Below are 72089 nucleotides of genomic sequence, written 5' to 3'. Positions count from 1 at the left end.
TGAAGAAGATTGTGACCCTATAAATGAACTTTTTGTGGGGTTGAGGGTCTGAGGGGGGAAAATTGCCTGGGTTGCTTGGGATAAGGTGTGTGACCCACTAGATGTTGATGGCCTTAGCATTCTCAATATCAGGTTGTTTAATCAGGCTTTACTGAGGAATTGGATTTGGCATTTGTATCAGACTAAGGGAGGACTCTGGAAGGATATTCTAAAGTCTAAATAAGGTGGGTGGAGAAGTAACTTTGACTAAGATTAATGTGCATGAAAATGAAGAGTCAAAAATTGCTAGATTTGGGAATGAATTAAGAAGAGAAATTCAAAATGTTGTAGAACTTTATGAGTATACATCTTTAGAAAAATTGGTTCACCTAGCCATCAAGGTTGAATCACAACTTTTAAGGAAAACATCTTTCAAACATACTCATAATGATGACTTTAATAACGCATCTTGGAAGGATAAAAATAAATTTCGAAAACAAGATAATTCTTCCACTTCCTCTAAAGAATCCACCCCAAAAACTTATAAAGACTAAATCGCCAACCAAAACCTCAAATAAAAAATGTTTTAAATGTTTAGGTTTTGGTCATATAAAAGCAAATTGCCCTAACAAAAGAACCATGACGATAAAAGGGGGATAGTAGTAAGTGACAATAGTGATTAATCTTCTAGGTCTAACTCTCATACCCCTTCAAAAACCCCTAGTGAAAATAAATGTGAGATACCTGATAGCTCTCGTTTTGCTGTCAAATTAAAATGAATCTAGCATAGACTTGTCTAACACTAGAAAGATGATAGTATAATTGTGGCCAGATGACCCCAAGTCATCTCCCAACGAATCCAATAGTGATTCAGTTAACCGAATTCATAATCTATCTATAAGCAATGAAAAGTTAGTAATAACAATAATAATAAAAAGGAGGTTAAGATAGTTATGCAGAAAATATAAAAGAGATTGAAATAGAAAATAAAAAATGGTTGATCCCCAAGTTCTTCCACCATTGAATTCTTCACAAGTTCTCTAAAGATTAATCCTTTCTCAATCCTCCAACAGAGTTAAATGAACATGCGCCAATCTAATTCAATTGAAACTCACCAGTAAAACATGTGTCTACTGGTTTAATCAATACCCACTTTGTTCCATGTGTATACTCCATGGGAATGCTTATCTCCTCTGTCTTGAATCATGCGCCCAAGAAATTAATTAGAACTATGTGAACTAACTAAGAAACCAAAGTTTAAAATAAGGAAGACTCTTAATCATGCGTTCAAGTACAACCTCTCACAAAAACTAGTTTTCCAGAATATTAGACTATTAAAACAACTGCTATAGAGAATTAAAAACAAAAACTTTTATTGAACGAAACCTCAGATCTCAATGGGAAATTACAAAAGAATCAATAAAAAAGATTTAGCATTCCATGCGGAGGCAAAACAAAAGAATTATAAAGAAGAAAAGAAACTAAGAAAACCCTATGAACCTCCCCCTTTTTTCCTTGATGCTTATGTCCTTTTATAGGCTTTCCTGCTCCAAGGATCTTGGGAAAATATTGTAGTTTATATTTTGTTCATAGTTTCCAACTTTCTAGAATTCTTGTATTTTGCAAAAGATTTGCTTCCAATTCTGTTTCTGAGATATTGTAGATTTTATTTTCTCTTTCTTCTCCTTGGAATTTGTTTCATGTTTTGGTTCAAGAAGCAACTTGGACTTTTGCATATTTGGCCCATTCACAAAGTTAGATGCTTCCTCTGAATAATTTACTCTAAAAACAAAAAATTAACAAAAATAATAGTTAAGGTCCAAATAAATCCAATTATAAGAATATTAATTAAAACAATGGATTTATTTATTATTATAGTCCAATAATCTATGATTAAGGCTATTGTGTGTGAATAAATATATGTTCATCAAATACCCCCACACTTATCCTTTTACACTCCTGGGCAAAACACTCTAAGGTTTAAAAAACAAAATAAAAAATGAAAATAGTGAAAATAACAAATAGCAAATTCTAAGAACGCATAATGACAAACATTATATAGTTTCAAGAAATCAAGGAATCAAGAAAAATGTGAATGAAAATTCCTATATTTTAATATACAAGCAGGTAATTGAAATCAAAGTTTGAATCAAAATTGACAAAACTTCACTGGACACTCTCCAACTCTCAAGTGTTTAGGGTTTGTATTTACAGTCATCAGCCATGCAAACAAACACTACCATATGCTTAACAAGAATCTAATATTCACAACAATCGAAAAAACATGCAATCAAAGATCAGGAGGACTTCATAAGGGATGTAATGAGGCTAAGGTAAAGGTAGGTAAAAGGTGGAAATTAGGCTTAAAAACCATAGAAAAACAAAGGACCAAGAGAGGATAGGTCTAAAAACAAGTGTAAGTATTATGACAATTCAACTCCTCTTTTTATTTCAAGATATCATTTTTTTTTCATATAGTAGACAGTCAATCCAATGTATTACAGGATCCACTCTTATTTTCTTTATTTTGCTTTTCTTTTCTTTTTCTTGTGTATTCCTTTTTTTTCTATCCATTTTTTTTTCTTTAAAACTGAAGAGGTAAACTATGAAAATGAGATACACCCCCACACTTATTCAAAAACCTATTCCCAAATAATTTCAAAGCTCCTTTATCTTCTAAGGTAGGGACAAACATGATTTTTCTGTTTTGAGGCTTGTAATGAGGGTTACAAATAAGAAAGGTTATAGGCTCAAGGGGCTAACAAATGGATTATGATAAAGGTAGGCTAATATGGCTAGTAGGTTAACTTAAACAAAGAATGCCTATATCATATCAGTTCATGCACGTAAATCACAGTTGTAAAACAAAGAACAAGCTAAGTTATAGAGTATAAGTAAACATGAGTGAAAACACACTAAAAAAATAAATAAATGATATATTAATTAAGGCTAAAAAACTCACTAGGGACTGTTTATCAAAAGATTCAACCCAAAATTTTTCATAACCAACTTATTTATCAATTTTTAAGAAAATCCAAACAAAAAATATCAAGAAACCAAGATTTTCAAGAATTATAACACATGTTAGCCATCAGACAATCCTAAAAAGCGTATTTATTTTAACAGAAGCAAAAAGAAATTGAAACAAATAAAAGAAAAACAAAAAAAATTAACAAAAGATAAATCCTGAACTATGATTCTTCTTCCCCACACTTAAATCACACATTGTCCTCAATGTAAAATCAATAAATAAATGTGTACGATAAAAGTGCGAGAAGAAGTAATCCCTCATTTAGCTTGAGGGAAGTGGCAGTTGCAGCTGTTTCAACCATCCCTTCTACAGTATAAGCCAAGACTCTTCATCCACAGTGGTGTAGAAACACTATCAGCTGGAGCATCTAACCAAAGCATGCAGTACCTTGGTAAACTATGAAACAAACATGCTATGACGAATAAGCCTTGAATTAATAGATGAAAATGGGGTGGGTCTGGAGGGCGTGTGAAATGGTACAGTTTCTTCCATGGATGGATGATGGTATTGTCTAGAGTATATGTGGAAGATGTAAATTTATTCAATATAAACGATCTAATATGGTTAACTGTTTGGGGATCGTCTAATGGTGGTGGTCTAAGGCTAGACAGTCTAGCTAGGGTAGACGGTCTAGTTCGGGTAGGAGATGGAATGAAATATAAGTTATGAGGTGGAGGTGGCTGGTAGAGGTTGCTTTCAAATGTTCCAATTATGATAGAAGGTGTAGCCAGTGGAGATGATGGAATGAGTGATATGGGCTTCACCTTAAATAGTGGAGGTTGTACTCTTTGAAGGTTTAAGGATGGAAGAATAATATCATCTTCTTCTCCATTAGGAGTGTCTACTTGAAAGATGGATAACATCTGCTCTTCCTCTTCTTGTATTACCTTCAAAACTATGTTAGAGCCATCTACTAGTGCGCAATCTTTTTCAGTAGATTCGGAAAGTATAGTAGCATCAACAACTTCTCTATCAAGACTTGCATCACAAGAGTTAGTGCATTCTAAGAACTCATCTATCTCATCATCTGTACATTTAATTGGATTCGAGAAGTTAAAATCTCCTAGAAACTCAAGCACATTTTCATCCTCAGTGTTTATGTGATGCACAAAATGATTTTTATCAGCATATGTCATAGAGTCTAATGCCTCTTGATTAAACAATGATTTTTCCTCCAATAATGGAGGTTGGACATTAGTTGGTAATGGTTCAGAGATCCTAACAACTTGCAAATCAACTGGGTCAACATAAAAAACAATTGGTATGGTTGCATATATGCACTCTGACTCATTAGACAATGTTGGTGTAGTAATACCAGCGTCTGCAGTGCAAATCATATCATCAGACGATATGCATTTGTTCCTCTCAACACATGTTGCACATGTATCATCAAAATTCTTAGCAATATCAACAACTTGTCTAGCCAGTTGACCAACTTTCTCTTCTAATTTTGATAGAGTAGCATTTATGCTTTGTTGAGATTTCATTGTATTTACCTTTAATTGTCTCATCAGCTCCTTTAAAGATGGCTCTTCAAGATTATGAGTAATATTATCAGTTTGCAAAAATGGTTGAAAAGGTGTTTCACTTTCATCAAAATAGTATTGTTGATAATATGGTTGTTGTTGAGGTTGCTCATAAAACTGCTGACAATATGGATTAAAATGTTGAGGTTGCTGAAAATATGGTTCTCATTATTGTAGAGGTTGCTCATAAAGGTTGTTGCAAATATAGCTCATAATGAATATCATAATTGTAAATTTGTTCAACTAATTTTTGTTCCATTTTAGAATTGAAAACAAGGGATATATATTATGGACACCAACACCTATTATTTTTTTTTTAATTTAAAAGCAAACCAAGTAAACTACCAGGAAAGAGAGGTGAGTCACATGTGGACAAACTTAAAAACCAAGTCTTTCCTAGCCATAGTCTTCCCTAAATTGCTTTCAATTTAAAAAAAAATATCAAAGAGTAGCAACTGAAGTGTCTACCCTAAATGCAAAATCCTAAAAACAAAAAAAAAACTAAGGCAAATGCTAGACTTAATGCTTAAAAAATGTGAAGAAAAAAATGTAAAAATAAAAAATTATGAAAATAAAAACATCAATAATAAAAAAAACATAAATATATAAAGAATGACAAAAAAATATAAAAAAAAAACTAAAAAAGAAAATATATAAAATAAAGCAAAACAAAATAATATAAAGATAAAAGATATAAAGGAATAAAATAAAAAAAACATCAAAACAAAATAATGATAAGAGATATAGGAGATAAAATAAAATAAAAACAAAATAAAGATAAAAGATATAGGAGATCAAATAAAATAAAAACAAAATAAAGATAAAAGATATAAAGAAAAAAAAGTCAAAATAAAATAAAGACAAGAGATATCCTAAATATTAGCTTTTTTATTTTTTTAGTTTTTTTTAATTAATTTTTTTTCCATTTTTTATTGCTATACTAAATAAATAAAAACTAATAGGAACAAAACACAGGTTAAATATGCAGAAAATAAAATAGAAAAAAAAATTATGCAGATAAAAAGAAAAACCTAAACATGATAACCAAAATCAATTTGGATTCCCCGACAACGGTGCCAAATTTAATAGTTGTCGTTTTGCTGTCAAATTAATATGAATCTAGCGTAGACTTGTATAAAACTAGAGAGATGATAGTATAATTGTGGTCAGATGACCCTAAGTCGTCTCCCAACGAATTCAATAGTGATTCAGTTAACTGAATTCAAAATCTATCTATAAGCAATGAAAAGTTAGTAATAACAATAATAATAAAAAGGGGTTAAGATAATTATGCAGAAAATATAAAAAGAGATTGAAATAGAAAATAAAAAGCAATTGATCCCAAGTTCTTTCACCATTGAATTCTTCACAGGTTCTCTAAAGATTAATCCTTTCTCAATCCTCCAACAGAGTTAAACCAGATTGAACATGCGCCAATCTAATTCAATTGAAACTCACCAGTAAAACCTGCGTCTACTGGTTTAATCAATACCCACTTTGTTCCATGTGTATACTCCATGGGAATGCTTATCTCCTCTCACTTGAATCATCTGCCCAATAAATTAATTAGAACTATGTGAACTAACTAAGAAATCAAAGTTTAAGATAAGGAAGACTCTCAATCATGCATTCAAGTACAACCTCTCACAAAAACTAGTTTTCCAGGAGATTAGACTATTAAAACAAATGCTATAAAGAACTAAAAATAAAACTTTTTATTGAACGAAACCTCAGAGCTCAATGGGAAATTACAAAAGAATCAATAAAAAAGATTTAGCATTCCATGCGGAGGCAAAATAAAAGAATTACAAAGAAGAAAAGAAACTAAGAAAACCCTATGAAGCTCCCCCTTTTTTCCTTGATGTTTGTGTCCTTTTATAGGCTTTTCTGCTCCAAGGATCTTAGGAAAATATTGTAGTTTATATTTTGTTTACAGTTTCCAACTTTCCAAAATTCTTGTATTTTGCAAAAGATTTGCTTCCAATTTTGTTTTTGAGATATTGTAGATTTTATTTTCTCTTTCTTCCCCTCGGAATTTGTTTCCTGTTTTGGTTCAAGAAGCAACTTGGACTTTTGCATATTTGGCCCATTCACAAAGGTAGATGCTTCCTCCGGATAATTTACTCTAAAAATACAAAATTAACAAAAATAATTGTTAAGGTCCAAATAAACCCAATTATAAGAATATTAATTAAAACAATAGATTTATTTATTATTATAGTCCAATAATTTGTGATTAAGGCTTTTGTATGTGAATAAATATATGTTCATCAATACCTTGTGAAGGTGACTTATTGGTGGTAAGGCGAATGTTGGGGACTATTCAAAAACCTTTTGATGAAACCCAAAGATAAAATATTTTCCACACCCACTGCCTTATCAACAACAAATTATGTTCCATGATCATTGATGGGGTAGTTGTGCTAATGTGGCAAAAGTAGTGGCGAAACATGGATTACCTACTATCTCTCATACAAAGTCCTATAAATTACAATGGCTTAGTAAAAGGGTGAAATTAAGGTTAACTAACAATGCCTCATAACTTTCGATAGAGGAAAGTATAAATATGATTATGTGATGTTGTGCAGATGGCATGTTCTATTAGGACGACCTTGGCAATATGATAGAAAAAAATTACATGATGGCCATACTAATAAAATTTCTTTCAACTTCCAAGGGCATAAGGTTATCTTGAAACCCCTTTCTCCCAAAGAAGTTAAAGAGGACCAATTAAAACTGAAAAACAAAAGAGAATATTAAAAAGGTGAGGAAAGTGAAACCAAAATGGGTCTCATCATCTCATCTCATACAACCAAAACAATAATGTTAACTTGTACAAAACTATCTGCGCCTCCTAGGAATACTTCTTCCTTCTCTTTTTCATTACCAAATCATTCTAAATAATTGATATGTTTCATAAAGAAGTTTAGGAATGATCTTCAAAAACCTTCTAAGGGTTCTTGTTGAAAATGAAGCTTTGATGCCTCCAAATCTGTAAAGAAAGCTTGATGCCCGTGCTGCTGTGTTTGGGGTTTAGTTCTAGGTAGTTTAGAATTTGTAAAATTCATTCTTAAACCATTATTTATTGCCATTATTTATTTTACTAATTTCATATTACTATTATTTTTAAAAGATCATATATTATGCTGTGTAGTTAATTATTATCCGTTATCCAAGAGAAAAATGGTTATCCAGGAGAAAAATGAGACAAAAGTCTTCAAGGTAAAAGCTAATTATATAAAGAACTTCAAGATTTTTTTTTTTTTTTAATTGTTCTCATTTCTTTTTTTTATTATGGTCCATAAAAACATTTTCTTGCCAATTAAGAATATGAATGCATCTATGTTGCTACATAATATATACACAGTTATTATCTCACACTGCAGTAGATAAAAATATTTTATATCCAATTAAGAATATTAATCCAATATTGTAGCATTCTTTGCTTTTTATAATTTTAACTTCTTTTTATAAAATTTTGCTTTATTTTGTTCTTGGGTAGGGTGGTGCCTGAGGTGTGTGTAAAGGAACATTAGTGGAGGACACCAAGGTCAAGTTCTTTATTCTCAATGTGAATGTAGTTAGTCACAAAAAGTGGTGACCTATATAGGAATAAGTCGTGGCCTGCTATCAAGTTTCTGCACACTTATCAAATTTTTGAAAATCTGAGGTTAATGTTGTTCTCTAGTAGGGTGGTGCATGAGATGTGTGTAAAGTGACCTCAATGGAGGACATCAAGGTCAAGTTCTATAATCTCAGTTTCAATGTAATTAGTTAAAGACACATTAAGTGGTGACCTAGGTAGGAAAAAGTGGTAACATACTACCAAGTTTATGTATTGTGATGTAATTTTAGAAATTTTGAGCTTTGTGTTGTTTTTGGGTGGGGTGGTGCATGAGGTGTGTGTAAAGTGACCTCAATGGAAGATACCGAGGAAAAGTTTTCTAATCTCAGTATCAATGTAGTTAGTCACAATAAGTGGTGACATGTGTATGAATAAGTGGTGACATACTATCAACTTTCTGCACACTGAACAAATTTTTAACATTTAGAGCTTACTATTATGTTTCGATAGGGTTGTGCATGAGGTCTATATGAAGTGACTCCCGTGGAGGACACCAAGGTGAACACTTATTGTAGTGGAGGAATCAAAGTGTAGTTGTGTACAATATTTATAATTTATGTTTTAGGTTGGACAATTTTATTAGTCAGTGGTTCTGTTACCACTTGTCAAAATGTTTAAAGTAATCGATTTCATTTTTCATGTGATAAATAAATTTCACGTGTAATAAACTCAGTTGACCTCGTTCATCATCCTCCCTGATCATTGTACAAAAACTTAAACCAGGTCATAACATCTTGAACTATTTTTTGAATGACCAATGCATTAACCTCAACCATACTCGAGTTCAATTGGTCAGTACTTCAATAAATGAAAGTCTTCATACTAATGCTAATCGCAATATGCATTTAAGCATACAAAAATGCATTTTAAATAAAATTATAGCAATGATGTCAAGAAAATCCAATTAAAAAGTATACTTACGATAAATATTTATATTATTCATGAACATATTTGACTAGAATAAATTGAGATTGTAAGAATATGAAAATAGATATAGAACACTAATTAAGTTGAATGAATATTATTATAATATACTATTAATATTAACATTATTATTAAAATTAGTATTAATATTAAAATTAACATTATTATTATTAAAATTATTATGAATATTATTATTATAATTATTACTGCTAGTATTATTATTATTATTAATATTATTGTAATTATTATTAATATTAAAATGATTACTATTATTATTATTTATTGATATTATTAATATTATTATTATTCTAATTAATATTATAATTAATAATATTATTATAATTATTGTTATTATTAATAATAATAATAATATCAATAAGAATAATAATAAAAAACCAAAACCACAATCAAATATAAACTAACACATTAGGAAAAGCAAACTTTACACTGAAAATTTTGCAACTGCACCGAAAAGCTAAAAAAATCCCATATTAAAATCTACAAGCAAAAAGTTTCAACAAATCATGGATCTTCCGATGAGAATAAATCAATAAAACACATCTTTGTTAGTCTAACAGTCAGAACTATTCTCTCACTCATCACTCTTGAATTGCTTCCAACTCCAAAGGTCTTCTTGCTGAAGTGAGAGTTGAAGTCGTTGAATGAAATGGATTAGGAGGCACAGTTAACTGGTGTTCCTCTTTAGTTTCTAGCATTTGTATGACAGATTTTATGGATGGACGGTTCACTGGCTGCCACTGAATGCACCAAAGTCCAACAATGGCTAGCTTCTTCGCAATTTTAACATCACCTTCATACTCAATATGGATACGTATGTCTCCATCAACAAGATTATGGATCCAATCTGGGTACAGAACATGGATATTTTCTGAGGATGACATGTCTACATTCTTCCTTCCTCCAACCATTTCTAGCAACAACATTCCATAACTGTAAATATCAGACTTGTAGGATACATTTCCGAAGTTCCTGGAGAAAACTTCCGGTGCCATGTATCCCAAGGTTCCCCTAGCAGCTGTCATGGACACCAAACTTGGATTCTTGAAACACAATTTGGCTAATCCAAAATCAGAAATCTTTGGAGTGAAGTTGTCATCAAGTAACACATTCCGAGGATTGATGTCAAAGTGAATAATGGGATGATTACAACCTTGATGGAGATACTCAATCCCTTTAGCTATACCAAGAGCAATGTGTTGCATCTTCTCCCACCCAAGGAAATGCTCCTTGTCATCGGGTGGAAATATGAAGCTTTGTAGTGAACCCTTTGGAAACAAATTGTAGACAAGAGCACGATGGATTCCTTCGGCGCAAAAGCCTAGCAAACGAACCACGTGAATGTGGTGGATTTTTCCCATAATTCCAACTTCGTTGATGAACTCATTCCCATCTCCTTCAGTATTATTGATGATCTTCACAGCCACGAGAATCTCATTCGAAAGTTTGCCTTTGAAAACAGCTCCATGGGCTCCTTCCCCTAGTTTTTCTTTAAAACCATCGGTGATTCTCTTGACATCGGCGTATGTAAATCTCGTAGGCTTTTCAGCTTTGTAATCCTCTAAGAACTTGTCCACTCTTGCTTGGTCTTCTTCCTTCTCTCTAAAATAGCGGAAAATCTTAAAAGCCATAATTCCCAGCAGGCCAAAAACAATTGAACCTACGATAACTGTAACAGACTTCATTAAAAAGAGTGAGAGAAATGAAAAAGTTAAGTGAAGTTGTGTGGAAGAATCTGGTCTCACCTGTACTGGAAAAAATAAAAGATCTGAAATTTGTGATTCTTTTATGGAGGCCCTTGTGGTCAGAGCAATCCAAACATTCGATAACTTCGGTGCTGTTGTTCTTCCATTTACATCTTTTGCCTTCAGCTTCGCACGCAGAACAAGCTGGTTTGGACCATGTCAACATGAACTCATTCTGCTGCATCTCGATTGCCGAGACTGGTGCAGTGACATCGGATATCTTAGAACAGAATGTCAGGTCCCATTCCAAGATACTTGCTTGAGAATCAGTAGCGTATATCGGACAGGAGATCATATCTTGGTAGTTTCCATATTGATTTCTGAGATGTCTATACCCAAGTGAAGAACAGTCAAAGAAGCTTACGCCGCTTCCGGTAAAGTAATAATGATTAAAAGAATTGTTGTGGTTTAGAAAATATTTTGGAAGGCAATTCTTCGGGTCTTTCAAGGAAATTTGCCGATTTTCGTAGTCTATGTTTATGACGTGGAATTTAATGGTAGGGAGGAGAAGCATGGTGTTGTTTTCTTGAGTACAATACAGACAAAACCCAGGATGAGCACATTCATGCGTCCCCTTGACGAGTTGGAAGGGAAATCTAATAGGTGTTCGGTTTGGCCCACAAGACAACTCCCTGCACTCGTTATGATCGCTGCTACCTTTGATAAGAATGAGCTTTAGGAATAGCATTATTGTGATCAATATGCCATAAGCATGGAGACACAGTAGACTAGGCTTTGCCATCTTAAGTCTGAAACAGTGCAAGAGTTTGTTTTCTACTGCAATAAGAAGCTTATGTTTGAGAACCAGACTCGGAGCGTTTTCAATATATGTTTACACAGTTAACAAATTTTTGTCTATTACATTCAGTTCAGGAATCCAGAAAGAAATTGCAGTGAAAGTCAGCGTAAGTCCGCGTTTTTAACATTAAATATCATCGCAAAACTTTTGAAAGAGAAAAATACTGTACCTGCGGACAAACGTGATCAATATGAAATAAACTTGGAAGGGCACTATTGCAGTGGTTTGTTTTCTTTTGGGAAAACAACGTGATGACAGACAGGAAAGACACAGGTCATGGATTTTGCTTTATGTTTACACGATTTTTATATTTTTGTTTATTGCCTTCAATCTAGGAATTTGGAGAGGAATCACGGTCAAAGTCAGTCTAAGTCCGTGTTTTAACTTTTAAATGTTATTGCACAACTTTTTTAAATGGAAAAGGTGTGATCCATATGGAATCGCACTGCAGTTTTTATATTTGTTAATTTCATCGCAAGTGTAGAAATCCAGATAGAGAGCTTCTTGGTCAAAAATCTAAGCCTGCGTTTGTAATTTTAAATATTGCCACACAAACAATCTCATGGTCTAAGTCTTAATCACAAGCCTACAACCATGGTCATATGGAGAGAGATGGTGTTATTGGTGATCTTCTTGCTGTTTGTAGTCGAACAAGTATGTACTACTAATGAGCAAGAGCATGCTATGGATTGTCCCACTTCTTCCTGCGGGAAAATCACAAACATAAGTCGGCCATTCAGATTGAAACGTGATCCAGTACATTGCGGCGACAGCAGGTACGAACTGGATTGTGAAAATAATGTTGCGGTATTGAATTTGTACTCGGGAAAATATCATGTTGAGGCAATCAACTACCATAATTTCACAATCCGAGTGGTTGATCCGGGAGTTGAAGAACCAAGTTGCTCCTCCCTTCCTCGCTATTTCTTGTCTGAATCCAATTTCACTGATGCTTATCATGGTGCCGCCATGGCTCCATACCGAAGCACCCAAAACCAATTCTCTGATGAATTGGGTAATTACGAGAAGAGTCTTTGGAAGCACATAATTTACTTGAATTGTAGCCATCCAGTGAGTGAGAAGAATAAGTACGTGAATACTGCTCCGTGTGTGAAGTGGCAGTCGAAAGGCTACATGTATGCCATCGGTGGTGACATAACAGCAGCGGAACTTGAAGTTGGTTGTGGTGTAAAGCTGGTATCTCCGACGTCTTGGGGGGGTTTGGACGCAAATGAATCTTCCTACACTGATATGAACACAGCGTTACTTTATGGATTTGAGATGTCGTGGTTGCATTTCGCCTGTGATTATCTATGTCCAAACTCAACTCATGGCGACTGCTATTTCAACTCTTCCATCCCTAAGCTTAAATGCTCGCTCTGCGACGATATGTTATTCGGACGACTGCTAGTTCCCTGTGGTAAAGGAATTCAAATTCAAATTAAATTAATATTTTTAATTACAGGAAACCTTATATATCTCCTTTAATTTCTTTCTCAATGTTTATATTTCTTCAATTTTCATTATACATCATAACTATACATATTTACCAATTTGAGACATTTCCGAGCAATTCTATTAATTAAATTACTTTTTATGCTTACATTAACTTAGAAAAATATAACTATAGTCATTAAAAGTATTAAATAATAATAATAATTTTTAAAACTTGTTAATGGGTATTACCTTTATGGCATTATGCAGTACTCTTCGTCTCGGAGTGGTAAAAAGAATTCTGAAAATCATATTTTCTTTCATTTTCAGGTACTGGGATATCGTCACAGCTGCTAACTTATCTACAATGTAAGGATTGCGTCTCTTAAATTACCTGCGCTTTGGTTATGTGCATCATAACATGAATTGATTTTTATGTTTCAATATTCAACTATATACTTTTACATAATTTATTAACTAAAGATATATATAATTTCATATTTATTAATCATGTAATAAAACATTTCTAAGCATATGTTATTTTTCGATAATAGTGCATCTACATCTGTCCCTTCTTTCAAAATGTTTTGTATACGGGAAAATATATTTAATATAAATTAGTATAATCACTCGCATTTCTCACAATTTTTAAACAATGACTTTGTAGTATCATGTTAACCTAATTTAACAAATATATGTAAAATATGAAGTTGTTACCTAAAATAGAGATAACATTTTATTTTTAACCCTTTATTCAACAAAAAAATGAATTATATTTTAATTTTTACTGCTAAAAATTAATTTAGTACATAACCATAAGTCTATTGAGATATTATTATTAAATTAATTATTTTATCTTCGAAATACTATTTGCTTTGGAATTTAGCTGTATTACGGTCTTATCTTTATAACACTCCAATAAAAAAATATTTAAATTGTTTTTAATCTTTACTCTTAAACCTGAAACAACCTACCCAAATATATAGTAACATTAAAACTAAATTTATTGATATAAGTTAATGTTATTGCCAACTAATGTTAGTATCAAATTTTACAAATTTCTGTTTTATTTTAACAAATATATTACTTATTATATGTGATGTTAATTAATTTCCTGACTAAACAATTTTTCACGCTATTTACTCATTCTGTCATATTTTTCTTGCAGATTTTTTGGAGAGTGTTTTCTTCGGTGAGTTTGTCTCCTTCTTTATGTTATAAATAATATTTGTTATATGCCATTTTTTACTATATCATTGTATAAGGTAATTTAGACTATGATCTAAAGCCGTCATTTTATAAAAAACGCTTTTATGTAAAATGATGACTACTAGTCTTAGTCTCCGTTTTACACAAAAATGTTTCATATAAAATGATAGTTTTACTAATAACCACCGTTTTACACAAATTTAATTTCAAAACTATTACCACATTTTTAAGGACAACATCTATCCGTAAAATGTTGTAATTGTATTGTCGTAAATGGGTCTTTTTCACTTGTGTCTCTACCATTTTACTTAATAAAAAATTTGAATATTAAAAAATTAGATTTCACTCTCTTAGAATCGTGCACTTTAGAATTGATTAAAATTCAACATTGAAAATTATGAAAATATCAAATAGTCACTCCAAGAAAATCATGAAATAAAAATCAATTTTTAGATACCAAATAATTAGTTGCAATAGTAACTAAATTAGAGACAATTTTAGAAACTAAAAAAAAATTGGTTTTTAAATTAGTTTATATTATTGTTAAGTTGTTTCTAAATTGGTATCTAATTAACAACCAAGGTTTTAACTACCAATTATTTAGTTTCTAAATTTGGTAGCAAAAACCTTGGCTAATTAGATACCAATTTAGAAACTATTTAACAATAATAGAAACTAATTTAGAAACCAATTTTTTTTTTTAGTTTCTAAAATGATCTCTAATTTAGTTACAATTGCAATTAATTATTTTGGTATCTAAAATTGGGTTTCTAGTTCATGATTTTTCTTGTAGTGAGTCATATAACACACTTTAAAATTAATTAAAATGTTCATATAGTTTCTTTTTTATTTATTTGTTAATATCATACGTTATCTTTTAACATGCACTCTCCTCACTCACTTTAGTAGACAAATTGAAGAATTAGATTCATATATTTCATTACACTTACGTATTTCATTCTTAATAATTCTTTATATAATTATATTTCTGATTTAATTTTCAGTACTGTTGGACACAATACAAGGAAACCTAGGATTTGGTGCAAATTACTACTTTGATCCGGTATCGTTTATCATAGGACGCTATATTTTACCATTTTTCTTGGCAGTTAGATTTCTGTTTGGGGTGACATTACTTATTGTGCTTATGGTATACAAATGGAGGAAAAGGCATTTGTCAATATATGAAAATATTGAAAATTATTTAGAACATAATAATTTGATGCCTATTAGATACTCATACAAGGAAATCAAGAAGATGATGAAAGGTTTCAAGGAAAAATTGGGTGAAGGAGGCTATGGCTCTGTGTTTAAGGGAAAGTTGTCTAGTGGATCTTGTGTGGCAATAAAAATGTTAAGTAAAACAAAAGGAAGAGGACATGACTTTATTAGTGAAGTTGCTACCATTGGAAGAATACATCATCAAAATGTAGTACAATTAATTGGATTTTGTGTTGAAGGTTCGAGACATGCTCTTGTTTATGAATTCATGTCTAATGGATCTCTTGATAAAATTATCTTTTCTAAAGATAAAAGTATAGAGTTTGGCTATGACAAAATATACAATATAGCAATTGGGGTAGCTCGAGGGATTGCTTATCTCCACCATGGATGTGAGATGCAAATTTTGCATTTTGATATAAAACCCCATAATATTCTACTTGATGATAAATTCATTCCAAAGGTCTCTGATTTTGGATTGGCAAAGTTATATCCGATAGATAATAGCATTGTCACCATGACAACAGTAGGAGGAACAATTGGATACATGGCTCCAGAATTGTTTTATAAAAATATTGGAAGAATATCCTATAAGTCTGATGTTTATAGTTTTGGAATGCTTTTAATGGAGATGGCAAGTAGGAGGAAAAACTTAAATTCCCATGTAGAGCATTCAAGCCAAATTTATTTTCCCTCTTGGATTTATGATTACATTAGAGAAGAGAAAGATATAGAAATGGAAGAAATGGGAAATTTCACAGAGGAGGAAAAGAAAATAGTAAAGAAGATGATCATAGTTGCATTTTGGTGTATACAAATGAATCCAGATGATCGTCCCTCCATGAACAAAGTAGTGGAAATGCTTGAAGGAGACATTGAAAAATTGAAAATCCCTCCCAATTTTTCTTTATATCCATATGAAGCGACAGAATACTCTAAACAAACAATAGCAACTGAATTTACTTGTTCTTCTAGTTATTCTTTGGATATTGATTAATGGAATAGAGAATAACATTTGATTATGTAGAATGGTTATTTATTTTTATCCACCTTACTTTGTTGAACATTTTCTCATCTAATCTATAATATGTGACTTGTATGTATTACCCTTCCTTGCTTTTATATTTTGAAGTTTAAAATATGTGTTATCAAATTTTAAATTAGTTCAAATTTATACTTTAATCTGAGTAATCATATTCACATATTTAAGAAGGAGAGAAATCGTGATGTTTTTATTGCTTCTTCATTTTATTATCAGGAGTTGTACTATTATGCTAAATCGTTGTTTTTTTATAAAAAAAATAATATATAGATGAATGGAGTACTTGGGCTATTCAAGCATATACAAAAGTCTAAAATATTTACAAAAGGTAACTAAATACTCACCAATGACCATACCATAAAACCATAGGTAACAACCTAAACACTCATAAGAAGAATTAAACCATCCAAAACTACACATATAAGCATATAAAAGCATCATAATATCTAGCAAAATTCCTACATATATGACCAGTCGTTGTTCGTTGTGATGACAGTCATGTGATAACAAACAGGATCTTATGTTCATACAAACAACATCACAACAACAAATATCCTTCAATTAAGATTTCTTGATACTTGATAAAAATTGCAGTAACTACTTCCAATGTCTTGTTTCTTTATGCTCCCCTGTAGCCATATGCCATTCCTCATATTTTTCCTTGTGTTTGCCCATACTTGTAAACATTCATATGAGTTTGTTGGTTGGATACATTATCTGCATTAAAAATAAATAAAAGACTATCGACCTTATAGTTTGAGAATTGTTACTTTATAGGCCCAAACCAGATTTGTATGTCCTAAAAGCAGTTCAAATTTAATCGTTAGTTATTCAAAATACTAACAATATACTTGTAGATCATACAACTCAAAGTTCTTTAGTAGAGAAACTACTCACACTACAAGAAAAACCAAAATCACCACTAGATCAGACAAGTTCTTTGGTCATATTATGATTTTTATTATACTTATTATTAATATAATTTATACTTATTATTATTAATAATAATTATAAAAATTATATTAATAATAATTATTATTATTATATTAATAATAATAATAAAAATTATAATAATAATAAAAATTATAATAATAATAATAATAAAAATTATATTATTAATAATAAGTATAATAAAAATCATAATAATACAAAAAAAATTGTCTGGTGTAGTGGTTAAAGTTTCTTTGATCACTGATGAAACTTGGTTTCCGCTTCATGGTGCCAAAGTTACATATTGATATAGCCAGTATGTAATTATCTGTCATTTACATACAGAAAAATCCAAATGTAATACCTATTTACATACATAATTTAATTTTCGCTTCATGGTGCCAAAATTACATACGAAAAAAATCCGTGTAATATCTATTTGCATACGGAATAATAAAATATGTATGTAAAAATTCGTATATAATGTTAACTTTATATACGGATTTTGATCCGTGCGTAATAATCTATATATAATTCGCGATTTTCTTCTAGTGTCATATAGAAACTAACATGAGTAAATTAAAGCAATTGATCTTCATTAAGGCTTTTCCAACCTTGAATCCCTCAAATGACATTACATACATTTTTTCTAAGTCTTATACACATGTTAATGGACTCATACACCAATCAAAATATGAGAATTTTTTGTATTTAAATATCTATTTGTAATCCAGGCTCATTATTTGACTTGTGCTCGAACAAAGATTTCCTCTTAATCAACTCTCAAATTCCTAAAGATAATGTTATTCCATACTCTGTTATCCTTATAACTAATTGCAGGGTGTTCAAATTAACAGAAATGCACATCTATCCTAGTGTGGTATACAAAACCGATCCCCAACCTCACAGATGAAAATTAAGTGAGCTTCAAAATTTTCATCATTAATAGCAAACACGAAGGATGCTTGACATCTTACGTCCACACTCCTTCTTTGTAGATTATTCAGTGTCGCCACTTTATTAATTAATAATTGTCTTGCAAAGTGTTGGGTTGTTGGTAATGCCTTTATCTTCTAGAAACAATCTCTATTACCACTTCTTAATCTCTTATATGTTGATCTGACTGTGTAAGTTGTCTTTGATAACCACTGTAGTGTATGGAAAATCAATAAGACAAAAAAATGAAATTGTAAGGAAATTGAATTGTTGAAATGTAAATTGAGGAGTGCATAACAGGAATGTAACAGCAAGAATTGAAGGAATGAAATAAAATTACTAGAATTGAAAAGCAAAATTGAAATAATGTAATTACAAAAATAACTGGAAAAAATGTAAAACCTAACAAATTGAATTAATTGAAATACTTAATTAACTACCAATTCTAAAAAATTGAAAAACTATATGATTGATACTGCAACTGAAACCATATTAAGAAGTTAAAATGAAATGCGCATATGAAAGAAACAAGAAACTAAAAAGTAGAATTACAACAAACTAACTCAAAAAGAAAATTGACGAAAATAAGAAAACAATAGTGTATAGTTGAAAACTGAAACTAGAATTGCATTAACCATGTATTAAATCTAAATTGAAACAAATGAAATAGCTAGAAACATAATTTAAAAGAAAAGTGAGTAAAAACAGTAACAAGAAGAAAATTCTACTCTATAAGTATGAGAATATCAATCAATAACCATGATTAAGTTCTCTTCAACGCAAACAAATCAAATATAATTTTCTTTGTTTTATGAAAAAAATAAAGAACCACTTGATTTGCACATTCAAAGTAAACAAATCTCAATCAAAGATTTGATTACTAAAAGTTTACAAAAGTATAAGCAACCTTGAAAAAAGTTATACTTCTTCACTTACAGAGATTATCTTCATTGAAGTTGTACGTTGATGACTATTTTACGATAAATATACCATGTCAGAAGTAATAAATTTATCCATAAAAACGAATATCGAATCTACAAAGAACAATTGAATTCTCAAGTATAATATTCACTAACACTAGTACAAAAGTTTAAAAAATGACCCATTATTTAATGTGATTTTAGGGTTAGACGTTGTCTTTCAAAACACGGTGACATTTTTGAAATTAACTTGATTTAAGAAGGCAGCTATTTGTAATAGCCACATTCTTAAATCAAGCGCTTTGATTTAAGATGTGACTATTACAAATAGCCGCATTCTTAAATCAAGCGCTTGATGCTGCTATTACAAATAATCGCCTTCTTAAATCACTTTTTACCCTAATTCTGAAGCGTGTCACTTACGCTTTCATAGTTTCTTTCTTCTTGGCACTTCGCCTTTTCTCTCTGTTTCTGCTCTGGTGTGTTCTCGTGCCATTGTAAGTTCGTTTCGATCAACTCTCTTTCTTCTTCGTCAATGGTTTATAAATTTTTTTCGTTTCATTTATTTGTTTGTTTTCTTGCATTGACGAAGGGTTCTCTTACGCTTCGTTTTCTCTTATGTTTTTGCTCTCGTGCTTCCTCTCGTCTTCTGCGACCCTTCATTGTCTTCTTTGTGCTATTTTAAGTACGTTTCGAGCTCTCTTTCTTTTTCACCATTGGTTTATATATTTGTTTTGTTTCTCTTATTTGTTTGTTTTCTTGTATTGATGAAGGTCACCATTGCTTTGTTGCTACTGCCTCTGTCGTTGTTGCCTTAGGGTTTAGGGTTTAGAGTTTTAATTTTTTATAAAAAAAATTAAATAAGAATGCAGTTATTTACTATAGCCGCATTTATAAATGATATTTAAGATTGCAGCTAAATAGTTGTCTTCTTAAATACCATTTATAAATGCGGCTAGGGTAAATAACTGCATAAAATTAAATAAGAATGCAGTTATTTACCATAACCGCATTTATTAATGGTATTTAAGAAGGCGGCTATTTAGCCACATTCTTATCTCTTGTATTTACGACTACGTGTACAACAAATGTGGCTATAAAGCCATAGTCTTAAATAAAAAATAGTCGGGATCTTTTAAAATTTATGCACTAGTGTAAATAGAAAATAATATGTAAAATTTTGTTGGAAAGTTTGTTCTGTATGATAAAATTTCAAGAATGTAAACAAAGCAAAGTAAAAGATTTGTGTGATTCAATTGGAAAAAGTGGGATTGGGGTTGATCCTTATCACTTGTCTGTATTTTTACAAAAGATTATAATATTCAGTCTTGATTGATATTTATGCACATATAAAAATTATTTATATCGATTACTCGTATTCAAAATTATTAAGACAATCTCCTAAATATCAATTCCTCGCATATTTATAAAAACTCCTTATCATTACGAACATATGTTATAAAACAATTAACATTTCAAATCTATTCCTAGCATTCAAATATGTTAAACATTATCATTTAGGTCATATTTTTAGAAGTACTTTCGAGTGAAATCTAAGGATCAAAATCATGAATAATTCAAGCTTTTGAGAATAAAATGATAATACCAATTATCAATCAATAAATGAAATATTACAGATAAATATAACCTCAACACATAAAAGTTTAAATAGATTAATCTCAATCTCAAAGGGAAGAATTATACACTCATGTTGGTCATTACAAGCATGGAAAGCAAGAAAAGAAAATCCAAGATGTTTCTCCTTGATGGCTACCTCCTCTAGGGTTTTCTATCTCTTTCTATTATCCCAAATGATGTCTAGGGTTATGCCTCATGCTTCCTATTAAACCCAGTTGGACTTGGGCTAAGTGACATCTCGCTTAAGCGAGTTATTACTTGCTTAAGTGAGTTTGACGAGAAAATGCCCAACTTCACTAGGGTGGACTCGCTTGGGCGAGTTCCTCTGAAGTAAACTTGCTTGGACGAGTTTTGAGCGAGTTTCCAATGTTTCAACTTTTCCTTTTCATCTTGTTCATTCTCCTTTAGCCCTTTCATCTCCATTTTCCCCTAGAATTTCGAAATTAACATAAATTTGGAAATAAATCATTCTCATTCATCTTATAATCACAAAATATGTAAAAAGCTTTAAATTCCTAAATTAAGGATTGAATTATATCTATTTTATCAATAAAAAACCATAAGTGCTTATCTTTTAATAAGAAATATTACTGAAAAATGACATTTGTCAACATATTGAATTAGAAACTTATGGTGCTTCCAATTTTAAATATAGAAAGATATAGATACAATCAACTTCTAAGATAAAACCAAAACAATAAAATGAAAATTCATCAAGGAATTTCTTCTTATATTCTCAAGGTAAGTGTTTCTCTCTATTTTCACTAGATCCTAACAAATAACAGTTGCTTTTCATTTCATCTTTTCATCACAATCATATTAAAAAAACATGAATCTTAAGATCTTTTAGAGGGTTATAATGAGTTTGGGTTTCCAAAATATATTGATTTTTCAGATAACAAAATGAACATTTAAAAGAAGAAGAACATACCTACAATCATATTAAAGTACATATGTGCTATCTAATCACCATTTTCTTTATATTCAACACTTTTCCTCATTTTATTTCTACTTATTCATAATTTCAACATAAACTTTTTTTAAGAATAATAGAAATAAATTCTTTCTATTTCCAACCAACTCAAATATTTAAACTTTAAAACAACTAACCATTCCATTTTTTATATATTGCATCTATATTCTTCTTTCTTAAATATGTCAATGTTTAGGAAAATATAGTGCAATACTAATAACAAAAGTTTCTGGCTCAAAAGGGTTATGTAAGATGTGAATTCAATTACGTAAAGGTTGCCATCTTAAGTCTCAAGTGCAAGAGTTTGTTTTCTTCTGCAATAAGAAGCTTATGTTTGAGAACCAGACTCGTAGCGTTTTCAATATATGTTTACACAGTTAACAATTTTTTGTCTATTACATTCAGTTCAGGAATCCAGAGAGAAACTGCGGTGAAAGTCAGCGTAAGTCCGCGTTTTAACTTTTAAATATCATCGCAAAACTTTTGAAAGAGAAAAATACTGTACATGCGGACAACGTGATCAATATTGTATCAACTTGGAAGGGCACTACTGCAGTGGTTGGTTTTCTTTTGGGTAAAGAACGTGATTACAGGCAGGAAAGACACAGACCACGGATTTTCCTTTATGTTTACACGATTTTTATATTTTTGTTTGTTGCCTTCAATCTAGGAATTCGGAGAGGAATCACGGTCAAAGTCAATCCAAGTCCGCGTTTGTTAACTTTTAAATGTTATTGCACAACTTTCTTAAAGGGAAAAAGTGTGATCCATATGGAATCGCACTGCAGTTTTTATTATATTTGTTAATTTCATCGTAAGTGTAGAAATCCAGATAGAGAGCTTCCTGGTAAAAAATCTAAGCCTGCAATTGAAATTTTAAATATTGCCAAACAAACAATCCCATGGTCGAAGACTTAATCCAAAGCCTCCAACCATGGTCATGTGGAGAGAGATGGTGTTATTGGTGATGTTCTTGCTGTTTGTAGTCCAACAAATATGTGCTACGCATGAGCGAGAGAAAACTATGGATTGCCCCACTTCTTCTTGCGGGAAAATCACAAACATAAGTCGGCCATTCAGATTGAAACGTGATCCAATACACTGCGGCGACAGCAGGTACGAACTGGATTGTGAAAATAATGTTACCGTGCTGTATTTGTTCTCGGGAAAATATCATGTGCAGGCAATCAACTACCATAATTTCACAATCCGAGTGGTTGACCCGGGAGTTGAAGAACCAAGTTGCTCCTCCCTTCCTCGCTATTTCTTGTCTAAATCCAATTTCACTGATGCTTATCATGGTCATGCCGTGGCTCCATACCTAACCTCTCAATACCAAATCTCTGATGAATTGAGTAATTACGAGAAGAGTCTTTGGAAGCACATAATTTACTTGAATTGTAGCCATCCAGTGAGTGAGAAGAATAAGTACGTGAATGCTGCTCCGTGTGTGAAGTGGCAGTCGAAAGGCCACATTTATGCCATCGGTGGTGACATAACAGCAGCGGAACTTGAAGTTGGTTGTGGTGTAAAGCTGGTGTCTCCGACGTCTTGGTGGGGTTTGGACGAATCTTCCTACACTGATATGAACAGAGCGCTACTTTATGGATTTGAGATGTCGTGGTTGCAATTTGCCTGTGACGATCAATGTCAAGAGTCACCTTATGACGTGTGCTCTTTCAACACTTCCAGCCTTAACCTTCAATGCGCGCTCTTATGCCCAGATATATTTGGAATACGGCTAGTTCGGTGTGGTAAAGGAATTCAAATTCAACTTAAATTAATATTTTTAATTACAGGAAACCTTATATATCTCCTTTAGTTTCTTTGTCAATGTTTATATTTCTTCAATTTTCATTATATTTACCAATTATCACCAATATGTATCATCTGTCTTTTGCTAAAACTAATTTGAGATATGTCCAAGCAATTCTATTAATTCAAATAATAATAATAATAATTGAAAATTGTTAATGGGTATAACCTTTATGGCATTATGCAGTATTCTTGGTCTCGGAGTGGTAAAAGGAATTCTGAAAATCATATTTTCTTTTATTTTCAGGTAGAGGGATATGGTCACAGCTGCTACCTTATCCAGCATGTAAGCGTCTCTTAAATTACCTGTGCTTTGTGCATCATAACATGAATTGATTTTGATGTTTCAATATTCAATTATATACTTTTATATAATTAATTAACTCTAAAGATATATAATTGAATATTCAAACATCATATTTATGGATTTGTATTTGTCTCCTCTTTCAAATTTATTGATATAAGTTAAAAGCAAAATTACTTCTCCTTTAATGTTATTGCCAACAAATGTTAGTATCAAATTTTACAAACCACATTTCTGTTTTATTTTAACAAATATATTACTTATTATATGTGATGCTAATTAATTTCCTGACCAAACAATTTTTCACGCTATTTACTCATTCAATCATATTTTTCTTGCAGATTTTTTGGAGAATGTTTTCTTCAGTGAGTTCCTCTCTTCTTTATGCTAGAAATAATATTTGTTATATACCAGTTTTTTACTATATCATTGTAGAAGGTAATTTAGATTATGATCTAAAGCCATGATTTTAGACAAAACGCTTTTATGTAAAATGATGACTACTAGTCTTAGCCGCCGTTTTACACAAAAGCGTTTAATGGAAAACGACAGCTTTATTAATAACTGTTGTTTTACACCAATTTAATTTAAAAATATTACTACTTTTTTAAGGACAATGTCTATATGTAAAGGCGTTGTAATTGTATTGTCGTAAATGAGTCTTTTACATTAGTGTCTCTACCATTTCACCTAATAAAAAACTTTGAATATTAAAAAACTACATTTCACTCACTTTTTTTATCAGCAATCAAGAATATATATACACAAGGACCACTTCAGGGTGATTCAACCCTTATACAAAAAGGTATGAGCAGCCTAACTGCAAAACACCTTTGAACCATCTAAAAAACAGAGCAGCTCCTGACATAACCTGACAAAACTTGACAAAAACTTCCTCCGACATCCCACTAAAGCGAATACAAACAAACCAAAGGGGCAAGATACCAATCAAAAAATGAAAAACTAGTTGAGGGAAATTTAGATGTGAGCCAAGCCCAAACCTTCAACTGAGGCAGAGAAATTTTTTTAGACAAGTCTAGAACTCCCTCATTAAAAACTATCTTATTTCTATGATGCCATATTTCACTGACCATTGCTATCCAAATATTACCCAAGCCAAGATTTACCGACTCCGGAGCATTACTCAACCTAAACTACAAAAAGTGTGAAAAAGCATGAAAAGGAACAACTGTCGTAATACCTAACCACGCAAAACAAAGGTTCCACGTCAACGAAGATAACCTACAGTAGAAAAACAAATGAAAATATTCCTCCTCTTTTTCCCCGCAAAAACTGCACAAACTATTTCTAACCGCAACCCTGCGTCTGAGTAAATTAACCTTGGTTGCAATCTTATTTCCCAGCACTCTCCACGCGGTCAACTGGGCCGAGGGCAAAGCCCTAATCCTCCAAAAGAAATTAAACAACCCAGACCACTCCTATCCTCTACCACCTCTTAGAATCATATAAGCATAACTAACAGAGAACCCGTGACTTAAATCTTTTATCCAAATCCACCTGTCAGCTTTCTCCAAGACAGGGCACAAGTTGTGCACTTCCTCAAGGAGCTTCTTTAGTTGTACTTGCTCCCAATCAAAAAGATTTCTTCTCCACCCCAAAGACCACTCCCACCCAAAATTTGTCTTGTAACCACAATTATCCAACAACGCTTCTTTCTTAGTGAATAACAAAAAAAGCCTTGGGAAAATAGACTTCAAATCCTTATTACTAGTCCACTGGTCTTCCCAGAACCTAATATTCTTTCCGTTACCAACCTCCCATTTTAAACAATCTCCGAAATTGTTGTCCCACTTCTCAAGATGTTAGATCCTTCTCAAATCTTTCCACCAAAGGGAATCATAATAGCCACCTTTGTCCTCTTTCAAATTCCTCCAGCTGCCATATTTAGATTCTAGAACCTCCTCCTACAAACCCCCTTCATTAGACCCCAACCGCCAAATCCATTTACTGAGCAAAGCCAAATTGAAATCCTTGACATTGATCACACCGAGTCCTCCCTCTCCCTTCGTCTCACAGACCTTTTTCCAAGAAACCTAAGCGATCTTCCTCCCCTCGGAACCCCATCCCAAAAGAAAGTTCCTCTGAATACCCTCAATCTTCTTCATCACTCCTGCAAGTAACCTAAACATCGACATATAGAACAAGGGAATAGACGAAAGAACTGACTTGATAAGACAAAATCCTTCCAGCCATAGACAAAATCCTACCTTTCCATCTCCCCAGTCTGGAGCTGATTCTATCCAACACACCATCCCAAAAAGCTTCCCTCTTGTGACAACCACCAACTGACAAACCCAAATATTTAAAAGGAACTTTCATAGTATCACAATTAAGAATTGCTGCAAAACCCCGAATAGAAAACGCATCGACCCTACTCCACCAATTCTGCTTTTCAAAAAATTCACCTTCAAACCCGAAGCAAGCTCAAAGCAATTTAACATTGCCTTAACATTGAACACACTTTTAGAGTTCACATGACAAAAGAAAAGAGTATCATCTGCGTATTGCAACATATTAACTCTAACCTTCTTACCCCCTACTTCCAAACTGTCTATCATTCCTAGCGACTCAGCATTCCTAGAAACTCCGGCCAGACCTTCTGCCACAATCAGAAACAGGAAAGGTGCGAGAGGATCACCCTGCCTCAAACCCTTTGACGGGGAAAATTCTTTTGTTGGACTTCCGTTAACAAGAACTGATTTCGATGCGGATTCAAGGCAAGATCTAATCCAAGGGATCCACTTATCACAGAAACCAAGCCTTCCTAACATGTAGTAAATAAACTCCCACTTCACTAAATCATAGGCTTTCTCGTAATCAACCTTGAAGAAAATACAACTCTTCTTTGCTCTCTTGGCCTCCTCAAGCACCTCATTTGCGACGAGAACATTGTCCAATAAACCCCGACCTTCGAGAAAAGTTGATTGTCTTGAATCAATGATCTCACTTAGCACCTTTTTCAACCTTAGGGAAAGAAGTTTAGAAACAATCTTGTACAAATAGCCAACCAAAGAGATAGGTTTGAAATCCCCAAGCGACCGAGAGTTATCAGACTTAGGAATCAAACAAATAAAGGAAGCATTTGATCCCCTAGACCAAGAACCAGAGCAAGCAAAATCCTCAACAGCCAAAAGAATATCCTTCTTAATCACCTCCCAATTATGTTTAATGAAACTGAAATTAAAACCATCTGGGCCAGGACTCGTCGAACTGTCACAGCTCCAAATCGCGTTCTTAACCTCCTCTTCAGAAAAAGGACCAACCAACATCTCATTATCTGATTCCGAAATAGAGTTAAAACAAACATTATCCGACCTAACCTGAGGCCCAAAAACATCTTCAAATCTTTTTTTTGAAGAAATCCCTGACTTTATCTTTAACCACATCCTTGTCCTCACACCACTGGCCATCAATAGGCATACCATTGAAGTTGTTCCTTACCCTTCTCCACGCAACAGAAGAATGAAAATACTTAGTGTTTAAGTCCCCTTGTTGTAGCCACTTTTGACGAGCTTTCTGAAAATACAAAGCTTCTTGCTTGAACAAATGTTTGCTATGTTCGGCAAACAAACTCCTCCTCTCCCCCCTACCAGTCTCGTCAAGTGTATCTTCATCATCCCGATCATCCAAAAAATTGAATCTTCTCTTTTAGTTCTTTCCCAATGTTAATGACATTCCCGAATACATCACGGTTCCAGACTCTTAATTCTTGTTTCAGCAACTTCTATTTTTCCTTAAAAACAAACAACCCTCTTCCATGCACTTCATAATTGATCCACTTGTTTCGTACAAAATCTTTGAACCTGCCATCTTTCTGCCAGACATCTAAGCTTTTAAATTGTTTCGGTCCCCAATCAGAACAAACATCTTTAATTACCAAAGCACAATGATCTGATACCGATCTGCTAGAGACATACTGTTTACTATTTGGTCAAATATCCAGCCATTCCTTGGAAACCAACACCCTATCAATCCTGCTTTTTACTGTGTCGTTTGGTTTATACCAGGTGAATTTCCTGCCAACCATCGGGATATCCAACAATTCAGACCTTTCGATAAAATTATTGAATTCCCTGCTTTCCCTGCTGTAATCTGACGTGGAAACCAAACTCTTTCTTTCCTCCTTCATCCAAACAACGTTAAAGTCCCCAACAACACACCATACTCAGTTTGACTGATTCTCCGTCATTTCACAAATCTCATCTCATAATACCTTTTTATCCTTTAGTGACCCCTGACAATAAACATTCACAATTATTACTTGCACTCTAGCTCCAACCTTCTAAACCCCTTCAATAACCGAAAAATATTTCCCGTTAAAGGATCTCAACAACTGAAAGTTACTCTTTCTCCACATTGTAATATTCCCACCAACGTTATCACTCACTCCATTTTCAACCCAACTGATATCATTAGAGCCCCCACAAACGAAAACAATTCTCCTCTCTGAACTCATAACACTTTCTCTCCTGCAAACAAACCATACCTACTTGTTCCACCTGAATTAACTCTTTTAGATATATTCTTTTGACACTAGCCCTAACCCCTAATATTCATGCTAATTATCTTAATCTCCTTCCTTCTCCTAGAATCCCGGTCTTCTATATCCTTCAATGAATGGAGAACCTCATTTTGTTCTCCGTAAACCAAAAAACCCATCTCCTTCCCGTTATTCCATATCTTACTAGAATCTGACGTTTCATTTTTCATCCAAAACAGCCTATTGCAATTTTTAAGAGCACTTTCAGAGATAAAAGGATTACTACTCTCTGTCCCTGAGTCCGCCGAGGAATTAGACGAAACCTTTCTTCGTATTGAGGACGTGATAATTTTACCCAGAAAAGGTTTGAGGTTAAGGCCAACCAAACCCACACACCTGTCTAGCTTCCTTTAGGCTAAAAGAGCCTTACGTTTTACTTGGAAAGAGGCCCTATTTCATCGCACATTTGATCTGCCACCCTTTCCAAGCCCCATCGCGACTGCCTTTGCCTGCTCCACGTCGACGTGTTGTGCCCCTTTGTCGTCGGCGTCACCGCACGACTTTCTATCCAGTGGCGTTGCCAAACCCATGTCGCTACCACCTTGCTCCCCACGGCCAGCAACGACATCAACTGCGCCTCCCTACGGCGGCAGCGATGTCGCTTCCGCTTCCATATCGCGCACCACCACACTTGCGGAGGAGGGAACCGCAATCCAAGGGGAAGAGCCGTCAACACCAGAGCGGCCATCAAAACCCTCCCCGTCACCGAGAACAACGTTGTCGTCGTCGACGTCTCCGCTGCCAACATCAACGCCTACGCCGCCTTCGTTGTCCAGAGTGTCGGCAACCCCTCTGTGTCGCTATCTCCCAACCTGTCGCCATCCATAGGAACCCTAATTGCGATACCAACCAAATTTTCCCAGTCTGGAGAAAGGCCTAAGCCCAACGTTTCACTCACCCAACTTGCTTCACGAGAGTGGGCCAAGGCAGGCCCAACACAGATTGAATCTTCTGGTCACACCCCAATGCAGTCCGCATCACCCCCTATGGACCCCTCCAGACTTTTGGGCATCTCATTAAATATTGTATCACCTAACTCCTTAAATACCTCAACACCTAACTCTTTAATTACTTCAGAATTTCTCTCCTTCTTTTCCCAAGAGCCGCCTAAACTTCCCAATGGATGATTAAAAAAGTTGTTTGCATGATTATTCTCCATAGTTACACCCACACATGCGCCAACCTTTTCTCTCCCTTCCACCGATGTCGAAAAATGCGCGGACTCTTCCTTCCTGCTCAAAGCACCGCCCCCTCCGCCATCTTCAGAACGATCCGAGGCATAACAATCATCTCCTACACTGCCCTCCCTACCCAGCTGCGATTCCTCCTCCGACGCGCTACCCCACCTACAATGAGCGCACTCAACCTGAGAGATATTTGAACAACTTTCTTCTTCATAAGCGACTTGGTAAACAATACCATTAATTTTCACGTCTTTAGCCAAGTTAATCTTTGCCCCTTCCGGAATCCTGATATGGAATCTGGCATATTCCAACACCTCCCGTGAGACAGTTTCTTCATCTACTTCCAAAAGTGTCCCTACCAGAGATCCTACGAGCTCAAAGCAATGGGTATTCCAAAAACTTTAAAGGAATCCCTCTACAGCGAATCCACACGAGTTTTTTCGTAACCTCAAAGGACTCAACCCAAGGAACAATTGAGTCGAAAATGTCGTCCAACCATTCCTTATGTTCTTCTAAAATATTTTCTATCGAGCCCTCCGTATAACTGGAAAGCAAGACGCGCACAAAGTTAAGACCTCCCATAATAAAGCTCTCCTGCACCACCCTTATATCGGACGCTTTAGATAACCTCCCGACATAACTGTGTTCCAACCATTTTGGAACTTCTGACTTAACAAAGAAAAAAGGCACTCGAGACTCCTGACCCACATCCTCCTTACCCATATCTTCTTGAGAAACAGACGTGCCTCCATTCTTGACCGCTTGTGCATAGCTTACACTCCCGCTTTTGGTCGCCTTAGTGTCGACGCCTTGAAATTGTACCTTTTGATACAAAAATTTCCTCAGAGCAGATGAACACTTCCAAGAAACCCGTTCTTTCATATGAACCTCCCTCCTTTCGTACCTCGGTTTATTGACTTGAGCCTTCCATAAACCAATCCACACTGAATCAAGCCTTCGTTCCAGAACCTCCACATCCTTTACACATTGGAACCTAACAAACCCAAAACGTTTGATTCTCGCATCTAATCTTCTAGGCATAAAAACGTTGAGCACTCTGCCCCATCTTTGAAAAAATTTCCACATGTCAGAAAAGAAAAACGAGAAATTTGTCATCTCCCTCTCTCTCTAACTCTCTCTAACACATTTCACTCTCTTAGAATCGTGCACTTTAGAATTGATTAAAATTCAACATTGAAATTATGACAAAATCAAATAGTCATATAACACACTACAAAATTAATTAAAATGTTCATATAGTTTCTTTTTTATTTATTTGTTAATATCATAGGTTATATTTTAGCATGCACTCTCCTCACTCACTTTAGTAGACAAATAGAAGAATTAGATTCATATATTTCATTACACTTACGTATCTCATTCTTAATAATTCTTTATATAATTATATTTCTGATTTAATTTTCAGTACTGTTGGGCACAATACAAGGAAACCTAAGATTTGATGCAATTGACTACTTTGATATGGTATCCTTTATCATAGGACACTATGTTTTACCATTTTTCTTGGCAGCTAGATTTTTTTTTGGGATGACATTACTTATTGTGCTTTTGGTATACAAATGGAGGAAAAGGCATTTGTCAATATATGAAAATATAGAAAATTATCTAGAACATAATTACTTGATGCCTATTAGATACTCATACAAGGAAATCAAGAAGATGGTGAACGGTTTCAAGGAAAAATTGGGTGAAGGAGGCTATGGCTCTGTGTTTAAGGGAAAGTTGTCTAGTGGATCTTGTGTGGCTATAAAAATGTTAAGTAAAACAAAAGGAAGAGGACATGACTTTATTAGTGAAGTTGCTACCATTGGAAGAATACATCATCAAAATGTAGTACAATTAATTGGATTTTGTGTTGAAGGTTCGAAACATGCTCTTGTTTATGAATTCATGTCCAATGGATCTCTTGATAAAATTATATTTTCTAAAGATAAAAGTATAGAATTTGGCTATGACAAAATATACAATATAGCAATTGGGGTAGCTCGTGGGATTGCTTATCTCCACCATGGATGTGAGATGCAAATTTTGCATTTTGATATAAAACCCCATAATATTCTACTTGATGATAAATTCATTCCAAAGGTCTCTGATTTTGGATTGGCAAAGTTATATCCGATAGATAATAGCATTGTCACCATGACAACAGTAGGAGGAACAATTGGATACATGGCTCCAGAATTGTTTTATAAAAATATTGGGAGAATATCCTATAAGTCTGATGTTTATAGTTTTGGAATGCTTTTAATGGAGATGGCAAGCAGGAGGAAAAACTTAAATTCCCATGTAGAGCATTCAAGCCAAATTTATTTTCCCTCTTGGATTTATGATTACATTAGAGAAGAGAAAGATATAGAAATGGAAGAAATGGGAGATTTCACAGAGGAGGAAAAGAAAATAGTAAAGAAGATGATCATAGTTGCATTTTGGTGTATACAAATGAATCCAGATGATCGTCCCTCCATGAACAAAGTAGTGGAAATGCTTGAAGGAGACATTGAAAAATTGGAAATCCCTCCAAATTTTTCTTTATATCCATATGATGCGACAGAAAACTCTAAACAAACAATAGCAACTGAATTTACTTGTTCTTCTAGTTATTCTTTGGAAATTGATTAATGCAATAGAGAATAACATTTGATTATGTAGAATGGTTATTTATTTTCATCCACCTTACTTTGTTGAACATTTTCTCATCTATAATATGTGATTTGTATGTATTACCCTTCCTTGCTTCTATATTTTGAAGTTTAAAATATGTGTTAACAAATTTTAAATTTCTTCAAATTTATACTTTAATATGATATATTTTCACATATTTAAGAAGGAGAAAAATCGTGATGTTTTTATTGCTTCTTCATTTTATTATCACGGTTGTACTATTATGCTAAATTGTTGTTTTTTTTATAATGGTACGAATTGGATTGTGAAAATAATGTTATCGTGTTGTATTTGTTCTCGGGAAAATATCATGTGCAGACAATTAACTTCTGAATAGATAATATAATTTTTACTTCACGGCTATTTTTTATATGAGAATACAATCTCTCTAAATAGTTTCACAATAGACTTTTCAAATTTTACCTTCTCTCATAAAACTTATACTATAAATTACATTTAAAGTGATAGTACAAATGACATTCAAAAGTAGAATTAAAGGTAATAATTATTGATCCATTCAAATTTCTAAATAAAACTAATGTCGACTTTGAGTTTAATGGTAACAAATTTCCCCTTTAAACTCAAACCTTTCCTATTCTTCATTCAGATTGCTTCTCTGATTGTCATCGCTCAAACTTCCAATTTTATATTTTTCCTTACGCCAACTGCCTCCAATATTTTCCAGTAGTGTCCATAGTTTTCTTCACTGCACTAATCCATGCAAAATTTTGAATTGAATTACTTTTAATTTTCCAAACAAAATCTTCTCCACTTTCACCTTTTGAATTAAAAGGATTTAAGAAAGATTCTGGCTTCAATGAGCTTGGAACATAATGATTAGACGGGGATTTTAATTTGGATAAGAATTCATTCACCTTTTCTTTTTGTGCCAAAAGCAACAAATGGAGTTCTTCTACTTGATTGACTCTACTTTCTTTTTCTTTCATATCAACATATTTTTCTTCCAATTTTGTAAACCTTTTTTCTAGGTTATGAAATTTTGCTTCAACACTCTCCAATTGTGATACCAGGACACTCATATCATTTAAAAGATTATGCTTTTCATTAGTCGATAAATTGCATAATTGTTCCAAACTACTTGATTTTGCTCTTAAAACTTCAAGCTCAATTTTTTCATCACAAAAAGACTTCTCCGACAATATACTCTTTAAGTTGAGTTTAAACATTCGATTCTTCACCATCTCCACATTTGCAAGAACACGTTAATTTTTGTCCTTCAAGTGCACAATCCGGTCTTTCATACTGAGAATATTATTCTTCAAATCGGGTACATAATAAACGTCCTCCATTGTACCTTCTTTTCCGTCCTTTTGGGAAAAACATATTTTTCCCCTAGCTTTGATTGAAACTTTTGTTGAGTCTCCAAAAGATACATGTCCATTTTCTATCTCTTGTATATCAAGAAATAGGTGTTTGTGCCCATACATACGATTACTAACACCAGTGTCTAGATATCATATCATGTCACTATCTAGAGTGACGTCTTCATTGACCATCATGAGAATTCCTTCATCTTTTGTCTCATCTTCCTCCACTAAATTTGTATTTTCTTCCACTGTTTTCTTGGCATAGCAGTCATTTGCATAGTGTCCATATTTGTTGCAATTGTAACATTCAACATTTGAATTATGTGAACCAACACCACGATCATGACCTTGTCCATGCCAGTTTTGTTGGTTCATTTGTCCCATCTCTTCATTGTTGTTTCCATGACCATGACCTCCGTTGTGATGAAAACCGCGACCTCCACGTCCATGTCCTCTTTCTCGATTATGTTGCATGTACATCACCTTGTCTTCTTTGATGGTCATCTTTGTTTGTAAGGCTTCCTCCAAGACTTCTTATTTCTTTTTCATCTTTCTTTGTTCATCTGCTTCAAGAGAATCCACGAGATCATAAATGGTCATCTCTTCCACGTTTCTTGACTCCTCTATTGCACATATAACATTTTCAAAGTCATCGGCTAATGACCGAAGAATCTTCTCCACGACCCTTGCATGTGTGAGAGTTTTTCCATGGCGTTTAAGTTGATTGGCTACTGTTTGCACACAAGTGATGTAACTAGATACGTCTTCTCAATTCTTCATCTTCATGGCCTCCAACTCACCTCGTCGAGTTCGAAGACGCATTTGTTTAACTTGGACTGCACCCTTGAACACCTTTTCCAAGAGGTCCCATGCTTCCTTTGAAGTGGATGCACCAACAATCTTCTCAAAGATTGCCTCGTCAACAGCTCGATACAACATCTACAAAGCTGCCTTATCTTTCTATCGTGTCTCTTTCAACACTTTATTTTGGATTGCCGAGTACCCAGTGGTATTTTCTGGTTCTTCAAAACCTTCTTGAACCACCTCCCAAAAATCTTGGGATCCCATAAGGAATTTCATTTGGATGCTCCAATTGTCATAATTGGCCATCTTTGTTAATTGAGGCAGGGATAAATTATTGGTTATACTGACCATAGCTTCAATACCAATTTGTGAACAGAGAATATAACTTTTACTTCACTGCTATTTTTCATATAAGAATACAATCTCTCTAAATAGTCTCACAATAGACTTTTCAAATTTTACCTTCTCTCTCATGAAACCTATATAAATTACATTTAAAATCATAGTATAAATGACATTCAAAACTAGAATTAAAGGTAATAATTATTGACCCATTCAAATTTCTAAATAAAATGGATGAAGACTTTGAGTTTAATGCTAATACAATACCATAATTTCACAATCCGAGTGGTTTATCCGCGAGTTGAAGAACCAAGTTGCTCCTCCTTTCCTCGTTATTTCTTGTCTAAATCCAATTTCACTGATGCTTGTCATGGTGACGTCGTGGCTCCATACCTAACCTCTCAATACCAATCTAATCAATTTGGTCGTCACTGGAATAGTCTTTTGAAGCACATGATTTACTTGAATTGTAGCCATCTAGTGAGTGAGAAGAATAAGTATGTGCATTCTGCTTCGTGTGTTGCCATCGGTGGTGACATAACAGTAGCGGAACTTGAAGTTGGTTGTGGTGTAAAGTGTTGAAGGTGGAAGTTGCCCCTTCAAGACAAAGTGTTTGATGAAGCCAAATGTGAAATTTTTCTTTAGTATTTGTATTTGCTTTAAGGATGTCTTAGGTATATATTAGAGGTTGTTTAAAGTAGGCTTTCTGCTGGGTAACCCACCTCTTAACCCCTGACCATGTGATAAGAGCAAACACAAGTTTTATGAAACTGTTTTTCACATGTTTTACAAAATATCCTCTACTGCATAGAAAATGAATCTGTTCTTCTATAAATGAATAGATTCTTTTCTTAAACTGATGCTTTGATTAAGTGTTTTTGAAAATCATGTTTTATGCATCAAGTATCTTAACTAAGTTTTCATTCCATCAAAATGACAGTGTTTCACTTGTTATAGAGTTCTTGTTATCGTTTTGAAAATAAATTTGTTCTTCTGTAAATGAATAGATTCTTTTTAGTCTGGTGTCATGTTTCTCTTAAATGGGTTTTCACAGTTTTATCCTTGCACTAGAGTGTTTGACTAAGTCTCCTACTTATAACAAAATCTTTCACTGCCTTTGAAAATAAATCTGTTCATTTTATTTTCAATCTGTTCTTTTTGTAACAGCTTTAACTATTTTTTGAAAGTTTGTTATAAAACATTTCTTATAAAAAGAGAGTTTGTTCTGGCTTTAAAATGTTGTTGACATAATTGAGAAAACTGGTTTTTACAACAGAGATATGAGAGATTTCAGAGGATTAACACGAGTTCTTGAAAGATTTATCAAACCACAAAGTGTGCTTGTTCTTGGTTGGTTCTAAGACTTTGTTAGAGGTGTTGTCACTGTGTGAGCAATCTGTTCTACTGGTCTAAGGTAGATTTCGGCATTCTCTATCAGGTTTATTCGTTTCATACTTCAATTTCTTGTAAAGTGTGGTTGTAAACTCTTCTTGATAGGGTTTCTTGAAGAGTTGTGTGTGTTGGAATACTGTTTTTCAGCAAGGTGTGCCATGTTCTTGTAGGGTTCAAGAACAGTGGCTTTTGTAATTGTTTTGAATTATGGTTTAGTGAATTTCACCTTGGATTAGGTGAAGACTGGATGCAGCTCATTTGAGTAAACCAGTATAATTGTTTTGTGTTCATTCTCTCTTAATCTCTGCACTCAATAATCGCTGATCAAACTAATATGTCAAGAAATAAATCTATTCAATTGTGCTTGAATATGTTCTTTCTGGGTACGTGTATACTGTTCTTGATTTTTTGGAAAACCTTTTGAAGAACTTCTGTGTAAATCTATATGTGTTGTGAAACATAATTGGAATTCATGTTCTGTGAAAGTTAATTCAATCTGTTAATTGTTTTAAAAACAAGCATTGATTTTGTATTCAAAGGTTGTGATTAACTGCTGTAGCTCTCTGATTTTATCCTGTGAAAATCAATTTGAACTTTGCCTACAAATCATCTAACTCAATCTTAAAATAAAAAATCATTCAACTGAGATAAACGCCTTAAAGTACATAAGCAGTATAAAAATAAATTTGTTCGTTGTTAAATAAATCGATTTATTTTCTTTGTACTGTGATAAAAACTGAATCTATGCGAAAGTTTTAAAAGCTCAATTCACCCCCCCTCCCCCCCTTGAACTTTGACACTATTGAACCCAACATAAAGTTGGTGTCTCCCACGTCGTGGTGGGGTTTGGATGAATCTGATGAGAAAAAACGCATGCAAAAGCAATACACATAATCAAGAATCAACTGTATAAAATAAACAACACAAGATTTAACGTGGGTCGGTCGCCAACTGCAACCTACATCCACACAGGCAACTATTAGGTTTTATTTCTGTCTTGTTGCACACCAATTACAAGTACAATGATCTCTTTAAATAGAAATTATAATGGGGACACAATGATTAAGCCCACTCACTAAACACGGTGTCTAGTCAGCCCAACCCAATTGGTCTTAGCTTCGTACCCAACAATCTCCCACTTGAAGCCACGAAACAATGTTCACCTGCGCTTCAACTCTGTACATGTACTTCTGTAATCTGTCGACGGAACTGAATGTTCCACCTCTAGTTGCTACCAGCCTTCTTAATCATTTTGAAGACTTTGTTAAAACTCCCCTGAGTTTCAACACGTCAGTCACTGACCCGTTCTCTGTCTTATTAGTACTCTATTCAACACATAACAAGAGGTACTAACAGCATCAGTCCAAAAATATTTGGGTAGGGAAGATTCACTTAGCATGGTTCTTGCTAACTCTTCAAGAGATCTGTTTTTTTCTTTCCACAACACCATTCTGTTGAGGAGTTCTTGGTGCAGAAAAATTGTGCATGATCCCTGTCTTCTCACAGAATTTGATGAATTTCTCATTTTGAAATTCCCCTCCATGATCACTCTTTATTGAGCCAATGCTGTTGTTTTTTGTGCTTTGTAAACTTCTAACAAGCTTTTTGAAGGCAAAGAAAGCATCACTCTTTGATTCTAAGAAGAGCGTCCATGTGTACCTAGAAAAATCATCAACAATAACAAGAGCATAATAGTTGCCACCAAGACTCATGGTTCTTGAAGGGCCAAACAAATCCATGTGAAGCAGCTTAAGGGGTTTTGAAGATGAAACAACATTTTTAAGTTTGCAGGAATTTTTAATTTGTTTCCCCTTTTGACATGCTTCACATATGTGGTCCTTCTCAAACTTAAGTTTGGGCAACCCTATCACAAGATCTTTTGAAATCAATTTGTTCAAATAATTCATGTGAAGGTGAGCTATTCTTCTATGCCATAACCAAGATTCATCATGTTTAGAAAGAAGACAACCAATGGAACAAGGAGAAGAGATATCTAAGAGATAGACATTGTTGATTCTTTTACCAATCAACATTACTTCCTTTGAATTAGGAAGGCAAATTTCACAAGAGTTTGGTTTGAAGATGACTTGATAACCCTTGTCACACAGTTGGCTAATGCTAATTAGGTTGTGTTTTAGTCCTTCCACATACAAAACATCATGAATCAACAAGATACTCTTGTCTCCTATAGAGCCTCTTCCAAGAATCCTTCCTTTGTTGTCGTCTCCGTATGTCACATGCTCTTCTTGTTTGAAGATGATGTTCACCAACTTAGATTTATCTCTACACTACACAAAAAATTAATTTTACCGGCAGTTTTTTAGAAGAGGTTATAAGAACCCCTATTAGTACATGGGGTTTTCATAAACCCCTGATAAGTTTCTAAAGTTTTCTCAAAAGTAATTTTTTTTTTCTTATTTTTTCTTTCCCCAATACTTTTTCATTCAAAAGTTTAGCACCTCTCTCACTCTTAAACATTTCTTCCTCTTCCTCAGCTCACTTTTCTTCAGCTCACGATTCCTCCTTCAGCTCTCTCACGTTTTCGTTCTTCCCTCCGTTCTTCCCTTTGTTCTTCCCTTCCTTTTTGCCCTAAAAAATCATCTTCAGCTTCTCCATTCTTCCTCTGAATAGAAGGTTCATTACTCACTCTGTTTTTGTTATATTAAGTATTTATTTTCGTTTTTTGCTATTTGAGTTTTTAAATTTGATTTTCATCTTTTCCATTTCTCATTTCCAAAGCTGCGGTGCGTTTTATACAGCGTTCGTGCCTCCAGTTTTTCGCAAGGATCGAATACAACTCTTGGAACTGATTAGTCTCGGTACAATCTTTTTTCATTGTTTCTTATAAATGTTCTGGATGTTGTGTGAAAGGATCTTGTGCTGCTGTTGATGAACTCTGTTTTTTTTCTATTTTTTGTTTTGTCTCTGCTGCATCCTATTTTCATTTGCAATTTTTGACCTTTGAAAAAGTTTAGTTGCTTCTGTTTTGTTTAGTTTCACCGTAAGACAGTGTGGTTTTAATTAGTTGGAGTGTTTGTATCAATGAAGAGCGGCCACTGCAACCAAGCCAAAAACATTTAAGAAATATAAGTTAGCATGGTGAAGATGGAAAGATAAATATAGTGGTGTGTGTGTGAGGTTCCAATGAATAGGAGTTTTGAAAGGTGAGTGAGTGCAGGTGGTTATGATTGGGGGACCACAACACTGAAGAAAATAGTGTCGTGGAGGCATCCATCAAGATATTTCTTCACTTATGCAAAAAGTACCTTTAACTATATTTCCAATCTTTCACTAATATTTACGTTCACTTTGTAGATTTCACGTTCATTAGATATATTTATTTTCATAATATATAAAAGTGACTAAAAATAAGTTTATTTTCTAATATTTCTCTCAAATACATTCAACTATCTGCTATAGCATACAAACAACTTATATAAATTTGTGTAATCAGTATGCTTTTCTACATTTATGTTTTTGCAGCAAAATAATCAAAGAGTTCAGTCAAATGTTCAAGTGGGATTAATCTTTAACAATATTATACTTTTATGTAGAGTGTTTTTCAACATGTTAGTTTTTAAATAGACAAGTTAAGTAAACTAGAAATTAGTAAGTTTGAAGGTGAGAATGATTGTTGAAAAGTATTGGCAGAGATGGTATACATGGTGTGAGTTTGATACATGAATAAATATGATAAGAAAGATGTCATTGATGTCAAATATACTGCCAGAAGTTGTGACCACACGCTCTTTATGATTAATAGCTCTCCGTCTCCAAAACATCAAATCAATCCCCAAAATATCAAATCAATGAACTTTTAAAAACTTCACCCTAATATTTGTAGTGAAAAGGATGTCTTTTCTCTACTTCTAATAATAGAATTAAGTATGTTTTTTTTTAAATTGGTCCTGTTCTAACATTTTTATTTTTAAATATTTAATAAATATAATTATTTGGTAAAAAGTACTTTTAAATATGTTAATTTTGATTATGCAATGTGTTAAGAAGATTAATATGATTATTCATTATTACTTTTTTGTGTAGTTGTTTAAAATTATGTTTATTTTTTTTATTTTCTATTATTTTTTGTTCTCCCTCCATCTTAACCAAGTTATTCTCATTATATCTTTATAATAAAAATTAATAAATATAAAAATATAAAAAAATTTATAGTAAAACAATTTTTTTATATTTTTTTTAACACAATTAACTTATATACCTAGTAATCTATGTCGAAATCATGTACAATAATTATTTAATTATTGAAGTCTATTTTGGAGCAACATTACCATTCATGAAATGTTAGTTTTATACTGAAAATTTATTTTATTTATACATGTGATTTGAACATAAAAAATAATATTATAAATTTAGATAAATCATACAACTTCATACAAAAAATAGTCAAATATATATAATTTTACTTTATATTTTATATACGTAAAAGTTTTACTACAGTAACATGATTTTAGCTGATTTTGTATAACATAAAAGTCATAAACTATAATTACTTTACAAATTTTAGAAAACAAAATAATTAATTATTATTTAATTAAATTGGAAATTATTTTATAAATTAAAATAACTACTAATATTTAAAGTTATTAATTATAACTTTCTCATACACTTTTCTTTTCTAATCTTCATTAGGATCCTAATCCTCCAAAGTCAGAAAATTAATCATAAAAGTCTCAAACAAAACCTCAAATCTACAAAAATCATGCAAAAGGGAGACCAAATATTACCCTTTTTTTTCATTTTTGTATAGGATTTCATTCACACACCATCTTCATCCTTTGTTACCTAACATGACAGAACAATCACGCTCACATGTTTGGTGCTGTGTCACTGAATTGATTTCTTTTGTATAGAAATTGGAGCAATTAAATGCATCAAATTTTTTTAAAGATTTGTTTTTATCTTTTCTTAATATTCCTTAATCATTAAGAAAATATAAAAACAAATGATTGCATCACCAATTTAATACTTTCAACAGTTTTTTTCTAATAAAAAATTAAGATCATTGAATATATTTTTATTAAAATAATTAACTATAACATTTTGTTTAACTATGATATTATTTTCTTGAAATGATTTATCAATCGTTGTTTGAACAGACCTCATTTCAATGGATAAATCTTGGATAAACATGCCAAGAAATACACCAGAATATATAAAAGGGTTGAATAAATTTTTGGACTTTGCATTTGCTAATAATGGTGTGAGGGGGAAGATAATATGTCCATGTCAGAAGTGCAACTTTAACAAATGGGAGTGTCGTGAAGTAGTGTATGAGCACTTGATTGTTAAACCTTTTCCAAGTGGATATAAAGTCTGGCTTCTACATGGGGAGAGAACAGGAGTAAATGTGACAGATGAAGCATATGTAATGCCGCAAGAAGATAATGAAAGAATTGTTGTTAATAATCTAATGTGTGATATGGTTAATGATGCATTTGGGCATCATCAATATAGCAATGACATGGTGAATGATAGGGAACCGAGTGCACAGCCAAGCCATACTGTGAATGATGATATTGAAGATTTTTTTGAGTTAATGCAAGATGGTCAAGAGAGTTTATATGAAGGGTGTGATAAATATTCTAAACTTTCTTTCTTGATCAAGTTGTACCACATCAAATGTCTATGCAAAATAAGTGACAAGGCAATGTCCATGATACTAGAGTTGTTAGCAGATGCCTTTGAACATGCAAAGATTCCACACTCATTCTATGAGGCGAAGAAAACCATTAAGAAGTTTGGTCTTCATTACACCAAAATTGATGCTTGTCCGAATGATTGCATGTTGTACTTTGGAGAAGACGCAAATAAGGATTTTTGTAAGAAATGTAAAACATCTAGATGGAAGTAAAAAAAAAAGAGTACAATTGCTTATGCTACAGGTAACAAACGAAAAAAGATTCCTGCAAAGGTTTTAAGGTATTTCCCTTTGAAGTCACGCTTACAGAGGATGTTTATGTCTTCTAAAATAGCTGAGCATATGCGATGGCATGCATCGGGAAGTACAGATGAAGGCATCTTAAGGCATCCAAGAGATTCTGAAGCATGGAAGTCATTTGACTTTAAACATCCTCAATTTTCCTCAGACCCTCGAAATGTGCGACTTGGTTTGGCTACTGATGGGTTTAATCCATATGGAAATTTAAGCACTAGTCACAGTATTTGGCCAGTTGTACTCATACCGTACAACCTTCCTCCTTGGATGTGTATGAAACAAAGTTCATTCATTCTCTCTATGATCATTCCTGGAAAGCGAGCTCCAGGAAATGATATTGATGTATATTTACAGCCATTAATAGAAGAGTTGAAAGAGTTATGGAATACTGGCGTGAAAACATTTGATTCATATGGAAATGAAGTGTTTGATATGCATGCAGCTATATTGTGGACTATTAGTGATTTTCCAGGTCTTGGAACCCTATCTAGATGGAACACACATACTGGGTTGGCATGTCCTAGATGTAATTTTGACACCATTCCTAGGAAGCTTCTTAAAGGTGGTAAATTTTGTTTCATGAGCCATCGTCGTTGGTTAGATGGAAGGCATAGATTTAGACTAGCTCGCATGAGATTTGATGGAACTATAGAAGATAGAAGTCCACCTTTGAAAATTTCAGGATATGATATCTTACAACAAGTTCAGAATCTTAATGTTGAATTTGGGAAAGAACCAATACTTGAAGAGAGGGCAAAAAGACAACGGGGAGTTAATCATGCAAAGTTAGACACTCAACAATGGCGAAAAAAAAGTATATTTTTTGAACTTCCTTATTGGGTAGACAACTTATTGCCCCACAATTTGGATGTTATGCACATTGAAAAAAATGTATGTGATAATGTGGTGTTTACATTGTTGAATGACAGTTCAAATAAATGTAAAGACAATCTAAAGGCACGAAAGGATTTACAGCTTTGGGGTATTAGACCTGATCTTTGGCCTGATGAAAATGGTAGATATCTCCCTGCTATATATACACTGACAAATGTAAATAAAGATATCTTTCTCAAAACTTTGAAGAACATAACTGTTCCAGATGGTTACTCTAGTAACATTAGCAGATGCATTGATGTCAAACAACGTAAGCTTGGAGGATTGAAAAGTCATGACTCACATATTTTGATGGAGCAACTTCTACCTTTGGCAATGAGAAATACACTTCCTAAGGAAGTCTGTTCTGTTTTGATTGATTTATGTTTGTGTTTTAGAAAATTGTGCAATAAAGTTTTAAAAATGGATGAACTTGACGAGCTACAAAGTAGAGTGGTCCTCACATTGTGTCACATGGAGATGTTATTTCCTCCTTCTTTTTTTACAGTCATGGTTCATTTAATTGTGCATCTAGTAGAAGATGCCAAGCTTGGAGGACCCGTTCAATATCGATGGATGTATCCCATTGAGAGGTATCTAGGAAAACTAAAGTCTTATGTTCGTAATAAAGCACAAGCAGAAGGGTCAATAGCTGAAGGATACATGGCTGAAGAGGCTTTAACTTTTTGTTCGAGATATTTAGATGGAATTGAGACTGTATTCAATCGATTGCATCGTGTTAATGATGAGCCTGCAGTTGTGCCTTCTAATGAAAATACATTGTTCCCGTCAGTCGGAAAACCAGTTGGGGGTTTTACTTATTTCACTCTATCTACAAAGGAAAAGTTGCAAGCACATCGTCATGTGTTAACTAACTGCACCATAGTTGACCCATTTCTGCAGTAAGTTTATGAACCATAGTGTTTTTTTTATAATTGATTTTCTCTTTAGTATTAACTTATATATTTTATATGTTTAACATAGGGAATTTAGAGATACTCTACGAAGACAACTAAGAAGTCGCACACGATCATCCTCTATGATAGACAAGAGGGTTCATAGAGAATTTGCAGAGTGGTTTTCACGTCGTGTATGTATATGATAAACATAGTTTTTTATTCATATATATATATATATATTACATTTCATATGATATTTTTTTTTTTAGATAAGGAATGAATCAATTGGTATCCATTCAGATGATTTAAAATTCTTAGCTATGGGTCCGATTGATTGTGCAAAGCGGTATAGTGCCTACAATGTTAATGGGTTCAAATTTCGTATATTGGAGCGTGACCTTTGGCTTAAAACACAAAACAGTGGAGTGTTTGGTACATTTGGAACAAGGAGTTATGCAAGTAGTAGTGATAATCAAATGCGGTTTGGAGGTGTACCGTATTATGGTCGATTGATAGACATAATTGAGATAAACTACCATGGTCGATTCTCAGTTGTTTTATTCAAATGTATGTGGACCAATACAACTACTTCTAGAGGGATTATGAGTGATGAGTATGGATTTACATTACTAAACTTTTCACGCTTGATCCACACTGGTGATAATGATGATGATGAGCCATACATCCAGGCATCAGAAGCTCAAATGGTGTATTATGTAGAAGATGAGTTTGATAAAAATTGGTGCATACCTGTACATTTAAAGCCTAGAGACTTGTACAACATGGTTGAAGATGATGTTGACAATTTTCATGAATCTGAGCCATTTGAACAACAAAACATAGAAACATTATTTCTAGATGTGGAAGAAAATATACAACTAACAAGGTTTTTTTTACTATTTCATTTTAATTTATTATCCTACAACTTTGAATTTATGTAATTATTATCCTTGTTTTGCATGTGAAGCAATATTACCTTTGTAAATGTGTTTATTATCCTCGTGATGCATAAATTTATGTGTTTATCTTATTGTTTGTAGACCACCTGAAGATGAAGAAAATACCAACCAATAAGAATAGTTCATCTGCAGCTTATCCTCCATCTCATTCAGGTATTATGTTCAATTTAAAATTTTGAGTTTTAATTTTCATTAATATGTAATTTTCATTAACTTCAAGAGTTTTATTGATTGTTAGGAATCTTGAAGATGAAATTTGCAAACTCAAGTAAGTCTAAGTCAGAAACTCAAGTGAGTAGTAATCCTTCAAGACCTAGTACTCACCCTTATAAACCTGGTTAGATGTCTGAACTTTCATACAATTTATTTGTCTTCTATAAATTTCATTCTTCAATATATTGATTCATTTGTAATTCACTTGTAATTTTGTGATTGATGCAGGACTTGAAACAAGTAATCCTAAAGGTATTCCATCTTCATTTCCCCATCCACCTCCATCTGCACCTCAAGAAGGTACTAAACATGCTCACCCTACACCTCCAACAACATCCCTTCCACCTTCAACTGCATCTCAGTCAAGTAATTTGTTTTCACTTCTTTTTCAAATTTATTAATAATCACAGACACAATTGTTTTTTTTTCATTGAGTTTATTTATTTTCAGGAACCTTGAAAGTTAGGATATGTTCAAAAAGTCATACCAACTCTGCTCCTACATTCATTGTTCAACCGCCAATAGCACCTCAATCTGATTCTCAGCCACCACATCAACATGTACATGTACCTGCACCAACAATACCTGGTATATCAGATGTATATTCAGAAAATGAAGAGGAAGAAGACGAGGAAGCTGAGATGCAAGTACATCAACAAAGGCCTCCAACCCGCAAAAGAGCATGGCTCGTTGATATCACTGGTAAGTCACTTAAAATCATACAATGTTATATATAGTTATGTAGTATTATTTTTCCGTTTAGTCTTATATCCCTTAAACACAAATGTTTTTAATATTTCATAGATGAGCAAGGAAAGAGAAACACAAAACAGCTAAGAACCAATGATGTTTGGCATCTACCTCCTAATGAAAGGATTCTTGTGAAATGGAATAATGAGGGACAACCTATTGCAGATGGTGGAGCATTATTGAATAGGTTCTTAGGTAGTATTGCAAGAAACCATAATGCATTTCCTATTAGTTATTCTAGTTGGAGGAAGATTCCTAAAGTTTATAAAGAAGATATACTTAAAAACACTATTCAGGTAAATCATGTCTAAAGTTATACTATAATTTTTTTTTTAATTTAAATATGTTATAATTATTGTTAATTTTATTTGTTGACTGTTTTGAAGGCTAAATTTGATATCCATTCTGATGTTCATATAAATCATGTCCTTAAATCACTTAACACAAAATGGAGAGACCACCGACAAGAATTGTGGCATCAAAGGAATGATGGAACACGTACTAGAGATGAATTGATTGCAATGGCTCCAGAAGGAATAAATAGAGATCATTGGGCTTTGTTTGTGGATTACCGTCTGAATTCAAAAACGAAGGTATAACTAAAACATTTTTTAGACATTTACATTTACATTTGGATTTATTAATTTTTATATGTTGATGATTAGGAAAATGCTCTAAAAAATAAAGAGAATAGGACAAAGCAAACCATTGCTCACACGGGTGGATCTAAGACCATTGCGAGGAAAAGAGATGAAATGGTGAAAATAATACATATGTTCATGTCAAATTTATGTTTTAATCTCTATTACAACATGTCATATAATTTTTCTTCATTTTAATAGGAAAAAGAGTGTGGACACAAGGTTAGTAGAGGAGATATATGGATAGCTACACATAAGCATGCTAATGGAGCATTTGTGAGTGATGAAGCGAAGGAAATTGGTGTAAGTTTAATTCTAATAAAGTCTATAATTGTCAATCACACTTAATGTAAGTTTAATTTATTTCTTCTTGTGTTCTTTGTAGGAAAAAATTGAAGCTTTTGAATTAACCTCATCATCACTCATATCTAAAGAAATATCAACAACCGATTCCTTAGCTTGTGTTTTCGGAAGCCGGGAACACTGTGGACGTGTTAGAGGTTTAGGTTTGGGTCCTTACCCTTCTAAAGTGTTTGGCTGCAATGCGCATTCGTGCAGTGGGTCATCTTCCAATACAGATTTACAAAATCAGGTTCATTATTAATTACTTAGCTATATGAAGATGTTCATCTTTGGTGGTATAGTGTGAGACGTTTGAGTCATATTCGTAACTTTACATTACTAACTGTGTGAGACGTTTGAGTTCATTGCATGATTTGATGAATTTCATCAAGAAAGAATCTGTCGTTACTATTAGTCCTACACTTACATAAAAGAAATAGAGTTAGGTCAATTATATTTTAGGTATTTGTTCGTTTATGGTATAGTGTTTTATTAGCGAGAAGATTAACTTAATCACATTTTAAGCATTTGTTCCTTTATACTACTGTTTGGTCTGGGAGAAGGGAGAAGGGAGAAGATAGAGTGATGGAAACCAAGTAGAGGATGCTCTAGGCCATGAAGCCCAAGCCCAACAAGGGGCCCAAGCCCATCAAGGGGTCCAAGCCCAACAAAGGGCCCAAGCCCAACGAATTACTAGGAGCATGGCAAGAGCTTTGGGACAAGAGTATAATAAAATGGCTCTTCTTATTTCTTTTGTAGAATAGGGGTGTGAATGTAATAAAAAGGTGTAAGTAGTAAGGGAGTCTAGGGGGGAGTGTAGATAGGAGCCTAGGGGGTGCCAAACCGAATTTCATTGCATTTGTGTGCCATTTAGCTTGCATTTTCAGCACCTCTAGGCTATAAATAAAGGTGCTTAGCTTGTACAATGGAGATTGGAATTTTATAGTAGAGAGACTATACTCAATTTGGGAGAGAATTTGTGAGTTTTGAGTCTTCCTCTTCTTTGCCTTATCTTGTGAGCTATGGTGAGCTTCAAGTGGTGGCACTCCATCACTTATCTTGGTTCAAGGTTCCAAGTGGCGTGAATGGCTTCTTCCAATTCTCAAAATCCAGCAAGCATCTTCTTCTATAAGTGTTCTTCTTCCTTTTCTTCAATTTCCATTTGGTAGCTTAATTTCCTAGTGTTTTCCTTCATTTTTCTACCGTTTACATTTTTGTTTTCAGCTTGGTTTCCATTTATTCTATTTGGTTCAGTAGCTAGCTTTTCAATTCTGTCCAGTTTTTAATTCTTGTTCTTCATTCCTTGTGTTTGATTCAATTTGACAATACATGGACTTCCATATGAGTCTTGGTTGGTGCTAAGTTTTGGTGAGTTCTTGAATTTAGAACATTGATCCAATTCTAAAGTAAAGTGCCTTTCAATCCAGCTCAAGTTGCTCCTAAGAATGTCAAGAATCATGTGTTCTTGTAGTTACATTCACATCATGTGGTATCAGAGCCAGGTTTGTTTTTGCTTAATTCTTGAGTTGTATTGCACTTTACTTTCAAGAGCTCTTTAATTCAAGTTGTTTACCATTCTGTTTTAGGATTTATTTTGAGTTTTCTTGCTGTTTTCTTTGTTACACCATGTGTTTGTGAAAAGGACTCTAGCACTCATTGTTCATATGAGTATGGCTGCTGCTCTTTTGGAATGGCATTCTCCTTCCTAGAGCTGACCTTAAGCTTCCTTTCACTTGTGGTTATATCTTGTTATATGTCTTTTAATTTTGTAATCATGTCAAGTTTTGTCTTAGTCATGTTATTCCATAATTGTCATTACTTCTAGTAGTACTTTTATTGCTTTAATTGTTTCTTGCTTTGGTTTACTTTCTGTTTTTTGAGTTTATTGCTTGATCCTTTGTGCATTTTCCTTTTTAGATTTGAGTTCATGCTTGTATTTTCATTCTATACAAGTTCCTTTACACAATTTCCATTATGTTTTTGCTAGTTCATCATACTGTTTTTCATTCCTAAATAGGCTCCTCTGTTTTCTTCCAAACGTACTACTGTTTTCAATTTACTGCAATTAATTGGCTCATAGGAAATTTCTGAAAATTTGGATTTACATACTTCAAAGTGTTACAAAAGCATAGAAAAAAGAATCACTCAAAAATTCCAAGTACACAAAAAATGATAAATAAAATACGAAAAGTGTACAATACTGCCGAAAAGAATACGGTAATTGGGCAGCAATTTTGAAAAAATTATTTCTCTCAATTGGCTTACTGTTTTTACCTCATTCCAGTGCCATTTTTGAGTTAAGACATTGAAGTTTCTGTGGTTAATTTTTCACATTCCAGTTCGCTTTCAATCGGTACAGTTAAATCTGTAAACATAGCACAGTTTGCTTTAAAAAAAAAATAAAAAATTTCAGTAGCTGTTTTCTGTTTTCTTTAATCTACTCTAGCACTTTTCTTTAGGACTCTTTTTGTGTGCCTTCTTTATTCATTGAGTTCCTTATTTTTCTTGATTGTCTTTCATTCATATTCTTTCTAGTTTGTCATACATTACTCTCTGTTTTTGGTTTAGCTTTTATTGTTTACACCTTTTTCTTGCTTGTCTTTTTGTTCTTCTTAAAAGTTGTGTGAAGACTTGTTCTTAAGTAAGTTGGTTTGCTGTAACATATTTCACTTGAAGCTACTCCATTTCACAAGCAAGGCTTGGTTGAGGACAGAATATTTTCTTGGAGTGGTTTGAGTGCTTTCTTGGGCATTTTTCCAGCAACCTATATCTCACTGTTTTTAATTGTTAACAAGTTTCTTTCACTGTTTTTGTTTTCTGTTTTTGTGTATTTTCTGCTCATGGCTCATTTCTCTAGTGGAGAGTCCTCCAAACCGTGCTCACCACAAAAGGCAGCCCTTTATGAGGACTTAAAGAATGCCAAGCAATCCAATGCTCACTATCTTGAGGTGATAAGGAAGATGGAAGCACGGCTCCAAAGTTTGGAGTTAAACCGAGAGGAAATGCATCAAAACCGTGAGCAAAGAACTCCTCCTCCTAGTCGGCATTCTTCAAGGCACTCCCATGGTTATTATGAAGACAATCCAAGGCCAAGACATCATCACCATGAAGAGAGGCGCCAACATGTGGCTGGCCCTTGTTTTCCAAATGTAAAACTTCCTAGTTTTAGTGGTGATAGTGATCCCAATGTATACTTAGGATGGGAGGCTAAGGTGGACCAAATTTTTGATGTAAATGGGGTTAGGGATGAGCATAGGGTTAAGTTAGCTTCTTTAGAATTTTTGGACTATGCCATGCAATGGTGGCATCAATACCTCATGGACATTGACCTACACAAGAGGCCGCCCGTGGTCTCTTGGAACGATTTGAAAGCATGTTTACGCGCTAGATTCGTACCCCCACACTTTAGGAAAGACCTTATGTTGAAACTCCAACGGTTTCATCAAGGCGCACTAAGTGTGGATGATTACTTTAAACAACTAGACACGCTTTTAATTCGAGTTAATATGGATGAGAGTGAGGAGGCTAAGATAGCTAGGTTTGTGAGTGGACTTCGAAGGGATATTCAAGACGTGGTAGAGTTACAAGAATATTCTTCTTTGGAAAATGTGGTGCACCTTGCTAGCAAAATTGAAAATCAACTTGCTAGGAAAAATGCTTTCAAAAATTCTTCTAAAGATAACTACTACCACTCTTCTTGGAAAAATAAAAACTCTTTTTCAAACATCCCTTCTAAGGACTCTACTTTCAAACCTAGAGAGTCTAAGCCTTCCACTTCCAATGCTAGGCCTAAATCACCACAAAAATCGTCTAGTAAGAAGTGTTTTAAATGTTTAAGCTATGGACATATTGCTTCTAATTGCCCTACTAAACGAACTATGTATATGCATGATGGGGTAGATAGTAGTGAGCATGGGTCCGAATCTTCTAGACATTCCTCACCTTCTAGATCCCCAAGTGAGAGTGAAAGTGAAAGCCCACATGAGGGTGACCTATTAGTAATAAGACGCATGCTTGGACAAGTGTTAAAACCTTTTGATGAAACTCAAAGAGAAAATATTTTTCATTCAAGGTGTCTTATTAATGATAGAGTTTGCTCTTTGATTGTGGATGGAGGGAGTTGTGCAAATGTGGCAAGCACAAGAGTGGTAGACAAACTTGGATTGCCTACCATCTCTCATGCCAAGCCCTACAAGTTACAATGGTTGAGTGAGGTGGGTGAGATAGTGGTGAACAAACAAGTCCTCATTACATTTTCCATTGGCAAATATAAAAGATGAGGTCTTGTGTGATGTTGTTCCAATGGAAGCTACTCATATCCTTTTAGGTAGGCCATGGCAATTTGATAGAAAATTTTTTCATGATGGCTTTACCAACAAAATTTCTTTTAACTTCCATGGACACAAAGTCATTCTCAAGTCTCTCTCTCCAAAGGAGGTACATGAGGACCAAGTCAAAATGAGAGAAAAGAGAGAGAAAGAAAAAGAAATTAAAAATTCCAAGAGAAGCCTTCTCATATCTTCCCAACAAGTTCAAAAGGTAATAGTTACTCACAAGCCTATTTTTTTAGCTATTCCTAGACCTATTGAATATGAGTCGGCTAAGGATAGTCCCACATGTTTGGACCATTTGGTAAAGGAATATGAAGATGTGTTTCAAGATCCTCCTAAAGGCTTACCACCTCTAAGAGGGATTGAACACCAAATAGACTTCATGCCCGGGGTTTCTTTACCAAATCGCCCTGCATATAGGACCAATCCCCAAGAGACCAAAGAAATTCAAAGACAAGTTGAGGATTTATTAGCTAAGGGGTGGGTACAAGATAGCATGAGCCCATGTGCTATGCCTGTCATACTTGTCCCTAAAAAGGATGGGACATGGAGGATGTGTACGGATTGTCGCGCTATAAATAACATCACCATCAAATATAGGCATCCCATTCCTAGGTTAGATGACTTGTTGGATGAATTACATGGGTCTAAAATATTTTCCAAAATTGATCTTAAGAGTGGTTACAATCAAATTTGAATTAAACATGGTGATGAATGGAAAACCGCTTTTAAGACCAAATTTGGTTTATATGAGTGGTTGGTCATGCCTTTTGGCTTGACTAATGCTCCTAGTACCTTCATGCGACTCATGCATCATGTTTTAAGAGCATTCATTGGCAAGTTTGTTGTGGTTTACTTTGATGATATTCTTATATATAGCTTGTCCTTAGAAGATCATGAGTCACATGTTAGACAAGTTCTAGAAACCCTTAGGAAGGAGAAGTTGTATGCTAACCATGCTAAATGTTTCTTTGCATTAGATCATATAGACTTCCTAGGGTTTGTGGTTAGTCATAAAGGGGTGCATGTAGATCAAACAAAAGTTGCAGCAATTCAACATTGGCCTACACCCACCAATGTTAATGAAGTACGAAGCTTTCATGGCCTTGCTAGTTTTTATAGGCGGTTTGTGAAAGACTTTAGTACAATTGCCGCACCTTTAAATGCCATAGTAAAGAAGGATGTGGTTTTTAAGTGGGGACAAGAGCAAGAAAACGCTTTTCAAACTTTGAAGGATAAATTAACTAAAGCCCCCATTCTAGCCCTTCCTAACTTTGCTAAGACATTTGAAATAGAGTGTGATGCCTCTAATATAGGCATTGGGGCCGTCCTCCTTCAAGAAGGACACCCCATCGCTTATTTTAGTGAGAAACTCAAAGGGAGTCATCTCAATTACTCCACTTATGATAAAGAACTTTATGCTCTTGTTAGAGCTTTGCAAAATTGGCAACATTATCTTTTTCCAAAGGAATTTGTGATTCATAGTGATCATGAGTCCCTTAAATATTTGAAAAGCCAAAGCAAGCTTAATAAGAGACATGCTAAGTGGGTGGAGTTTATTGAGCAATTTCCTTATGTGATCAAACATAAACAAGGTAAAATTAATGTAGTGGCCGATGCTCTTTCACGAAGATATACCATGTTAAATGTTTTAAATGTTCAATATTTAGGTTTTGATCACATAAAGGAACTTTATCATGATGACTTAGATTTCTCTCTAATCTATCAAGAGTGTTCCAAGGGAGGTCACAAAGACTTTTTCTTACATAATGGTTTTCTTTTCAAAGGAAAAAGACTTTGTGTTCCCCAAGGATCCATTAGACAATCTCTTGTTAGAGAGGCTCATGAGGGTGGGCTTATGGGACATTTTGGGGTAGCTAAGACCTTAGAAACATTGCATGAACATTTCTTTTGGCCTCACATGCGCAAATCCGTACATACCTTCTGTGATAGATGTATAGCATGTAGGAAGGCTAAATCTAAGGTCCAACCCCATGGTTTATATACCCCTCTTCCTATCCCTACAATGCCTTGGGTTGATATTTCTATGGATTTTATCTTAGGACTACCCAAGACATCGAAGGGTAAGGATTCCATCTTTGTGGTAGTGGACCGTTTTTCTAAAATGGCTCATTTTATTCCATGCCACAAAGTGGATGATGCATGCCATATTGCAAATCTCTTCTTCAAGGAAGTTGTTCGTTTGCATGGACTTCCTAGAAGTATAGTATCTGATAGGGATTCTAAGTTCTTAAGTCACTTTTGGCGGACCTTATGGGGGAAACTTGGCACCAAACTTCTGTTTTCTACTACCTGCCACCCCCAAACTGATGGTCAAACCGAAGTGGTTAATAGAACTTTGGGTCAATTATTAAGATGCTTTATTTCCGGGAATCCAAGGGCTTGGGAGGATTTACTACCTCATGTTGAATTTGCCTATAACAGAGTAGTGAATTCCACCACTAACCATTCTCCTTTTGAAGTTGTTTATGGGTTTAATCCCCTCACACCTCTCGATCTTCTTCCCATTCCTGTCCTTGATGAGGTTCTATGCAAAGATGGTTTTGAAAAGGCATCTTTTGTTAAAGATTTGCATAACCGCATCAAGTTACAAATTGAGAAGAAAGTTGGTAAGTATGCTGACACTGCCAACCAAAGGAGAAAGGCATTAATCTTTGAGCCCGGTGATTGGGTTTGGCTTCATTTGAGAAAGGATAGATTTCCTTCTCTAAGGAAGTCCAAACTTATGCCTCGTGGTGATGGCCCTTTCCAAGTCATCAAGAGGATTAATGATAATGCCTATGAGTTAGATATGCCCTCTACTTATCTTGGTAGTAATTCTTTCAATGTTACTGATCTCACTCCTTTTGCTGCAGGTTTCCCAAATTCGTGGACGAATTCTCTCCAACCCGGGGAGTATGATGGAAACCAAGTAGAGGATGCTCTAGGCCATGAAGCCCAAGCCCAACAAGGGGCCCAAGCCCATCAAGGGGTCCAAGCCCAACAAGGGGCCCAAGCCCAACGAATTACTAGGAGCATGGCAAGAGCTTTGGGACAAGAGTATAATAAAATGGCTCTTCTTATTTCTTTTGTAGAATAGGGGTGTGAATGTAATAAAAAGGTGTAAGTAGTAAGGGAGTCTAGGGGGGAGTGTAGATAGGAGCCTAGGGGGTGCCAAACCGAATTTCATTGCATTTGTGTGCCATTTAGCTTGCATTTTTAAAATGGCTCTTCTTATTTCTTTTGTAGAATAGGGGTGTGAATGTAATAAAAAGGTGTAAGTAGTAAGGGAGTCTAGGGGGGAGTGTAGATAGGAGCCTAGGGGGTGCCAAACCGAATTTCATTGCATTTGTGTGCCATTTAGCTTGCATTTTCAGCACCTCTAGGCTATAAATAAAGGTGCTTAGCTTGTACAATGGAGATTGGAATTTTATAGTAGAGAGACTATACTCAATTTGGGAGAGAATTTGTGAGTTTTGAGTCTTCCTCTTCTTTGCCTTATCTTGTGAGCTATGGTGAGCTTCAAGTGGTGGCACTCCATCACTTATCTTGGTTCAAGGTTCCAAGTGGCGTGAATGGCTTCTTCCAATTCTCAAAATCCAGCAAGCATCTTCTTCTATAAGTGTTCTTCTTCCTTTTCTTCAATTTCCATTTGGTAGCTTAATTTCCTAGTGTTTTCCTTCATTTTTCTACCGTTTACATTTTTGTTTTCAGCTTGGTTTCCATTTATTCTATTTGGTTCAGTAGCTAGCTTTTCAATTCTGTCCAGTTTTTAATTCTTGTTCTTCATTCCTTGTGTTTGATTCAATTTGACAATACATGGACTTCCATATGAGTCTTGGTTGGTGCTAAGTTTTGATGAGTTCTTGAATTTAGAACATTGATCCAATTCTAAAGTAAAGTGCCTTTCAATCCAGCTCAAGTTGCTCCTAAGAATGTCAAGAATCATGTGTTCTTATAGTTACATTCACATCATAGAGTTTAGCTTAACTGCTGTATTTTAAGCATTTGTTCCTTTATTATACTGTTTGATCAGGGGGAAGATAGAGTTGTTTAGGTTAATTATGTTTTTAGCTATTTCGTCCTTTTTGCTGCCCTTTGATTTATTATTAATTATTAATATATACTCACCTTTTCACTTTCATCTATCCTTCTTTTTATATATCACAAAATCGGTCCCTTATTCTCTTTTACTTTTTTTCTTCTTTTTATCGCCCTTCTTCCACTTTTTTATTTTATATCTCTTTGGTTCTTCCTCCCTATATGTACCTTTATTCTTTTCCGAGATATATGTGCATCCTACATTGCTTTCATGATTTAACAGATAATTTTTTTACAACGAAAATAATTAAGATAAGTCACTTATATTTACAGTTGATAATAAGATAATATAAAAGATTTTACAAAACAAGAATAAATAAAAGACGACATCAGCATCATTCCAATACCTCACTTTTCATTTGTATACTCTTAAAAAAAACACTGAAAGGTTATTTTGTTTTACAATTAGATTTAGTTGATAATCAGTGTCTTCAATTATTGGTCTTTGCTCTCACTTATTCCACTATTTTACAAGACAACATTTCAATAAAAAGTAGATACACATTATTCTTTTAAATATTTTTGTGAATCAGATTTCCAGCTGCTGTTATATGGATTCTAAAACATTTTTCTTTTAATATTTATTTAACATTTTTCTTTTAATATTTAATTATAGGATATTAATTAGTGTGGTGTAATGATGTGATATAAGTAGCTAGATACAATCATGCCTATTATTGTAAGTTCTGTTTTTTTAGAAAGTGGTGATTTAGTATAAAATAAAGAATGTGTGATTAAAGGATATAACTCTTTATTAATTAATTATTTACTTTTCTTGTTTTTAATTGTATATTATTATATTTTAATTGTTAGTATGGTATTGACTTATTTGATTTGGCAATAGTATTATGATAACAAGTGATTAATTTCATTTATTTTTTTAAATTAGGTTTCTACGTTGACATCACAAGTCAATGAAATGAAGGCAATGATGACTTTTTTGGTGCAAAACTATTCAGGAGAGTTGCCTCATGATTTTGCTATGTTTCATGCATCACCGGTAATCTTTATTAAATTAAAATATATTTTATATTATAATTGGAATGTTACTTATTATAACTATTTTTATATATTAGGCATCGGATCAAGGAAGTGTTCCTAATGATGAAACAAATGATCAACATCAAGAATCATAGCCGAAGAATGTTATTTAGTAGGAACTGTTTTATTATTCACTTTTTGAGATTTCATAGGTTTTTGTTATTTGTGGGTACTGTTTTGTTTTTATGGTATACAAAGAGGATTAACAAGGAGCTGCAACTTTATATTTTTAGTGTTGGTTTGTCTTTTCCTTTTTTTTAAACAATGGAAAAACTTTGTCTTTTCTCCCTAAACTTTTGTATGATTTTCCCAAATTAATTTGAAGTTAGTTGGGGATTTTTAGCCACTAATTAATGTTTTAAAATTTTTAGATTTGAAATTTTAGAAACATCGTAGTTGGAAAGTTGCAATATAAATTAACCCGGTTGGCTTTATACTGACGGACCCTTCCAGTAATTTTATTAGTAGCCACAAGAATAGGTGTTAAAAAGGTTTCTAGTAATGGTAAAAGAGTAGCCACAGGAATATCCTTCTATTTTGATTGAAAGAGATATTGCACATTTATATTTATTACATATTATGCAATTCTGCATTTTTCATTTTGTATTTTGATTGTATAATTCCAAATGAAAATTTCTATTCTACTTATGCTTGATACTAGTCATTATTAATATTAAATTGATTAGAGAAAGTTGGGAAAATTTTGGATTTCGTAGGTAGTATTTAGTGTTCAAGTGAGAAGCATGGGTATACTTTTAACCCAAATTTTAGACATGAGTTTCTCTCATTGATCCAATTCATATACTTTTGGTTCTCAAATTAATCAAATCTTAGTGTACAGGGATCGCCTTGGTGCTTCATAATATGACTTGTATGAAAAATTGAGTTTGATGGTACTTTTTCTAGCTTCTTACATAATTAAATAAATTGCATACATAAGATAGTACTGCCTCTTGTTAGATAAAATCAAAATCTGAAACTGTTAATCAAAATCAGATAGTATATTTAAATTAGCGCATTAAATAATCTCTCCATTTTAGTAAATATTATCTAAATAATAAGATAAGTATTACAGCCAAGTGTACAATGATATTATCTAAGTATACATAACAGGTTTATGTAACAACATGACTTGTAAAGGAAAACCATTGGGCTATTTTGATTTACCATATTTACTATTTGTCACCTACTTTTTATATATATACACCTCCTAAAAGTAACGGGGGTTCAGAAACCGCCGGGAATACCGGGGGTTTTAAGACCGCCGGGAATACCAGGGGTTTCGAAACCGCCAGGAATACCGGAGGTTTCGAAACCGCCGGGAATACCAGAGGTTTCGAACCGCCGGGAATACCGGGGGTTTCAAACCGCCAGAAATAGCGGGGGGTATCAAACCGTCGGTAATGCCGGTAATCAGTTAGCGACGCTGGATCTACCAGGAGAAAAGCAAACCGCGGGTAATGCACTTAACGGGGGTTAAAACCGCCGGTAATGCCAAATATAACCTCCGTTAAAAATAATTTTTTTTGTAGTGCTAGTCATGTGTTTGGAACAACCACTGTCCAGGTACCACAACTGCATGCTTTCCATCAATTTTCCCTACAAAAGTCAAATTCAAGTGCAAAGATTTGGTCCCCTTACAAATGTGGGTCCTTTTGATTTACATTCATCACTGGGAACTTCAGAAATTTTGGGAATCCATCTCATAATACCTTTAGAAACAAAATATTTCCTAATTTTACAGAACCTAATTTTACAGAAATTTTGGGAATCCATCTCATAATGACCTCTCTTCATGCAGTAAAAACTTGTAACAACCGGTTGTTTCGATATTTCAATCGGTTGTTTTTCTGGCATTTTTCAAAGAGTTTGAAAACTTGTTTTGTGGATTAAAACCCAATCCTGCTTTTCCAAAAACACAATTTTGAGATGCCAAGACATTCTCAAAGTTGGATTTACCCTTTGAAAGCTTATCCACAGTTTTTACAAGGTGTACCGACCAGGTCATCGGTTGTGATGACGTGTCTGGCACGTGACCGTGTGGGGCGTGCTCAACAGAACACGTGGGCAAGAGAGAGATGAATGGTTCAGTAGTGAGCATAGTCGCCGACTCATGGAAGTGGCGTGTCGCAATGAACATAGCCGGTTGTCGCCGGGTTTGTATGACATCGACGTGTTAGACAATGAAAGATCGGGTGGTCAGACATCGCCAATGGGGGCACACCGCCGGATCTTCCAGGAAACCTAGTTAAAACTGTTGGAGGCTTAGAAGAGTAGTTTCAAGCGAGTAAGTCCAGTAAGATGGTTGTTGCACCAGCATGGGGAACAAAGGTCGAGTAAGCTGGGGGGAACACCTTGCTCATCGGCGACAGGACTCCCAGAGTGGACATTCGTTGGTGGCAAGGCTTCCCCAGCTAGAACGTGTACGGCGTAGCAATAAGGAGGGTGGCACTCACGACAAGCGATATCACAGAGATGATGCACTTTGTTGCATCCGATACTCGCCTTGTCATGTGATGTTTCACAGTGTAGTACGTGCTAGATTACTCCTCGAATAGGGAACTTGGTCGTGCGGCTAGTCACTACGCACAGATAATATTCAAGTTACCTCAACTCGGATGATGACACGTGTAGGGTTGGACGCTACCTGTCATTCCAACCCAGATGATGACACGTGTAGGGTTGGATACAGTGTAGAAATGACGCTCGAGATACCTTAGCTCAAATGATGACACGTGTAGGGCTGGGTGCTACTTGCTACCCCGGCCCAGATAGAGACACGTGCTGGGTTGGATGCGAGCCACGCGTCCAAAGCGTAACTGCCTGGAGAGAGAAAAAACCTAGCTATAAAGGTAAACTTAACAGAATTTGCAGAGGTACGTTTTTCATTACGGCTCATTGCTAGGGTTGTGTGCACTTTAGTACGGTTCTACAGAGTATAGTTTTCTCTCTGTTTTCGGGTGTTCTTGTTACTGACTTGAGTGTCGGAGCGCCACCGGCCGCAGAGGCGCCATCTTTTGTTTTTCAGGTTCTCAGAGAGACTAGTGTGGACGTGAAGGGCACGTGGTGTCAAGCTGGTGAGAAAGATCGAGACGAGGCCACGCTCTTGCACTAGGTCAACTGGCAGGATCATCTGGTGCCCACCGTGGGGCCGTATAAAAGGTGATTCCCAACCACAGTTTGAGTTTGTTGAAGTGTTGGTGTTTTCTGTTCGACTGCTTATTGTCGCAGTCGGTTTTCGAAGTTTTACTGTTCGTTCGGAGTTCCTTTGAGTTGCTGAGCTTGCTGGGAAAGGATGAGGACGGCGCGGTCTAGTTCAATCGCGCCGTCAACAGATGAGGATGTTGTGTCTATGACGCAGGTGATGGACATGATGAGGACGCTGCAGGAGAACATAGCTGCATCACGTTCTGAACAAGAAAGAATGCACGAGGCGCTGGTGGCCTCGCAAGCTAGGAATGAGGAGCTCAACAAGATCAACGAAGAGCTGCGTAAAGCTCTTCAAAAACGGGAGGAGCGCGCGGTTGGGGACGGATATGCACCCCCATCCCCACCACGTAGCTTTCCCATGCCATTTTCTCAAGAGACATGGACTTGGTGGTCCCGGCAAATACGGTGGCGGTGAAGGCGTCTTTCACCGGAGTGGAGGCCCCTGAGGCTCATCTCACGACGTTCCACACCCAGATGATGCTCTCGGGGGGGTCGGACGCAGTCTACTGTAAGGTGTTCATGAGCACACTCAGTGGAACAGCGCTGGACTGGTTCGTCAGTTTGCCTACTGGCCACATTACCACGTTTCAGCAGTTTTCCAAGATGTTCGTTGAGCAGTACATAATGAATAAGGCACCGCCGTTGGTGTCTTATGATTTGTTCGACGTAAGGCAGTACCTGGGGGAATCCCTGAAGGATTTCTTGAACAGGTTCGGAGCTCAAATAGTCCGCTTGCCAGGTAAAGATGAAGAGATGTTTGTACATGCCTTCAAAAACGGCGTTTTGCCTGGGCCCTTTAGTGAGTCGCTTATTAGGTCTCACCCAGCCACGTTCGTTGAAATTCGGCGACGTTCCGTGGCTCACATCGCCGCTGAGAGCGAAGTCTCCGAGAAAAGGGGAAACGTGGCCCCAGCTAAACCACGCACTCAGACAAGGATCCAGCCGCAGAGGGTGATGGAAGCGACGGCGGGAAAGAGGGATCAGAGGACGCGCCATCCTTATGACCCAAGGAAAGGTAAGGGAAAGGGGCCAGGGAAGCCCAGAGAGGCTAATCGCCCGCCAAGGTATGATTTCGTGATGGGGTTGGCGGACCTGATCGCCATCCCAAATATCGCGGTCAGGCTCAAAGTACCCGAGAAAACAACAGACAAGGTGTTGGGACCAAAACCAGACGCATGGTGTGAGTTCCACAAGAGCTTTGGCCACTCTCTCAACTCGTGTTTGGCTTTGAGGCACCAGCTCGCCGAGTTGGTCAAATGTGGGTTCTTGAAGGATTACTTGCTGGAGAAGCAAGCGGGCCAATCATCAGGCTCCCAAACGGCGGGTGGCGAGGGACAGTAGCACGAGGTACCCATCCACGGCGAGATCCACACCATAGCTGGTGGATTCTCGGGTGGCGGGTGCACCGCGTCACAGCGGAAGAAGTACGCAAGGTCTGTGATGTCAGTGGAGGTTTTTGAAGACCACTCGCCCGACGTGGACATCACGTTCACAAAGGACGACCTTAGGGATGTCGTGCCTCACGACAATGACCCTATCGTAATCTCGCTCGTCACGGCAGGAAGGACTATTCATCGAGTGCTGGTCGATCAAGGAAGTTCGGCAGATGTGATGTTTTGGCCGACCTTTGAGAAGTTACAACTATCCCTTGACCAGCTGAGGCCCTGTGGGGGCTGCCTGTACGGTTTCGCCAGCGACCAGGTGGAAGTCAGGGGGTATATTGAGTTAAGGACGACGTTCACAGACGGCCTGGCCTCGCGCACAGAGAAGATCAGGTATCTCGTCGTGAATGCTCCGTCGGCATACAACATCCTGTTGGGGAGGCCAACACTCAACAGGACAGGAGCTGTGCCTTCAACAAGGCACATGAAGGTCAAGCTACCATCAATGGAAGGGATGATCATCACCATCTGTTCTGACCAAAGGAGGCGAAGAAGTGCTATGAAAACAGCCTCAAGAACAAGAGATATGTATGCCACGTAACCACAACGCTGCCCCCGGGCGTGGAGCTTGAGCCGGGGAAACGGCGAGTTGTGGATGTGGCGTTGGAGGTGGCCGTCGAGGGCGATGTGCCCGATGTGCCAATGGAAGATATTGAGGCGAGGTCCGAGAGCGCCGCTCGGGTGGAGGAAGAGAGAAGCTGCCCCGAGACCGCCAGGGAGTCAGGTATCGCAAGGGCGCTGATCGCCAACGAGAGGAGGCCTCAGCCGGAGGAGGAATGGCTTTAGAAGAAGATCAACGGCAAGACGTTCAAACTGGGGAAAACCTTAGATAGCGAGACACAAGACCAAATCGCCCGGGTTATAAGTAGACATCTCGATGCGTTTGCATGGTCTGCTTCTGACATGCCAGGGATTAACCGCGATTTCTTGTGCCATCGTTTAGCTATGGATCCCCAAGTCAGGCCAATCCGCCAAAGAAGGAGAAAGTTCAATGAAGAGAAGAGGCAGGCTATCAAGGACGAGACGCAGAAACTCCTAGCAGCAGGCCATATCAGGGAGATCCAATATCCAGAATGGCTCGCTAACGTCGTTCTGGTCAAGAAGAGCAGCGGGAAATGGCGGATGTGTGTTGACTTCACGGATCTGAATAAAGCCTGCCCAAAGGATTCTTATCCTTTGCCAAGTATAGCCCTGGTAGACAATGCGTCAGGGTGTAAGTTGCTCAGTTTCTTGGACACCTTCTCAGGATACAACCAGATTAAGATGCATCCCATGGATGAGGAAAAGACTGCTTTCATGACAGAAAGGTCATGTTACTGCTACAAAGTGATGCCCTTCGGGCTGAAGAATGCGGGGGCCACGTACCAGAGGCTAATGGACAAGGTGTTCACCCCTATGCTCGGAAGGAATGTGCAAGTGTACGTTGACGACATGGTCGTAACATCCCTGGAGAAGAGCAAGCACGTCACTGACCTAGAAGAATTGTTCACAACAATAGCTAGGTACAAGCTGAAACTAAATCTTGAGAAGTGCATTTTCGGCGTGGAGGCAGGAAAATTTCTGGGTTTCCTCTTGTCGGAGAGGGGAATCGAGGCAAACCCCGACAAATGTGTCGCCATTCTGGTGATGAGGAGTCCTGCCACTGTAAAGGAGGTGCAGCAGCTCACCGGTCGGATGGCCGCCCTGTCTCGGTTCGTGTCCGCCAGTGGAGAGAAGGGCCACCCATACTTCCAATGCTTGAAGAGGAATAACAGGTTTGTCTGGACGAAGGAGTGCGAAGAAGCTTTTGTGAGGCTCAAAGAATACTTGGCGAGCCCGCCGGTCCTGTGTAAACCCCTAGTGGCAACGCCCCTCAGGTTGTACTTTGCCATAACTAAGAGGGCGATAAGCGCAGTCCTTGTCCAGGATCAAGATCAGGTCCAGAAACCCATCTATTTTGTTAGCAAGGTGTTGCAGGGCCCAGAGGTGAGATATCAGGCTTTAGAGAAGGCGGCTCTGGCAGTCGTATTTTCGGCGAGGAGGTTGCGCCATTACTTTCAGAGTTTTACAGTGTTGGTAATGACTGACCTACCCATCCAGAAGGTTTTGAAGAAACCGGATGTGGCTGGGAGAATGGTGAAATGGGCAGTGGAGTTGTCGGAATTCGACATCAAGTATGAGCCTCGAGGACTGATCAAGGGTCAAATCTTCGCTGACTTCGTGGTCGAGCTATCCTCCGAGGCCGTGCAGAATGCCGGAGATGATTTTCGTTGGGTTCTCTCGGTGGATGGGTCGTCTAACCAGCTGGGTAGCGGGGCCAGAGTTATTCTGGAGGGACCCAACGGTGTGTTGATAGAGCAGTCCCTGAGGTTCGCTTTCAAAGCCAGCAACAATCAGGCAGAATATGAAGCTTTGATCGCCGGCATTCTGTTGGCAAAGGAAATGGGGGCAAAGGTGCTGATGGGCAAGAGTGATTCATTGTTGGCCACTGGGCAAGTAACCGGCGAGTTTCAGGCCAAAGATCCGCAGATGGCAGCTTACTTGGAGTATGTGCAAGAGTTGAGGAGGTCCTTTGTTTTGTTTGAAGTGATGCACGTGCCAAGAGAGCAGAATGCCCGAGCTGACCTGCTAGCCAAGCTCGCCAGTTCGGGAAAGGGGGGCAGACAGAGGACCGTTATACAAGAAACTTTGAAGACACCTCGGGCTTTTGTCGCAGATCACCAGGTCCTTCACATTTGCAGATCGATGGAAAGGACGGCGAGGAGCCATAGATCTCTAACACAGGAGACTTTGAGGACGCCGAGGGTCAGAGCGCGCCCAGCGGAAGAGGTAAAAACGATGCAAGTTTGCGCTATCCACGAACCAGATACGTGGATAACGCCATACCAGCGCTACTTGGCAGATGGCGTGCTCCCAATGGACTCAACAGAGGCCAGAAAGATAAAGAAGAGCTCCAGCAAGTTTACCCTCATCGATGGCGAGCTGTACAGGTTCATATTTACACACCCTCTTCTTGTATGTGTACACGGAGAGAAGTGCACGAGAATTATGGCTGAGCTCCACGAAGGGATTTGTGGGAGCCACATCGGGGGTCAAGCTCTGGCAACAAGGACTGTCCGCACAGGATATTACTGGCCCACAATGAGGGAAGATTGCAAGAGATATGCCCAGCGTTGCAAGCAATGCCAGCAATACGCCGATTGGCACAAGGCGCCCCCAGAAGAGCTAAAGTCAATCTACAGCCCCTGGCCATTCCACACGTGGGGAATTGATATTTTGGGACCCTTCCCGTTGGTGATTAGGCAAGTGAAGTATTTGGTTGTGGCGATCGAGTACTTCTCAAAGTGGATTGAAGCAGAACCAGTAGCCCAGATCACCGCGCACAAAATCCAGAGTTTCGTGTGGAAGAATATTGTGTGTCGTTTTGGTGTGTCCAAGCGTTTGGTATCAGATAATGGGACTCAGTTTGCAAGTCACCTGTTGAAGAAGCTGTGCGAGGACATCAGAACACAACAGGTGTTTGCTTCTGTGGAGCACCCACAAACGAATGGGCAAGTGGAGTCGGCCAATCGGGTTCTGTTGAGAGGTCTGAAGAGAAGGTTGGAAAAGGCCAAGGGGTCTTAGGCTGAAGAAGTTCCCCGCATAGTGTGGGCATATCATACCACTGAGCAGTCGGAAACCCATGAAACCCCGTTTAGCTTAGTGTATGGATGCGATGCGATGATTCCAGTCGAAATCCAGGAAAGCTCGCCGAGATTTCAGAACTTCGTGGCAGAAGACTCGAACGAAGAAAGGAGAATGAACTTGGATTTGCTGGAAGAGGTCAGGGAGGAAGCACGGGTGAAGGCTGAAGAGGTAAAAAGAAGAGTTGAACGCAAGTACAACTCTAGAGTAAGACCAAGGAAATTCAGAGGTGGCGACCTGGTAATGAGGAAGGCCCACCAGTATGAGATGGAGAACAAATTATCGCCCAAGTGGACAAGACCGTTCAGAATAACCGAAGCACTCAGGAACGACGCCTATCGCTTGGAGACGTTGGAAGGAGGGGTGATTCCTCGCACTTGGAACGCCACCCATCTCAAGTTTTATTACAGTTAAAAGCATTGTAAGTAGCGATTACTTTGAACAGTTAAGAATGTTTCAGTTTGAATAGTTTTTCAAGGGGGCACTCTTTTTCCCTAAGGAGGATTTTTAACGAGGCCACCCAATAAAGAAGTTTCCGAAGTTTATCAAAGTTTCCCAGTTATTAAGTTTGCATGCTCATCATTTTTTAAGCTTTCAGAAAGAGACTTTATCGCCCTTGTGTAGTTTTAAACAATGGTGAATCCAAATTGCATGCATCCAATACAAAGTTCTCAAAGTATGAAGCTTTAAACCTTCATCGCCACCCAGTGATCGGAGGCACAAGCATAAAATTTTCTGGCCGCCATCTGGGGAGAAAAAGTTTGAAAAGACCTCCTCGCCCCGAGCGAGCGTAGGCGAGAAAGAGATCAAAAAGACCTCCTCGCCTCGAGCGAGCGTAGGCGTGAAAGAGATTAAAAAGACCTCCTCGCCTCGAGCGAGCGTAGGCGAGAAAGAGATTAAAAAGACCTCCTCACCTCGAGCGAGCGTAGGCGAGAAAGAGGTTAAAAGGACCTTCCTCGCCCCGAGCGGGTGAAGGCGAGAAAAGATTAAAGTCCTTCTCACCCTCGAGTGAGTTCAGGCAAGATGAAACTGAAAGGTCAGGGGTGTTAATGATCTTAAGTGTGGGAAAGGAAGGTTGGAGAATGCCTTCCCCCTTGAGTGAAACGTCAATATTGATCTAGTAGGACCAGTTAAAGGGTGGTTGGGGGAGGTTCGCAGAGGACACCTTCCCCACCTAAATCATTGTTCTAAAACTCAGGGAGGTAGAGAAGGATCCGAAAGGCGGCTCTACCCCAAGATGAGGGGACAATGATTTAAGTTATCTCAGGTTAAAGACTCGGGAAGGTTAGGGGGAGATCCGGAAGGCAACTGTCCTTCCAGATGAGCAAAGATGAAGTCATGTGATGGCCCCGCAGGGGACATTTTCAGTTAAAGGAAAACGGCATCGCCGAAAGCCCATGGCTTGGGATTGAAATAGAAAGAGCATTACACGGTGAGAGCCAAATCAACGAAGTTTTGGGCGATAACATAGAAATACGCTTGTCCTTTGGCAGATCGGGCGAATGAGATAACATAGGGGACTTGGTCGTGCGACTGGTCACTACGCACAGATAATATTCAAGTTACCTCAACTCGGATGATGACACGTGTAGGGTTGGACGCTACCTGTCATTCCAACCCAGATGATGACACGTGTAGGGTTGGATACAGTGTAGAAATGTCGCTCGAGTTACCTTAGCTCAGATGATGACACGTGTAGGGCTGGGTGCTACTTGCTACCTCGGCCTAGATAGCGACACGTGCTGGGTTGGATGCGAGCCACGCGTCCAAAGCGTAACTGCCTGGAGAGAGAAAAAACCTAGCTATAAAGGTAAACTTAACAGAATTTGTAGAGGTACGTTTTTCATTACGGCTCATTGCTAAGGCTGTGTGCACTTTAGTACGGTTCTACAGAGTATAGTTTTCTCTCTGTTTTTGGGTGTTCTTGTTACTGACTTGAGCGTCGGAGCGCCACCGGCCGCAGAGGCGCCATCTTGTGTTTTCAGGTTCTCAGAGAGACTATCTGTGGTGTGGACTTGAAGGGCACGTGGTGTCAAGCTGGTGAGGAAGATCGAGACGAGGCCACGCTCTTGCGCTAGGTCAACCGGCAGGATCACAAGGTAGTGAACCTTCTTTTCTAGATATTCACAATTTTCACAAACTAGAGAGTCACACTTGCAAGAAGAGTTTTTGTAAAGCATTTCAAGATTTTCAAAATCAGTTTTTTAATTTTTCAATTCTTCTTCCAATGCCTTGACTCTGTTTTCAAGCCAGTTGTTCATTCCTTTCAATCGATTGTTCAAGAGAGCCAATTTGTTAGCTTCTTCATGAGTTTCTTTAAAAGCTTGAAGCAATTGACTATAGTTTTCAACATTTAAAGAGGTATAAGAACTTACACTACTTTCCCTGCTTGAATCATCTTCCTTTTTAGCCATCAAACATAGATTGGCTTTTTCATCTTTACTTGAAGAGGAGCTTGATGAGTCATCATTGCAAGATTTTCTTGATTTCCCTTTCTTCTCATGTTTCTTCAAGTTCTTCTTTTCTTTGTTTAGACATTCAACTTTAGTATGTCCCTGTTCACCACATCCAAAGTATGCATATTTGTTAGTGTTAACCTTAGTAGAGTTTTTGTTATCATACCTTTTGGATGAGTCACTTTTGCTGATTCTTTTCTTTAAGAATTTTCTTAGTTTCTTAGACAGCCGGCTAATCATTTTCTCTTCATTCTCATTTGTCCCTTCATGAATGACTTCTAGAGTGTCCCACATTTCTTTAGCTGATTCACATTGTGAAATCCTGAAAAATTCATTAGAGTTCATAATAGAGGTTATGATATTCTTGGCAATGCAATCAAGTTTGGCCTTTTTATTTTCAGCATCAGTCCATTGGAACCATGGTTTTTCAATAGAAGATCCATCCTTTTCAAATTTAGGAATAAAAGGGTCATTTTCAATTGCATCCCAAATTCCTTTATCAAGAGATTCAACAAAGATTATCATTCTAACCTTCTAAAACTGATAATTCAAACCACAAAACAAAGGTGTCCTGTTAATTGAGGCAGCCTCCCCAAAAGGTAGTTTTTCAGCCATAGAAAAAAGATTTTAGGATCAAACTTGAATATTTTTCAAGTACCAAGCTCTTGATGCCAATTGTTAGAATATACGAACTTAAACAAGAGGGGGGTGAATTGTTTAAAGGGAGGTTTTGAAAACTTTTTCAGGTTTAATGAAATTCTTTGTATAAATCCAGAACAAGAATCAAGTTAGCCAAGAACTCAAGCAGTTATACAACAATACACAATAAAACAATCAATTGTTTCTTTGAAACAATCGGTTGTTTATATCAGTTAAGCTTAAAACATACTTTAAATGAGTTCAGGGTATGAGAGAAACACACAAACAGTTTATACTGGTTCACTCTTAAGCCAAGAGCTACATCCAGTCCCTAGAAAAACACTGGGTAATCCACTAAGCAATCAAAGCAGATTACAAAACACAAACCACCAAAGTAGTGACCTTAAACCCTTCAAGAAACACACTACCTTTGGAAAACCACACCAAGAGTATTGATCTTGAACACCTCAAGAACACACAACCTTGGCAACAGAACACCATAAATACAGTAGGTTTAGAAAGGATTACACCTTATCACAGTACAATCTGAATTGAATACAATTGCCATCCTATTCCACTCTCTCTTGAAAATCCAAAGCTTTGATGTGAATCTTGAAATCGTAGAATCAAATCTGTCAAACTGAATATCTCAAAACTGTTTCTTACGTATTTGAAAACATAAACAAACCATTTATATTTTCCAAAGATTGGTCAAAAAAATTAATAAAGGAGCATATTTAGTTAGAAAACATATAAAACAGATTCACCATTCAAAACTGAATTCTGTTTGGATTTTCAAAGAAACAATCGATTGAAACTACGAAACAACCGATTGTTTTGGCTTGACATTTAACACTACAAGAAAATAACTATTTAGCCATCGAATTTAGCGACGGAAAATGAGTGGTTGCAATTTGCGACTGAAATAGCCACTGAATACCCTCAGTCTCAAATCTGCAACCGAAATAACGACTGAATAAATTTTTAGTGATGTTAGTTAGATTAGCAACTGAACATGAGAGTGACAAAACCATCGGTCGCTAAAGTGGTGGTTGTTTTGAATAAATTTGAAAAAATATATTTGCAACCGAATTAGCGACTGGAAATGCTTATTTTTTAGCCATCGATTTTCTTTTAGTCGCTAAATGTAATTGCTTATTTTTGTCACCGAATTAGCGACAAAAAATGTTTATTTTTTAGCCATCGATTTTTTTTTGGTCACTAAATGTAATTGCTTATTTCTGTCACCGAATCAGCCACCAAATATGTTTATTTTTTAGCCACTAATTTTCTTTCGGTCGCTAAATGTAATTGCTTATTTTTGTCACCAAATTAGCCACCAAATATGTTTAATTTTTAGAAAATGTAATTCTTTAATAAAATAATAATAATAAATAAAAATAGAAATAATAAGAATAAGAATAAGAATAAAATAATAAAAATAGAAATAATAGGAATAAGAATAAAATAATAATAATAAATAATAATGATAATAACAAAATAAAAATAAAAATAATGATAAAATAAATAATAATAATAAAATAAAATTACTATAGTTATCCCTAGTTCTCCCTCTCCTCCAATTCTCATTACTCATTAACCTCAATAAACCAAAGACCAATGATACAGACCTATATAGACATAGATTAAACATACTGCCCAACATATTCGGTGGCTAAAAAATAGAGAAAGAGAGGGTCCTACAACCTGGTTGTGATTTTCTTCTACTGCTCAACTTAACCTTTACGCGCTCTTCCACAATTAACCCTAACCGACCTATTGGACCGCTTCATTCTCTTTCACTCAATTCCTTATTTGTAGGGTTTCTGTTCGCGACACGCTCCACTTCTCCCGATTCAACTCCACGGTTAGGGTTTTGTTGTTTCGTGGTTCGCCTTCGTGATGCTGCGTAGTTCGAAGCACAAATTGAGCAAGCACAGTTCTCGGATGCGAGGGAACACTCCGACTCCGAGCGAGATTCTGACGCGAAGGATCGGAGGAGCAAAGAGGAGAGAAGGCTTCGAATGATTCAGATTCCGGGGAGAAGCGGAGGCTGGATTCGAAGAAGGCGCATGGAAATGGGGAGTACTTTGATAGGTGGAATGGCGGCAAGGAGGGAACGAAGAAGTCGAAGTCAACGGGGGTAAGGTAATTAGTATTGAGAACCCACCAATAACACTAAGTTGTGAAGCTTTCATAATTTTAATTTAGTGGTAATGTAGTTGGAGTGGGTCATGATTTTGTCCTCAGAGTTCAATCGATGATCCACTGTGAAGAATTGCTTAACACTTGATGCATCAACACAGGAAGAAGTGGATTCTCTGAGAGGGTGATAAATCCTCCTCCATGCCTTTTTCTTTTGCATCTGCAATTTTTTTGCAACTTGGATGTTAAAGCATTTTGATGGATTTTAAGGCTATTTCTCTATGAACGCATTCATGAATTTACTTCATTATTTCATAATTCTCTTTACTATTTAAATAAACAAAGTAGCAAAGTGGTTTGCATAAAACGTATCACTTGTTGATATCTCTGTTTTAAATTTCTCTAGGTTCAGGTGGATGAATCATATGTACCTGCTCTTCAAGATGAAGTAATGGAAGTTGAGCTTTTGCTTGCAGAACCTAGAAACAATCTTGCTTCCTAGGATGGTATATTATATTTTAATGAGTAGAGTATGAAGAAATGCTATGTTGCTGAAAATCTTTCCTCTAAATTTTGAATTTAGTTTTAAATCAAGTAGTGGTCATTCTTAAATGAATTGAAACTATTATTTCTTGTACCGCCCTGGTAGTCGGGAGTGATGACGTGGCATCCTGCTACAGTATAGGCGTGTTGGCAAGGCGCCAGGCTGGCAGAAGGGAAGGAAGTCGGGGGGCTCGTGAAGCCGCCAGTAATTAAGTTGGCGTGTTCCGATCTCCAGCATATCAGAATAGGCGATCACCGGGTTAAATATGAAGTCGCCAGATGTGAACTCAGGCGACCAAGCAGTTGGAGATCGCCGGAGAAAGCACATCGCCGAAGATGAAGGAGAAACAAATTATGAAGGCGGTCGGCGAGACCACAGGGAAGGTGTATGAGGACACCCTAACTCGCCAACTCCAGTAGAGATCGCACTCCCAAGTTAGCTATGCACTGGGCAGTACCATGCATAAGTAACTTAGCCAAAATGAGAGTAGAAGCAGCGCCAAGTCAAGGAGGCTCCAGATGATGGCACGTGTACGACTGGATGCGAGCCACGTGTCCAGGTCTGTAACTGCCAGGAGAGAGAAAACAACCAGGTATATAAGAGTTCTCAACAAACTTTCTGAGGTACGCATGTTCAGTTTATACTCTTTACGCTTGCGAGTTGTAGAGCTGACTGTGAGAGAGGATTTGCACGGTTCTTGTTCTCTTAGTATTTGGTGATTCGATCACTGACTTGAGCGTTGGAGTGTGATCGGCCGTAGCGGCGCCGCTCTGTTTCTTTGCAGGTTCTTGAGGTGGATCTCGAAGAGGAACGGAGGTGAGAAGCGGTGCGCACGTCGATCCTTTGACGAGGCAGTTTCCAGCGTTCCGGTCAACAGGCAGGATCATCAGGCGCCCACCGTGGGGCCGTGTAAAACTTGCTCCCATCCACAGCGTGAGTTCTTGGAAGTTTTCGAAGTTTTCTGCGTGGTTGTGTGCTGGTGCAACCATCGTTCGCTGTTTGCTTCAGTTTCGTTCGGTGAATTCGCGTTTTATACCGTTCGTTCGGGTTTTCGATCGATGGAGTGAGGTTTCCTGCTGTTTACACGTAATTTGTTTGGTGGAAGTTCGAGTTCTTTCGCTCGTTTGGTTGTCCGTGGGGAAGCGGTGGTTTCTGGTGAAGTTGTGGTTTTCTTTGAAGGTTTACGGTGTTCTTGAGTTTTCTTGCGCAGTTTCGCACAGTTTTCTCCGATTGATCGCTGATTCAATCGTGGTTGAAGTGTCGTTCGCTGAGTTCATGAGAAAAATGAGAAGCAATCGTTCAAGTCCAGTTGCGCCCGTTGCTGCCGAAGGCGCCGCCGCCATGACCATGGCGCAGATGGCAGAGATGATGCGTTCGTTGCAGGCAACTGTGGAAGCCTCACGCGTAGAGCAGGCGAGAATACATGAGGACCTGGTCGCCGCTCGCGCCAGGAACGAGGAGCTTAGCAAGGTGACTGAGGAGCTGCGTCAAGCTCTTCAGGAGCAGCAAGGGCGTTCTTCTG

General features: G+C 36.1%; 5 protein-coding genes across 5 annotated transcripts; 4 read left to right on the top strand and 1 right to left on the bottom strand.

Moving 5' to 3' along the window:
- Positions 1 to 9470: 9470 nt before the first annotated feature.
- LOC137827087 (rust resistance kinase Lr10) lies at positions 9471 to 11713 on the bottom strand. Its single transcript, XM_068633300.2, has 2 exons — positions 10849 to 11713; positions 9471 to 10772 (listed from the first exon to the last, which is right to left on the bottom strand). Exons 1-2 carry the CDS (start codon positions 11588 to 11590, stop codon positions 9685 to 9687), a joined length of 1830 nt encoding a protein of 609 aa, XP_068489401.1. The 5' UTR covers positions 11591 to 11713; the 3' UTR covers positions 9471 to 9684.
- Positions 11714 to 12091: 378 nt separating this feature from the next.
- Positions 12092 to 16610, top strand: LOC137827002 (LEAF RUST 10 DISEASE-RESISTANCE LOCUS RECEPTOR-LIKE PROTEIN KINASE-like 2.1). The gene is made up of 4 exons (XM_068633173.1): positions 12092 to 13067; positions 13412 to 13450; positions 14250 to 14273; positions 15295 to 16610. The coding sequence occupies exons 1-4, from the start codon at positions 12242 to 12244 to the stop codon at positions 16506 to 16508; spliced, it is 2103 nt and encodes a 700-aa protein (XP_068489274.1). The 5' UTR covers positions 12092 to 12241; the 3' UTR covers positions 16509 to 16610.
- A 5550-nt stretch (positions 16611 to 22160) lies between these two features.
- Positions 22161 to 32558, top strand: LOC137826206 (LEAF RUST 10 DISEASE-RESISTANCE LOCUS RECEPTOR-LIKE PROTEIN KINASE-like 2.4). Its single transcript, XM_068632091.2, has 4 exons — positions 22161 to 23704; positions 24013 to 24051; positions 24411 to 24434; positions 31241 to 32558. The coding sequence occupies exons 1-4, from the start codon at positions 22885 to 22887 to the stop codon at positions 32452 to 32454; spliced, it is 2097 nt and encodes a 698-aa protein (XP_068488192.1). The 5' UTR covers positions 22161 to 22884; the 3' UTR covers positions 32455 to 32558.
- Positions 32559 to 42603: 10045 nt separating this feature from the next.
- LOC137825289 (uncharacterized) lies at positions 42604 to 45031 on the top strand. Its single transcript, XM_068630963.2, has 3 exons — positions 42604 to 44093; positions 44176 to 44281; positions 44360 to 45031. The coding sequence occupies exons 1-3, from the start codon at positions 42619 to 42621 to the stop codon at positions 45029 to 45031; spliced, it is 2253 nt and encodes a 750-aa protein (XP_068487064.2). The 5' UTR covers positions 42604 to 42618.
- A 267-nt stretch (positions 45032 to 45298) lies between these two features.
- Positions 45299 to 56787, top strand: LOC137826752 (uncharacterized). Its single transcript, XM_090294141.1, has 10 exons — positions 45299 to 45386; positions 45491 to 45628; positions 45713 to 45964; positions 46067 to 46308; positions 46399 to 46605; positions 46678 to 46770; positions 46855 to 46956; positions 47039 to 47245; positions 56317 to 56427; positions 56504 to 56787. Exons 1-10 carry the CDS (start codon positions 45299 to 45301, stop codon positions 56561 to 56563), a joined length of 1500 nt encoding a protein of 499 aa, XP_090150267.1. The 3' UTR covers positions 56564 to 56787.
- The last annotated feature ends 15302 nt before the right edge of the window (positions 56788 to 72089 follow it).

The sequence above is a fragment of the Phaseolus vulgaris genome, chromosome 8 (assembly GCF_051622355.1).
Source record: "Phaseolus vulgaris cultivar YP4 chromosome 8, ASM5162235v1, whole genome shotgun sequence".
Classification (NCBI taxonomy): Eukaryota; Viridiplantae; Streptophyta; class Magnoliopsida; order Fabales; family Fabaceae; genus Phaseolus; species Phaseolus vulgaris.
The sequence above is the reverse complement of the archived record's forward strand: the minus strand, read 5'-3'. Positions and strand labels throughout refer to the sequence as shown.

Bases quoted from the DNA above. Each gene is read 5' to 3' on its own strand.
- LOC137825289 (XM_068630963.2), top strand. From the start codon at position 42,619: ATGATCATTCCTGGAAAGCGAGCTCCAGGAAATGATATTGATGTATAT. The intron at 44,094-44,175 runs GTAAGTTTATGA...TGTTTAACATAG, and splicing joins ATAGTTGACCCATTTCTGCA to GGAATTTAGAGATACTCTAC. The intron at 44,282-44,359 runs GTATGTATATGA...TTTTTTTTTTAG, and splicing joins CAGAGTGGTTTTCACGTCGT to ATAAGGAATGAATCAATTGG.
- LOC137827087 (XM_068633300.2), bottom strand. From the start codon at position 11,590: ATGGCAAAGCCTAGTCTACTGTGTCTCCATGCTTATGGCATATTGATC. The intron at 10,773-10,848 runs GTGAGACCAGAT...AGTCTGTTACAG, and splicing joins TTTTATTTTTTCCAGTACAG to TTATCGTAGGTTCAATTGTT.
- LOC137826206 (XM_068632091.2), top strand. From the start codon at position 22,885: ATGGTCATGTGGAGAGAGATGGTGTTATTGGTGATGTTCTTGCTGTTT. The intron at 23,705-24,012 runs GTAAAGGAATTC...TTTTATTTTCAG, and splicing joins AATACGGCTAGTTCGGTGTG to GTAGAGGGATATGGTCACAG. The intron at 24,435-31,240 runs GTGAGTTCCTCT...TTTAATTTTCAG, and splicing joins TTTGGAGAATGTTTTCTTCA to TACTGTTGGGCACAATACAA.
- LOC137826752 (XM_090294141.1), top strand. From the start codon at position 45,299: ATGAAATTTGCAAACTCAAGTAAGTCTAAGTCAGAAACTCAAGTGAGT. The intron at 45,629-45,712 runs GTAATTTGTTTT...ATTTATTTTCAG, and splicing joins TTCAACTGCATCTCAGTCAA to GAACCTTGAAAGTTAGGATA. The intron at 46,309-46,398 runs GTAAATCATGTC...ACTGTTTTGAAG, and splicing joins TACTTAAAAACACTATTCAG to GCTAAATTTGATATCCATTC.
- LOC137827002 (XM_068633173.1), top strand. From the start codon at position 12,242: ATGGTCATATGGAGAGAGATGGTGTTATTGGTGATCTTCTTGCTGTTT. The intron at 13,068-13,411 runs GTAAAGGAATTC...TTTCATTTTCAG, and splicing joins ACGACTGCTAGTTCCCTGTG to GTACTGGGATATCGTCACAG. The intron at 13,451-14,249 runs GTAAGGATTGCG...TTTTTCTTGCAG, and splicing joins GCTGCTAACTTATCTACAAT to ATTTTTTGGAGAGTGTTTTC.